We start from the raw sequence: 72,089 nt of genomic DNA, 5'->3' as shown, positions 1-72,089 counted from the left end.
CGAGTGTAACTTAAGCTCAGTACATGGGAGTAACTTGGATAGTTACTTTGACCCCTTTTACCTTGTACGGATGATCACTTGTACGGCCTTGTACGGATGATCAACCCATTCCTCCTCTTCACCTCTTTGCTCTCTTTATGTTCTCAACTCCTTTGTGCCTTTACCTCAAATGCCTCAACTCATCTCAACAATGTATGCAAAATAACTTATCAATCATGATGCAAGCAGCAGAGACATTCTACTCAATTCTACAACACATTCATGATGATTCAAGCTATGACAACCCTCAAGACAATGCAATAAACAGAACATGAGATTCTGGGACTCTAGACATTACTTACTCTCAATATGACAATGCAACAGCAAAACAATTTCAGTGCAATTAGCCTAGACATTCTACTAGAAGCTATAAACTCTTAATGGAATTAGGGAAAGCACATAGTATAATCAGGAGATAAACCTATTAAGACATATTAAGATAGATGAGATTAGGTTTACTCCCTTGGTTAAGATGATGAGGAGTGGTTCTCAAAGTTACCACTTGAATTCTTACTTCTTCTTCTTCTCTTATTGCAATCACCCTTCTGAATTCACCACCATGATGGAATGCTTGTGGATGCTTCAGCTACTTCTTCAATCACCTCACAATAGAAGCCGCCTTGATAGAGTAGCCTTCTTCTTCACATAGCCAAGAGTGCTCTGTCTTAGTTTGAGCACCCTCTTGAATAGGCACGCCACTGCCTAGACCCGGTTGGCTTCTTCTTCAGTTACTTGCAATGGTAGTAGGAAGACCAGTGAGCTTCAAGTGGGTTTTACAACCATCTGCGCTTCACCCTTCTTGTAGTAACTCTCCATTGCACACACACTGGACACCATTCTTTCTCTTTAGACTCGGATTAGATGATGAACTAGGAACACCTTTTGTGAACCTGAAACATCACTCAAACTCTAGCCAAGATAAGACACAATTGCATTGGGATCAATCCTTGACTTCATCAAGTTTGATCACCAATGTCTCAAGCTTTATAACATTAGATAGAATCAAGACAATGTCAAATTCTTATCTATGCAAGCAACCATTCTCTAAATACTAAGCAAGACCTTATCAGATTCAATGTCAAAGTATTTAGGCAATTTTAATCACTCCTCAATATGCAACTTAGACTTTAATCTAAATGCAACAATACAAGGCAGCAACAAGGCAGTATGCATTAATCTTAATCAGTTTCTAACTCATGAAAGCAAGCATGAATAGATAATATAATCTATCATCTTACAAGACAAGATAATTTAGAACTGACATTATGCATTTAACCATTTTCAATAGTATTGATGTCAAATCTTGATTAATAAATCATCAAGTTTGATTCCCAATATCACAAGCAATGCAACAGATAGACACAAGGCATTATCAAGTTCTATTCTTTGCAAGCTAAATCTCTAAGTACAAGCAAGATCCTAACAGATTCAAGACAAGTTACTTAGGCACTCTTAAGAGCTTCTTTACTCAGCACTTAGACATGAATCTAATGCTTCAATGTAAGACAGCCCCAAGACTATATGCAACAGCTTTAAATTCGGTTTCACTCCATGTATGCAAGCAGATTTATAATCATAACAAGCATTACTATGAACCGGAGCTAAGCATATTAAACAATTTCAATACCCAAACAAGACTCTTAAAGCATCCTGGGACAGATTCTAAAGCTACTTCATTTTAGCAATCTTTTAAACAATCCTCAGGTTTCCAATCACATCACAACATCACAATCAGTCAACAACACAAGCTCATTATCAAGATGGTTTATAGAATCGCTTACAACAAGGAACCAGGTTGATTCCTTTTGCATTTTATGACACAGCCTTGGCTTTTGTTGTATCTGAGAGTCTAGCTTGTCGCCCATCTCTCTCTCTTCCAGTACATAGCCACCATCTTGTACCAACAACTCAAAAGACCCCTCCTTTCTTCATTCATCAACCCGCCAACAGCTATGGATCTTCATTTCTTGTAACCGGATAGATGAGAGTTTCTTCAAGGACAAGTACAAGGAGTTTTGACTTGAAGACATCTAGGCCTCTTCATCCTCCTTTGCTTCCATCAACCTCTTCATCAGGTACTGGTATGTCTGGCTGAAGGACGGGATGAGGTAACAATAGACTCGCCAAGCTTCAGCCTTTCTTCTTCACAAGAAACTGAACGGATGGGGAGTTCTTCAAGGGTTTGGATTTTGAGCTGAGGTGAGAGCAAGTGATTTGCAGAAGCTACAGCTCAGGTTCTGATGAACCTGGCTCTGATACCATATGATTTTTATAGAGATCTTTACTCTGATTGTATGTGTGTGTGTATAAACTCAAATAGAGAAAGATTAGAGCTTGTTCTAGGTAATTTAGAAAGAGGAATTAATGAGAGTGTATAAAAAGACTTAGGAACAAAGATTCAGAGACTAGAGAGACTGAGAGAATAAGAGACTAGAGATTGGTGTTTAGATTCAAGAACAAGACTTAGTTTCATGAAGGAGAAGGGAAACCCCCTTACTCACTTAACCTGTTTACAAACGACCATGCTAAGCTTTTATATGAGCTTTACAACTTGTATTCCTTTGGAAACCCTAACATGAGAGATAAGATAAGAAGGGTGGAGATCTTCTGGTTTGAATTGGATGATGTAGATTAAGTCTTGGTGCTTTACAATCTCCTTGTATGCGCATGATTGGAGGATGAGAGGAACGGCTAGTAACACTCCACACTTGCCTCATGTATCTGTCCATCTAACTGTCCAGATACATAGTCAGCTGTGTCTCTTCCTTTACAGCTCACGCCAGCCTGTCTTTGACCATCCTACTCCAATTAGAATCAGGCGCCAACTCCATTTGAACTCACACAGCACACAGCATCTTCTTGATGCTCTTTTGATGCTTATCTTTAACCCAGACTTTGTACTCTTATCTTGGGACGTTCCATGGCTGTACGGTCATGTCACTGCCGTACACCAACGCCCTATCTTTGCACCATCATCCATCAACTCCCAAACTCCTCCAAAGTTCTCCCAACTCTGATTCTATTCCTTCTAAATCATTATCTCTTCTTTATATCAGCTTCTCATCACTTCTGAAACTTGATTGAACTCTTCTGGATATCTTCTAGAGCTTGCCCTATTATTGTACAAGCTCTATCTTCTCTTCAGTTCAACAGCAACGACCACTCCTCATCACCTTAAACAAGGGAGTAAACCTAGTCTCATCTATCTTAATATGTCTTGATAGGTTTATCTCCTGATTATACTATGTGCTTTTCCTAATTCCATTAAGAGTTTATAGCTTCTAAGTAGAATGTCTAGGCTAATTGCACTGAGATTGTTTTGCTGCTGCATTGTCTTATTGATAGTAAGTAATGTCTAGAGTCCCAGAATCTCATGTTCTGTTTATTGCATTGTCTTGAGTATTGTCATAGCTTGAATCTTCATGAATGTGTTGTAGAATTGAGTAGAATGTCTCTGCTGCTTGCATCATGATTGATAAGTTATTTTGCATACTTAGCATATCTCATACTGTCTAAGTTCAATCCTAGTGTTATCTGATGCTATTGCCTATGTTTAATCCATCAATGAAAGTCTTGCATCAATTAGAAATTGTCTAAGTTGCTTGCATCATTGGTTCTGATTGAAACTGTTGTGCAGAGCTTTAATATTACTCATGGATTGAACCTGTTGCATTCATATAGCTAATGCTTTAAGATTGTGCATTCATGTAGTAATGCATTTAAAAATGAGCCTAAATTGCAAATGTACTGATATAAGCTTTGCATTTAGAGAACTGTATAGAACTTGCATTGTCATTGTTAGAAATTGAAATCTGCTTGTCTTGACTCAGTCCAGTTCTGATTGTTGCTATGCCATAGTTAAATCCATCAGTGATGTATTATAAGCAAATAGTAGTATGTCTAAGCTACTTGAATCATTGGCTTTGATAAAACTAGTGAGCATAAGCATGAATTGAGTCACTCTTGTCGTCTTGATTGCATAAGTATCATCTAGACTTGTGTTCCATTTGGATTGAATCTGTTTCATTCATATAGTTAGTGTGTAACCTAATGCATTCATCTATTGTTGCATTTAAAAAAAAAAGAAGAAAACAAAACTGAATTGATTGTCTTTGCTTGATTGTCTTGATTGTCTAGCTTGTCTCAAGTATCCTATATTATTGTGGCATTGGTGATCAAACAGGATGGATAATCTTGGTTTGATCCCAATGGGATGATCTGATCTTGCATTGAGTTGTGGTGGTGTTAGGTACACAAGGAATGTGATACATGAAACTCGCCAACAACCAAGAATGTAAAGACAAAGATCTTGTGCCATTGCATATCATCACTAGGACATGTTAGTCCATAATCTACAGGAAGTGTAGTGTGATTGAGTATGCAATGAGAGATGGCCATTGCATAATACCATTGGACATATCTAGTCCTTAGTCTACAGGAAGTGTAGCATGATTCATTATGCAATGAGAGGCGTGTCGTGTGAGACTCTCTATGGTGATTCAAACACCCTAATTCCTGGTTAAGGAAGAGAGAAAACTCACAAGAAGAAAGCTATCATAAAAGATGATAGTTATTAGACCATGGAGATGCATAGGATCATCACAAGCTTAGCTCCTTCTAGTCTTGGTTCTAAGCTTGAGGGGGAGTCTTAATGCATATGATCCATGGTCAGTAACAAGTCTTTGCAAAGGCTTCTACAAGGATCATCAACCGGACCAAGATAGTGGCGTGTCTAGGCAAGAGGCTGTTCAGAGCAGTCTTGGCGAGTGAAGAAGAACGCTCTCCATCAATGCGGCTTCAATGAGAGGTGATTGAGGAGAAGCTGATGAATCCATTCTGCCTTTCCAAGAAGTTGGTGATGCCATGAAGATGGTGCATTGGCCGAGTTAGGAAACTCACAAAAACACAAGGGAAGTTCCCTTAGACTTTTAAAACCTTTTTATTCATCTTATTCATTGCTTGTGCTTGAAAAGATACGTAAAATGATTATGATTGAATTGTGAGATTGTGTGCATCAAGTGTGATGCAGGATATTCATTTTCTTGTTTTTGATAGGTACTGATGCACCTTTGGGATAATGTATCAGGTACCATTGCTTGAGCCTCACTAAAGGTGTTCCTGGTCATTTCTAGCTTCTCTAAGGTGGCTGTGAAGTCTGTTGAGAGGGGGAGATTCAAACCAGTTCTATGAAGAGGGAAAGCCGTGTGTGAAGTGTTGATCAACCTCACTGGTGTTTTGAAGATGATCTGGTCGTGTCCTAGCTTCTCTAAGATGGCTGAGAAGTCAGTTGAGAGGGGGAGACTTCAAACCGGTTCCATGAAGAGGTGAAGCTGAAGTGTGAAGTGTGCGCAAAGCTGTGAAGAGTTGCTGCACCTATTAGGCCGTGATCCAGAGCTTCTTGTGTCCAACCACACTGGTTCTAAGGCACAAGAGCTCACTGGCCAATCCCTAGGCTTTGGAGAGCTCTACTCTTTTTCCCTTGCAAGGTTTTGTCCCAATGGGTTTCCTTGTAAGGTTTTTAATGAGGGAGACTCTTCAGAGTTCCAAGCTTGGCTTAGGATCTCCTAAAGTCAAGCTTGAGGGGGAGTGTTGAACTGAAGAGAAGATGGAGCTTGTACAATGATAGGGCAAGCTCTAGAAGATGTCTAGAAGAGTTCAATCAAGCTTCAGAAGTGTTCTGAAGAAGTTATCTTCTGAAGATAAGTCTAGGAAAGACTTAGACTGATCATGTGAGGCTTTGAAGGAGTTAGAGAGAAGATGGAAGTGTGGTGCAAAGATAGGGCCAAGTCCAGGAGGGACTTAGAAGAGTATTTGGGCGAGTGTGCAAACTTAGGGACTGGCTGTACGGATTTGGTACGGACGTTGTACGGACCGTACGGATCCGTACGGACCGAGACATCCCGAAAGTTCACCAGTCAACCATTTGAGCACATTTGAAGTTGGTGCAAAATAGGGCACTGGTGAAACTCTTAAGAGAAGAAGACAAAGGAGAGGCTGGCGAGTGACAGGCTGGAAAGGAGAGTCTCTTGCTGTAAAGTAAAAGCAAAAGGAGACCATGTATCTAGCAAAAGAAGTGGGCAGATTCATGGGAGCCTTTAGCTAGCCAATAAGGAGCCAGCCTTCCTTGACCAGATTCAAATGGACCAATTATCCATCAGGAACAGCACAGCCACGACCAAGACCATCTCTCCATCTCATCCATTCATTTAAATTCAAGTTATAACAGCCCTTAGATTTAGGTTTATGATTGCAAGTTGTAAAGAGCATATATAAGCTCATAAGTGATGTTTTGTAACTCTTAAGTGAGTAAGGGGTTTTCCCTTCTCCTTCTCTAATCTGAAACACTTTCTTAGTCTCTCTAGTCTCTCTCTCATCCTGAATCTCTATACACGTTCTCAGTCTTGTTACTAATCTCTTAACACTTAGACACACAAACACTCATCAAACTTCATTTCTCTCAAATCGCTTCCAAGCTCTCTCTCTTTACCCATTTGGGTTTCATACACACATACAACCTGAGTACTCTTAAATCTCATAGTTCAAGCTGTAGACGTCAAGCTGTTCAGAATGGAGAGTGGCATGAAGATGAAGGTCGCGGTGACATTCAAGGGGAGCAACTACCTAGTCTGGTCTAGGATGGTGAAGACTGCTGTGGGAAGCAAGGGTCTGTGGAAGCATATCACATCTGGTTGAGGCTCCAATGGCGATTACCCAAGGAAGTGATAAGGAGAGCCCCACGGAGAGTGATGTTGAGAAGTGGCAACAAGAAGACATGATGGTAATGACAGTACTTCATGCTTCATTGGAGCCAGCTATCTATTGAGATGAAGACCAAGGAGAGACAGTAACTTTAGAGTTTTACTGTGGTAACTTTATTTTAACCACAGTAACTACTTGGGAAGTTATCTGATGAGATGAGAAGGTAACTTATATGAGATTTAAGAGTACTCAGGTTGTATGTGTGTATGAAACCCAAATGGGTAAAGAGAGAGAGCTTGGAAGCGATTTGAGAGAAAGGAAGTTTGATGAGTGTTTGTGTGTCTAAGTGTTTAAGAGATTAGTAACAAGACTGAGAACGTGTATAGAGATTCAGGATGGGAGACTAGAGAGACTAAGAGAAAGTGTTTCAGATTAGAGAAGGAGAAGGGAAACCCCCTTACTCACTTAAGTGTTTACAATCACATATACAAGGCTTTTATATGCCTTTACATTACACTCATAAACCCTACATCCTAAGGTTGTAAATAAATGATAGAATGGATGGCTAGGATGAGAGTAGACTGGTCTTGATGCTAGCTGGAAAGTGTGGTCGTGCCTTGACTGAATGGAAGGTGGGATTGATCCATTTTGAATGAAAGGCTAAGATGGACTCATGTGGAAAGGTGGCTGGAAAGGTAAAGTGCTTTTCTCTTTCCAGCCTGTCTCTTGGATCACTCTGATCCTAAGGGATATTCCCTTTGTTTCCTGTAGCTCCCAACGGTCCTCATAGCCAAGATAAACACGCCCAGACTTTGCACTTCTTCAACATTGCTTAAACCGGATGTGTGGGCGAGATGATTGGCAGTACGGTCGATGGTACGGACCTCCTGTCCGTACCACTCGCCCTATATTTGCCCAACACTCTTTCTCACTTCTTTGGTCGATCCACCATCTTCTTTGGTTCGCCCTTGGCCGTACCAGGCCGTACAAGGCCGCCCTATAATTGCACCTTGGACCATCTTCTCTCTAACTCCTCCAAAGCCTTCACATGATCAGTCTTAGTCTTCCCTAGACTTAACTTCCCAAGATAACTACTTCAGAACACTTCTGAAGCTTGATTGAACTCGTCTTGACATCTTCTAGAGCTTGCCCTATTATTGTACAAGCTCTATCTTCTCTTCAGTTCAACACTCCCCCTCAAGCTTGACTTTAGGAGATCCTAAGCCAAGCTTGGAACTCTGAAGAGTCTCCCTCATTAAAAACCTTACAAGGAAAACCCATTGGGACAAAACCTTGCAAGGGAAAAAGAGTAGAGCTCTCCAAAGCCTAGGGATTGGCCAGTGAACTCTTGTGCCTTAGAACCAGCGTGGTTGGACACAAGAAGTTCTGGATCACGGCCTAAACTGGTGCAGCAACTCATCAAGACCTTGCGCACTAAACAACTCAGCTTCACCTCTTCATGGAACCGGTTTGAAGTCTCCCCCTCTCAACTGACTTCACAGCCTCTTTAGAGAAGCTAAGAGATGACCCGGAACATCTTTAGTGAGGCTCAAGCAATGGTACCTGATACATTATCCCAAAGGTGCATCAGTACCTATCAACACCAACAAAATGAATATCCTGCATCCCAATTGATGTACACAATCTCACAGTTCAATCATAAACATTTTCAGTATCTTTTCAAACACAAGCAATGACTAAGATGAATGAAAAGGATTGAAAAGAGTTTTTAAAAGTCTAAAGGAACTTCCCTTGTGTTTTTGTGAGTTTCCTAACTCGGCCAATGCACCATCTTCATGGCATCATCAACTTCTTGGAAAGGCAGAATGGATTCATCAGCTTCTCCTCAATCACCTCTCATTGAAGCCGCATTGATGGAGAGCCTTCTTCCTCACTTGCCAAGACTGCTCTGAACAGCCTCTTGCCTAGACACGCCACTGACTTGGTCCGGTTGATGATCCTTGTAGAAGTCTTTGCAAAGACTTGTTACTGACCATGGATCATATGCATTAAGACTCCCCCTCAAGCTTAGAACCAAGACTAGAAGGAGCTAAGCTTGTGATGATCCTATGCATCTCCATGGTCTAATAACTTTCATCTTTTATGATAGCTTTCTTCTTGTGAGTTTTCTCTCTTCCTTAACCAGGAATTAGGGTGTTTGAATCACCATAGAGAGTCTCACAAGACAAATCTCTCATTGCATAATGACCCATGCTACACTTCCTGTAGACTAAGGACTAGATATGTCCAATGGTATTATGCAATGGCCATCTCTCATTGCATAATCAATCACACTACACTTCCTGTAGATTATGGACTAACATGTCCAAGTGATGATATGTAATGGCACAAGACCTTTGTCTCTACATTCTTGGTTGATGGCGAGTTACATGTATCACTTCCCTTGTGTACCTAACACCACCACAACTCAATGCAAGATCAGATCATCCCATTGGGATCAAACCAAGATCATCCATCCTGTTTGATCACCAATGCCACAATAATATATGATACTTGAAACAAGCTAGACAATCAAGACAATCAAGCAAAGACAATCAATTCAGTTTTTTTTAAAATGCAACAATAGATGAATGCATTAGGTTACACTAACTATATGAATGAAACAGATTCAATCCAAATGGAACACAAGTCTAGATGATATTTATGCAATTAAGGCGACAAGAGTGACTCAGTTCATGCTTATGCTCACTAGTTTTATCAAAGCCAATGATTCAAGTAGCTTAGACATACTTCTAAATGCTTATAAGACATCACTGATGGATTTAACTATGGCATAGCAACAATCAGAACTGGACTGAGTCAAGACAAGCAGATTTCAATTTCTAACAATGACAATGCAAGTTCTATACAGTTCTCTAAATGCAAAGCTTATATCAGTACAATTGCAATTTAGGCTCATTTTTAAATGCATTACTACATGAATGCACAATCTTAAAGCATTAGCTATATGAATGCAACAGGTTCAATCCATGAGTAATATTAAAGCTCTGCACAACAGTTTCAATCAGAACCAATGATGCAAGCAACTTAGACAATTTCTAATTGATGCAAGACTTTCATTGATGGATTAAACATAGGCAATAGCATCAGATAACACTAGGATTGAACTTAGACAGTATGAGATATGCTTATGTATGCAAAATAACTTATCAATCATGATGCAAGCAGCAGAGACATTCTACTCAATTCTACAACACATTCATGATGATTCAAGCTATGACAACACTCAAGACAATGCAATAAGCAGAACATGAGATTCTGGGACTCTAGACATTACTTACTATCAATAAGACAATGCAGCAGCAAAACAATCTCAGTGAAATTAGCCTAGACATTATACTTAGAAGCTATAAACTCTTAATGGAATTAGGGAAAGCACATAGTATAATCAGGAGATAAACCTATCAAGACATATTAAGATAGATGAGACTAGGTTTACTCCCTTGTTTAAGGTGATGAGGAGTGTTCGTTGCCACTTGAATCCTCACTTCTTCTTCTTCTCTTATTGCAATCACCCTTCTGAATTTGCCACCATGATGGAATGCTTGTGGATGCTTCAGCTACTTCTTCAATCACCTCACAATAGAAGCCGCCTTGATAGAGTAGCCTTCTTCTTCACACAGCCAAGAGTGCTCTGTCTTAGTTTGAGCATCCTCTTGAATAGGCACGCCACTGCCTAGACCCGGTTAGCTTCTTCTTCAGGTACTTGCAATGTTAAGGAGAAGAACACCAGTGAGTTTTACAACCATCTGTGCTTCTCCCTTTTTGTAACACTTCTCCATTGTACACACAATGGGCACCATTCTTTTTCTCTCAACTCGGATTTGATGATGAACTAGGAACACCTTTTGTGAACCTGAAACATCACTCAAACTCTAGCAAAGATAAGTCACAATTGCATTGGGATCAATCCTTGACTTCATCAAGTTTGATCACCAAGGTCTCAAGCTTTATAACATTAGATAGAATCAAGACAATGTCAAGTTCTTATCTATGCAAGCAACCATTCTCTAAATACTAAGCAAGACCTTATCAGATTCAAGTCAAAGTATTTAGGCAATTTTATGCAACTTAGATTTTAATCTAAATGCAACAATACAAAGCAGTATGCATTAATCTTAATCAGTTTCTAACTCATGAAAGCAAGCATGATTAGATAATATAATCTATCATCTTAACAAGACAAGTTAATTTAGAACTGACATTAAGCATTTAACCATTTTCAATAGTATTGATGTCAAATCTTGATTAATAAATTATCAAGTTTGATTCCCAATATCACAAGCAATGCAACAGATAGACACAAGGCATTATCAAGTTCTATTCTTTGCAAGCTAAATCTCTAAGTACAAGTAAAATCCTAACAGATTCAAGACAAGTTACTTAGGCACTCTTAAGAGCTTCTTTACTCAGTACTTAGACATGAATCTAATACTTCAATGTAAGACAGCCACAAGACTATATGCAACAGCTTTAAATTCGGTTTCACTCCATGTATGCAAGCAGATTTAATTAATCACAACAAGCATCACTATGAACCGGAGCTAAGCATACTAAACAATTTCAATACCCAAACAAGACTCTTAAAGTATCCTGGGACAGATTCTAAAGCAACTTCATTTTAGCAATCTTTTAAACAATCCTCAGGTTTCCAATCACATCACAACATCACAACCTGTTCATACACTCAAGCTTTATACAAGAGAAAGAGATTTCCTTACAGCCAAGGAACTAGTGTTAGTTCCTTGAAGCTCCTTAGTACATGGGAAGATCCGAGCTGTTGGTGTCAACTCCTACATCTCCTTCTTTCATGGACCTTTCTCTTGAACCCACCATGCCTAAGACACCTCCTCTCTTCATTTTTGAGTCGCCATACCAGGTACAAGTTGAAAGCTTTCACCTTTCTTCTTGGACAGTGAATGGGAATGGCTTGGACATGCTTCCAATGGCCTTCTTTCTTCAGGACGACCATGAGAGAGTGGAGAACGACCAAGAACAGCTTCTGGACGCCATTGATGAGCACACCTTCTTCTTGAAGAGGTTGAACAGCCAAATGACCATGAAGCTTCTTCTTGGTTTGGAAATGGCATGGGAGTGAGCTTTGAGCTTAGCGGAAGCTGGAACCAAGTTCTAATGAACCTGGCTCTGATACCATATGAGATTTAAGAGTACTCAGGTTGTATGTGTGTATGAAACCCAAATGGGTAAAGAGAGAGAGCTTGGAAGCGATTTGAGAGAAAGGAAGTTTGATGAGTGTTTGTGTGTCTAAGTGTTTAAGAGATTAGTAACAAGACTGAGAACGTGTATAGAGATTCAGGATGGGAGACTAGAGAGACTAAGAGAAAGTGTTTCAGATTAGAGAAGGAGAAGGGAAACCCCCTTACTCACTTAAGTGTTTACAATCACATATACAAGGCTTTTATATGCCTTTACATTACACTCATAAACCCTACATCCTAAGGTTGTAAATAAATGATAGAATGGATGGCTAGGATGAGAGTAGACTGGTCTTGATGCTAGCTGGAAAGTGTGGTCGTGCCTTGACTGAATGGAAGGTGGGATTGATCCATTTTGAATGAAAGGCTAAGATGGACTCATGTGGAAAGGTGGCTGGAAAGGTAAAGTGCTTTTCTCTTTCCAGCCTGTCTCTTGGATCACTCTGATCCTAAGGGATATTCCCTTTGTTTCCTGTAGCTCCCAACGGTCCTCATAGCCAAGATAAACACGCCCAGACTTTGCACTTCTTCAACATTGCTTAAACCGGATGTGTGGGCGAGATGATTGGCAGTACGGTCGATGGTACGGACCTCCTGTCTGTACCACTCGCCCTATATTTGCCCAACACTCTTTCTCACTTCTTTGGTCGATCCACCATCTTCTTTGGTTCGCCCTTGGCCGTACCAGGCCGTACAAGGCCGCCCTATAATTGCACCTTGGACCATCTTCTCTCTAACTCCTCCAAAGCCTTCACATGATCAGTCTTAGTCTTCCCTAGACTTAACTTCCCAAGATAACTACTTCAGAACACTTCTGAAGCTTGATTGAACTCGTCTTGACATCTTCTAGAGCTTGCCCTATTATTGTACAAGCTCTATCTTCTCTTCAGTTCAACAACTTAGTGAAGAGAAGAAGGTAAACTCGACCAAAGAGGATAAGGAAGGATAAGGGAGCACTTTGACAGCATGTATGATGCTGGAAAGGAGAGGATGCTTTTACACTAGTGCAAGCATGTGAGAAAGCACAGCCAAGTGATTCAAAAGGAGTTCCAGCCTGTCCTTTGACTACACATGCTTATACATTTCGAAATTCCTTGTTGCTCTCTCTTTATATACTTGTAAACCCTCATCAATTATTAATTAATGGAGTTTTGAGTCTCTCTCTCTTTATTCTCTCTCTAATCTCTTAATCTCTTTAATCTTCTCATCTGATTATCCCTGATTAGTTGAATCATGCTCTAATACACAAAAGTGTATATGGTATCAGAGCCAGGTTACGCAAAGTGGGAGAGTGTGATTCCTTTTTCTTAAAAATCTTGAGTGTTCTTGAGTGTTCTTGGTGTTCTTAACTTCTGGGTTTCATTATCTTGGTGGCGTGAGAGGTTCTGGTGAATCCAAATCATCTCAACATGGATATGGAGCACAGACCTGAGTCAACTGTGAAGACTGAAGAGGAGAGGCATGGCGAGTGGTCAAGGTGGGCCAAAGAGATTTGGAAAGCTGTGGGTTATGGAGTAGTCATGGAAAGGGGAAACCTTTCATGGAAATGGCTACTGAAGAAGGTCAGACAAGAGGTCTGAAGCTGGGAAATGAAGTTGTTCAAGGAAACACTACAAAGAGTGAGATTGAAGCAACTTTAGGCAAGTCCAAGCTTGTAAGAGCCATTGAGGACAGAGGGGTGATCCGCGGCTTGAGACAAGGAAAGGATGAGTGTTATCAGCTTGTGGGAAGGCTGAGAGAAGTATGGTCAGAGTTAGATGTGGTGAAGGCACACACATCAAATCCGAGATGTTTTCAAGAAAGGAGGAAGCAAGATGTGATCTTCAGCTTTCTTATGGAAGAGGTATGTGAGCTTGTTAAATATACTTGTGATGTGTGGGAAATGAACAGGAAGCCAGAAAGATGGAAGGGAGGTACAAGCTGTAAGAAGGGAAGGTTGAGAAAACTTTCTAAGGAGTGGTTAATGAAGAGAAGGGCATGGAGAAAGGATAGCGAGTCTGAACACTTAAGTGACAGGATGAGTGTGATCTTGAAGAGAATCAAGGATGTACTTCAGCAGATGGTTATAGGAGAGTGTTCATACTCAGCTTACATGGGAGAAACAGTAGGAGACAGTGCGGGTATGAGAGGAATGGATACCAAGAGGGCAGATGAGTGTGTGACAAAGAAGGAATGGGATGAGTTGGTTGAGCATGTGTATGCTTTGGCTACGACCCGGAGTCTGGGTGCTCCTGCCAAAGCATCCACATCTAAACCCATCATCATTGACTCTGGAGCAACACACCACATGATCAGTGACAAGAGACTAATCAGTGAGGTTAAAGCAGCAACAGGGAGTGTCATGATAGCCAATGGTACCAGGATCCCAATAGAAGGAGTGGGAAACCTCAAGCTGTTTGAGAAGAACTCCACTGCCTTCTACCTACCTCAGTTTACATCCAATCTAATCTCAGTTAAGAAGGCTACAGTTGATCTGGATTGTCAAGTGGTTTTCAGACCAAATGAAGTTGAGTTCCAGGATTTGAAGACTGGAAGGGTTATTGGCAGAGGAGACAGCAAGCATCAGCTCTATCATCTCCAAACAACTGAGGCGCCTAGTCCTGTGGAGTCTGTGTGTTTAAGCAGCACAACGGATAGGTGTGATAATCTCACATGGCATGCAAGGCTGGGACATCCTCATGCCAAGGCAATTGAACTGATTCTACCAAGTATGGCGTTCAATCACTTGGAGTGTGAAGCTTGTATACTTGGAAAGCACTGTAGGACTGTCTTCCCAACATCAGAAACCAGATATGAGAATTGCTTTGATCTGGTGCATTCAGACGTGTGGACAGCTCCCTGTATGTCTAGAGACAGCCATAAGTACTTTGTGACTTTCATTGATGAGAAGTCAAAGTACACATGGATCACCATGATTCCCTCCAAAGACAGAGTCCTAGAAGCCTTCATGAACTTCCAAGCATATGTTACTAATCAGTACAATGCCACTGTGAAGATTCTGAGGTCTGATAATGGAGGAGAATACACTAGCAATGCTTTCAAGAGTCATCTTGCAAAGCATGGGATTGTGCAACAAACTAGCTGTCCTTACACACCACAACAAAATGGGGTGGCTGAGAGGAAGAACAGACATTTGATGGAGGTTGCGAGATCAATAATGTTCCACATGAATGTCCCAAAGAGGTTTTGGAGTGATGCTGTTCAGACTGCTTGCTATCTCATCAATAGAGTGCCAACCCGTGTCTTGAAGAAACTGTCTCCCTTTGAAGTACTGAACAAGACCAAGCCACACATTGATCATTTGAGAGTCTTTGGGTGCTTATGTTATGTGATGATTCCCGGAGAAAGAAGGAACAAGCTAGAAGCAAAGAGTACTAAAGCTATGTTCATTGGGTACTCAATCACTCAGAAAGGCTACAAATGTTATGATCCAATAACTAGGAGGGTTATGGTATCTAGAGAAGTGAAGTTTGTTGAGTCTAAAGGGTATTATGAGGAGAAGAAATGGGAAGACCTAGAGGATCTGTCCAGAGCTCCATCAGAGAAGGCAACAACATTGAGAGTGTTGTTGGAGAGGCTAGGGATAGGATTATCCCAAGATCAGGAACCAGGAAGAACAGGACCTTCTAATCAAGCTGGAGAAGCTGGAGGAACAACCCCTCTTGATCATGAGAGGGGGAATGGATCTGAATCAGGGGAGCAGGAGCATAACCAAGAGGATTCAGGTCAGCATGATCAGGAGGAGACACAGGAAGTAGAGAGTGAAGCTCAGTCAGGTGGAAATGAGCAGGGAGAACCTACTGGTTTAAGAGAGGAAGCACAAGAGAATGTTCAGGCTGAAGAACAGGTTGAGACCTTGCGGAGGAGCACAAGGATAAGGAGGGATCCTTCCAACTGGGTAAACACGAGAGTGTACTACAATGCCCAGGCTGTGGAGCATCCCTCTCAAGCCGTGTGTTCCTTTGCTGAGTTTCCAGAAGAGCACATGGTGTTTATGTGTAACTTGGATGAGAATGAGATACCAAGATCTTATGAAGAAGCTATGAAGCACAAGGTTTGGAGAGATTCAGTAGGAGATGAAAGGGATGCAATGATCAGGAATGATACTTGGTATGAGAGTGAGTTACCTAAAGGGAAGAAGGCAGTTTCAAGCAGATGGATCTTCACCATCAAGTACCTTGCAAATGGAGAGATAGATAGGCGCAAGACTAGGCTGGTTGCAAGAGGATTTACACAGACTTATGGGGAAGATTACATTGATACTTTTGCACCAGTGGCCAAGCTTCACACAATTCGAATTGTGTTATCTATTGCAACAAACTTGGAGTGGGATTTGTGGCAAATGGATGTGAAGAATGCTTTCTTGCAAGGTGAACTTGAAGATGAAGTATACATGCATCCACCTCCTGGTCTTGAGCATCTAGTAAAGCCAGGGAATGTTTTGAGATTGAAGAAAGCAATATATGGGTTGAAACAGTCACCTAGAGCTTGGTACAGGAAGCTGAGTACAACACTCAATGGGAGAGGCTTTAGGAAGTCTGAACTAGATCACACTCTCTTCACCTTGACAGGACCTTCAGGGAGCATTGTGATTCTAGTGTATGTGGATGATTTGATTATCACAGGAAGTGATAAGGCAGGGATTCAGGCTACTAAGGAGTTTCTCAAATCTGTGTTTGACATCAAGGATTTGGGAGAGATGAAGTATTTTTTGGGGATTGAGATATGCAGATCTAAGGAGGGTTTGTTTATGTCTCAAAGGAAGTACACTATGGATATGCTGAAGGAGACTGATGTGCTTGGAGGAAAGATAGCTAAGACACCTCTTGAGGAAGGGTATAAGGTCTTGCGTGAGGGGGAGGTTGAAGAGAACCAGTTGTTTGAGGATGCTAAGCTGTATAGGAGGATGGTGGGTAAGCTGATCTACTTGACTATCACCAGACCTGATATATGCTTTGCTGTGAATCAAGTGAGCCAACATATGCAGGCGCCAAAGGTACATCACTGGAAGATGGTTGATAGGATACTAAGGTATTTGAGTGGCTCGCATGGACAAGGAGTTTGGATGGGTTGCAATGGCAGTACAGAAGTGGTTGGGTATTGTGATGCTGATTGGGCAGGAGATAGAGTGGACAGGAGATCAACTACTGGGTATTGTACATTCATTGGAGGGAATCTGGTTACTTGGAAGAGTAAGAAGCAGAAGGTCATCTCTGTTCAAGTGCTGAAGCTGAGTATAGAGCTATGTTGAAGCTTACAAATGAGTTAGTGTGGATCAAGGGTATTTTGAAGCACTTGGAGATCGAGCAGACCACACCTATGACAATGCATTGTGACAATCAAGCAGCTATCCACATTGCTTCCAATTCAGTGTTTCATGAGAGAACAAAGCACATAGAAGTGGATTGTCATAAGGTGAGGCAGATGATTATCTTGGGAGTGATTCTGCCATGCTATACAAGAAGTGAAGATCAGCTTGCAGATGTGTTTACTAAGGCAGCGAGATTAAAGACAATGGAGTCCATACTATCAAGGCTTGGACTCATTGATCTTACTCCCAGGAGCTGAGCCCCTTAACCATGGAGTCTCCACTCTTTTTCCCTCATCAAGGTTTTATCCCAATGGGTTTTACTTGGTGAAGTTTTTAATAAGGGAGGTCTTCATGGTTTCCAAGCTTGACTTGTTCTACATGGTCAAGCTTGAGGGGGAGTATTGAGATGAAGACCAAGGAGAGACAGTAACTTTAGAGTTTTACTGTGGTAACTTTATTTTAACCACAGTAACTACTTGGGAAGTTATCTGATGAGATGAGAAGGTAACTTAGTGAAGAGAAGAAGGTAAACTCGACCAAAGAGGATAAGGAAGGATAAGGGAGAACTTTGACAGCCTGTATGATGCTGGAAAGGAGAGGATGCTTTTACACTAGTGCAAGCATGTGAGAAAGCACAGCCAAGTGATTCAAAAGGAGTTCCAGCCTGTCCTTTGACTACACATGCTTATACATTTCGAAATTCCTTGTTGCTCTCTCTTTATATACTTGTAAACCCTCATCAGTTATTAATTAATGGAGTTTTGAGTCTCTCTCTCTTTATTCTCTCTCTAATCTCTTAATCTCTTTAATCTTCTCATCTGATTATCACTGATTAGTTGAATCATGCTCTAATACACAAAAGTGTATACTATCTTAGATGCTTATAGCTACTGTGAGACAGCCAAGGAGCTGTGGGATACTCTGAAGAAAGTGTATGGGAACACTTCTAATCTGAACCGGGTGTTTGAAGTCAAGAAGGCAATCAATGGGCTCACGCAAGAAGACATGGAGTTTACTAAGCACTTAGGGAGGTTCCGGTCTCTGTGGTCTGATTTGGAGATGCTGAGGCCAAGCACGGTTGATCCTGAGCTGCTGAATGAGAGGCGTGAGCAGGATAAGGTCTTTGGGTTGCTACTCACGTTGAACCCAAGCTACAATGGCCTTATCCAACATATGCTGAGGTCTGAGAAACTACCTGATCTTGAGGAAGTGTGTACGCAGATACAGAAGGAGCAGGGCTCAATGGGCTTGTTTGGAGGCAAGGGAGACTTGTCTCTTGCAATCGCTGCGCAATCTGACCGAGAAGAGACTCCACAAGCCAACAAAGCCACACACAACAAGTTTGAAGACAGGAAGTTCAATGGAAGCTGTGATCATTGCAAGAAGCATGGACACAAGAAGAGTCAGTGCTGGATACTCCATCCCCACTTGAAGCCGGCCAAGTTCATGAAGGAGAGAGAAGCTAGAGCTCACATGACTGAAGGAACAAGTGGAGCAGGACCATCTAACCGAGCTACTGAAGTGGAGAACCGTGAAGGTGATGGCAAGGCTTTGGTGACCTATACTGGAGCTATCAACCCCCGAGGCAATGATCAGGACTTCATCAGGAGATCCGAGATGGATGCACTCATCAAAATGCTCAAGGATAATGGTAACATTCATGGGTATTCATTTGGTGCATCTATGATTGCTAGAACTATAGAAATGACTCCTAATATGGCTGAGATTGCTAGGATTGATAGTAAGACTGGAATTGAACATTGCTTTGATAGAAATGCTAGGATGAATGCATATAGATCACCAATTAGTATCTGCCATAGTGCTAGCAATACATCCAAACCATTGATTATAGATTCTGGTGCATCTCATCATATGATTAGTGACACCAACTTGATTAAAGATATAGAACCTACTAATGGATGTGTGATGATTGCAAATGGAGATAAGATACCCATCAAGGGTATAGGAAACTTGAAGCTATTTGATAAGAACACTAGAGCATTTTATATTCCGGAATTCACATCAAACCTACTTTCAGTTAAGAAATGCACTACTGATTTGAATTGCAATGTTATATTCAGTCCTAATGATGTAAAGTTTCAGGATATTGAGAGCAGCCAATTGATTGGAAAAGGAGTTACAAAGGGAGACTTATACATGCTTGAGAAGCTTGATCATGTTTCCAATTATAACTGCTCATTTACTTCTGCTTCTAGTTTGAATAAAAATGCATTGTGGCATGCTAGATTAGGACATCCACATGGGAGAGCCTTAAGCTTAATGTTACCAGGTGTTGTTTTCGAAAATAAGAATTGTGAAGCTTGCATTTTAGGCAAGCATTGTAAGAATGTTTTTCCAAGAACATCTACTGTTTATGAAAGTTGCTTTGATTTAATTCACACTGATGTTTGGACTGCACCTAGCTTATCTAGAGATAATCATAAGTACTTTGTCACATTCATTGATGAAAAATCTAAATACACCTGGTTAACACTAATCCCATCAAAAGATAGGGTGATAGATGCATTCAAGAACTTTCAAGCTTATGTGACTAACCATTATCATGCTAAGATTAAAATTTTGAGATCAGATAATGGAGGAGAGTACACAAGCTATGCATTCAAGAGTCATCTAGAGCATCATGGAATCCTTCACCAAACAAGCTGTCCTTACACACCTCAACAGAATGGTGTGGCCGAGAGAAAGAACAGACACTTGATGGAGGTGGCTCGGTCCCTGATGTTTCAAGCCAATGTACCTAAGAGGTTTTGGAGTGATGTTGTGTCTACTGCATGCTATCTGATTAACAGGATGCCCACAAAGGTGTTGAAGGATCAAGCACCATTTGAAGTTCTGAACAAGCGCAAGCCATCCTTGGAATACATGAGAGTCTTTGGATGCTTATGCTATGTTCTAGTACCAGGAGAGTTGAGGAACAAGCTAGAAGCAAGAAGCAGAAAGGCAATGTTCATTGGCTACTCAAAAAGGATATAAATGTTATGATCCAGAAGCTAGAAGGGTACTTGTATCTAGAGATGTGAAGTTTATTGAAGAAAAGGGATACTATGAGGAGAAGAATCAAGAAGACTTAAAGGATCTCACATCAGATAAGGCTGGAGTCTTAAGGATCATTTTGGAAGGTCTCGGTATCAAGATGAACCAGGATCAGTCCACAAGAAGTGGAAGCCAAGAAGAGAGCTCAAATGAACCAAGTAGAGCTGCTCAAACACCTCACCTTGATCATGAGGGGGGAAATGAACCTGAAACTCAAGAAAATGGCCAAGAAGGTGTCGGCTTGAGTGAGGAAGGAGAAGAGATCAACACAGGTTCTCATCATCAAGGGGAGCAAGACCAAAGAGATGAAGAACATCAGAGTGAAGCACAAGAACCGAATGCACAAGCTGAACCGGTTCAAGAGCAAGAACAACCAGTATTGAGGAGAAGCACAAGGCTGAGAAAGGATCCTTCCTCTTGGGTAAACACGCGAGTGTACTACAATGCCCAAGCTGTGGAGCATCCTTCCCAAGTTGTGTGTTCTTTTGCTCAATACCCTGAAGAACATTGTGCCTTCATGGTTAACTTAGATGAGAATTACATCCCAAGAAGCTAGGAAGAGGCAATAATAGATAAAGAATGGAAGGAGTCAGTTGGTGCTGAGGCAGGAGCTATGATCAAGAATGATACATGGTATGAGAGTGAGTTACCAAAAGGGAAGAAGGCTGTGACTAGTAGATGGATATTCACAATCAAGTATAAGGCTGATGGAAAGATTGAGAGGAAGAAGTCAAGGCTGGTTGCAAGAGGTTTCACTCAAACTTATGGAGAAGATTACATAGAAACCTTGGCACCAGTAGCTAAACTACATACAATCCGGATTGTATTGAGCTTCGCTGTGAACCTTGGATGGGGCTTATGGCAAATGGATGTGAAGAATGCATTCCTACAAGGAGAACTTGAGGATGAAGTGTATATGCATCCACCTCCAGGCCTGGAATACTTAGTGAAGAGAGGGAATGTGTTAAGATTGAAGAAAGCTATCTATGGGCTGAAGCAATCACCAAGAGCTTGGTACAACAAGCTGAGCACTACTCTCAATGGCCGAGGCTTCAAGAAGTCTGAACTAGATCACACACTCTTCACTCTCACTACTCCCTCAGGTATGATTGCACTCCTTGTGTATGTTGATGATATCATTATCACAGGAAGTGATAAGGAAGGTATCATAGCAACCAAGGAGTTTCTTAAATCCATGTTTGAGATTAAAGACTTGGGAGAAATGAAATACTTTCTTGGAATTGAGATATGTAGATCCAAGGAAGGTTTATTCATGTCCCAAAGGAAATATACACTTGATCTTTTGAAAGGTGCAGGTGCTTATGGAGGCAAGACAGCAAGGATGCCTATGGAGGATGGCTACAAAGTCCCACGAGAGGGGGAGATTGAAGACAGCAAGCCTTATCAGGATCCTAAACTCTATAGAAAACTAGTTGGCAAATTGATTTATCTTACCATAACTAGACCTGACATTTGCTTTGCTGTGAATCAGGTGAGTCAACACATGCAAGTGCCTAAGGAGCATCACTGGCGCATGGTAGAGAGGATCTTGATGTATCTCAACGGCTCACCTGATCAAGGAGTATGGATGGGCTGCAATGGAAGCACTGAAGTGGTGGGATACTGTGATGCGGATTGGGCTGGTGATAGAGCAGACAGGAGATCAACCACAGGCTATTGCACATTCATTGGAGGCAACTTGGTGACTTGGAAGAGTAAGAAGCAGAAGGTGGTGTCTTGCTCAAGTGCAGAAGCTGAGTATAGAGTTATGCTGAAGCTCACCAACAAGTTAGTATGGATCAAAGGCATCTTGAAGCATTTGGAGATTGATCAAGCCACGCCAATGACCATGCATTGTGACAACCAAGCAGCTATCCACATTGCCTCGAACTCGGTGTTCCATGAGAGAACCAAGCACATTGAAGTTGATTGCCACAAGGTGAGGCAGATGATCATCCTAGGAGTCATCTTGCCATGCTACACAACAAGTGAAGATCAATTAGCGATGTGTTCACCAAGGCTGCAAGACAAAAGACAATGGAGTCCATTCACATACGGTTGGGCCTCATTGATCTTGGGAAGAGAAGGAGCTGATCCCCTTGGCTGTGAGGTCTTTACTCTTTTTCCCTTATCAAGGTTTTATCCCAATGGGTTTTCCTTGGTAAGGTTTTTAATGAGGAAGATCTCATAGCTATCCAAGCTTAGGCTTTCACAAAGCTAAGCTTGAGGGGGAGTGTTGAGTTGAGTATAAGTGTGAAGCAAGTAAGGAGTTGAGACTAAGGAGATGAGTTGAAGCTTGGGAAGGTTTGGGCAAGGTCCGTACAAGTCCGTACAATCCGTACATGACCGTACACATGAAGATGGGTGAAACCTTGACAAGGGTAAAGAAGTTACTTGCGGTAACTTAGGTGAAGGGAAGGAACTTACCTGGATGCATCAGACCGTTTAGGGATAAGGTAGAGCGCGCCTTGACAGGCTGGAACAGCTGGAAAGGCAAGAGCATCTCGGTCCAAGATGCTAGATGCTCCGCGCATGTGGAGAAGCTAATTGGCTAGTCCAAATGAGCTTATCCTCTCCTGATTGACCTCACATGCTTTAGTCTTCTCTTGATTTTGAAAACCCTTGTATGTGATAAAATGAATGAGTTATAAGAGTGGCTTGTGTGATTTATCAAGAACAAAGAGAAGAGATAGCTAGGGTTTTACTAAGAATCCGAGAGAGAGAGAGAGAGAGAGAGAGATTTCGAAAACATAAGAGAGAAGTGAGGAAGTATATTTCCTTGATCCATTTGGTTCTGATTACATACCTTAAATAGATACAACAATGAATAAACTAATGGCAAGTTGACATAGAAGAAAAGAATAAACAAAGAGGACTGATCAAGGGCAGGGTGCGCACAGCAAAGGTGGAAAGCGACAGCACCTAACGGCTCTCTCTCCTTTGAACCACCTTGTCTTCTTCTTCAACAGATCCCTCCTCTTGGCCGACATCTTTTAAATATCTTAAGGCAAGTATAACATCCTTCTTGATCACAGATAAGTCTCCTCTTGTCTTGCACGCCAAGTTAGTTCACACTTGTACGGACAAGCTCACTTTGATCACTCCGGATGTATGTCTTGACTTGATTTCTTCTTCCTCTATGTCATTCATGCTTTCATGTCAACACTCCCCCTCAAGCTTGACCATGTGGGACAAGTCAAGCTTGGACTCCATGAAGCTATTCCCTCATTAAAACCTTAGCTAGGAAAAACCTCATGGGATAAAACCCTAACCAAGGAAAAAGAGTAGAACACTTCATGGGAGGAGAGATCAGTGACATGGAAGATCCGTGAGTCCAAGTTTAGGGTGGATGAACTCACAAACCTTGCTGCTGGCTGCCTTGGTGAATATGTCAGCAAGTTGATCTTCACTTCTTGTGTAGCATGGAAGGATCACTTGCTGCTCCACTGCTTGTCTCACCTTGTGACAGTCCACTTCTATATGCTTAGTTCTCTCATGGAACACAGAGTTTGATGCAATGTGTATTGCTGCCTGATTGTCACAATGCATAGTCATTGGCGTGGAGATCTCTATGCCCAAGTCCTTTAGCAGTCCCTTGATCCATATGAGTTCACTAGTAAGCTTCCTCATAGATCGGTACTCTGCCTCAGCACTTGAGCAAGAGACCACCTTCTGCTTCTTGCTCTTCCATGTGACTAGGTTTCCTCCAATAAAGGTGCAATAGCCTGTGGTTGATCTCCTATCAACTCTATCTCCAGCCCAATCAGCATCACAATACCCAACAACTTCAGTACTCTTATTGCAAGCCATCCACACTCCCTGACCTGGCGCCTCTCTTAAGTATCTCAAGATCCTTTCCACCATGTTCCAATGATGTACCTTAGGAGCTTGCATGTGTTGGCTCACTTGGTTCACAGCAAAACACACATCCGGCCTTGTGATAGTAAGATAGATAAGCTTCCCAACCATTCTTCTATACCTCTTGACATCCTCAAAGGGAGTTGCATCAAACTCCCCCTCACGCATAACCTTGTAGCCTTCTTCTAGTGGTGTCTTGGCCACTCTTCCTTCAAGGTCTCCTGCCTCCTTTAGAATGTCCAAAGTATACTTCCTTTGGGACATGAACAATCCCTCCTTGATCTACACATCTCAATGCCAAGGAAATATTTCAGTTCTCCTAGGTCTTTGATGTCAAATGCGGTCTTGAGGAATGTCTTAGTTGAGCTGATCTCTTCCTTGTCACTACCAGTGATGATGATGTCATCTACATAGACCAGAATCACAACGATCCCTTGCTGGCTGGTGAGAGTAAACAGTGTGTGATCCGCTTGAGACTTCACAAAGCCTCTCCCATTTAGTGTGGTGCTTAGCTTGTGGTACCAAGCTCTTGGTGATTTTTAGGCCATAGATAGCCTTCCTGAGTCTGAGAACATTCCCTGGTTTCACCATCTCTTCCATTCCGGGAGGTGGCCTCATATATACTTCATCCTCTAGTTCACCTTGCAAGAATGCATTCTTCACATCCATTTGCCAAAGATCCCATTCTAGGTTCACTGCCAATGAGAGGAGGATCCGGATTGTATGGAGCTTGGCTACTGGTGCAAAAGTGTCTAGGTAGTCTTCTCCATATACTTGTGTGTACCCTCTTGCCACTAGTCTGGTCTTTTTCCTTTCTGGCTTCCCATTTGCAAGGTACTTGATGGTGTGTATGAGTCTGCTAGTCACGGCTTTCTTCCCTTTTGGAAGCTCTGTCTCATACCAGGTGTTATTCCTTTCCATGGCCCCCATTTCATCATCCACTGAGCTCCTCCATTCATCATCCTCCATAGCTTCTGCATACGTTTTTGGTATCCATTCCTGGTCCAATGAACTCACAAAGACTTGATGTTCTTCTGGATATTGAGCAAGGGTGCATACTCCACTTACTGGATGTGCCACGGCTTGAGCATTGTAGTAGATTCTTGTCTTAACCCAATCTGAAGCCGGTCTCCTGATCCTTGTACTTCTTCTTAGGGCTGGTGTCTGCTCAGGTTCCCTACCTTGATCTTCAGTTTCTGGTTGTTCCATCTCATCTTGATCATGAGACAATACTGAGTTTTCTTCAGGTTGGGCTTGCGCAGATTGTTCAGGTTGATCTTGCGCAGATTGTTCTCCATTGCCCCCCTCATGATCATGATGAGAGACTTCATTATCTCGTACCTCAGCTCCATCATGCTGAGGGGTAGTGTCCCGGCTCTTTTCTGGTTCCCTTGGTAAGCTGATGCCAAGTCTTTCCATAAGAACTTTCAGGTTGTTAGCTCTGTCCGAGGCAGAATGAGATAGATCTTTGAGTTCTCCCCAACTCTTCTCATCATAGTAGGCCTTGGATTCCATGAACTTAACATCTCTGGATACTAGGACTCTCCTTGTTTCTGGTACGTAGCATTTGTACCCTTTCTGATGTGTGGAGTACCCAATGAACATGGCCTTTGTGCTCTTTGCTTCTAGCTTGTTCCTTAGTTCTCCTGGAATCAAAACAAAACACACACACCCAAACACACGCAAATGGTCAATGGATGATCTAGATTTGTTTAGTACCTCATAGGGGTGGCATCAAGGAGGACTCTTGTAGGTGTGCGGTTGATTAGATAGGTGGCCGTGACCACTGCATCTCCCCAAAAACGTTTAGGTACATTGGCATGGAACATCATACTCCTCGCCACTTCCATCAAGTGTCTATTCTTTCTCTCAGCCACTCCATTTTGTTGAGGTGTATAAGGGCAGCTAGTTTGTTGAATGATTCCATGTGAGGCTAGGTGTTGTTTGAAGGCTGTGCTAGTATACTCACCACCATTATCTGATCTAAGAATTTTGATCTTAACATTGAAATGGTTAGTTATATAGCTCTGAAAGTTTTTAAAAGCTTCTAGCACTCTATCCTTAGATTGCAACAAAGTGATCCATGTGTATTTAGATTTTTCATCAATGAATGTCACAAAATATTTATGTTGCTCTCTAGATGCACATGGGGCAGTCCATACGTCAGAATGTATGAGATCAAAGCAATTATCATATTGAGTCTTTGATTTAGGAAACACAGTTCTACAATGTTTTCCTAAGATACAAGCCTCACAATCACTTTTAAAAGAAATGCTAGGTAACAGGATGTTCAAGGCATGAGAATGAGGATGTCCTAGTCTAGCATGCCATATTACATCTTTAGGGAATTCAGAAACAGAATGAAAAGCAGGAAATAAATCAGTTGCGGATCTTGTGTCCTCAAGCAAGTACAAGTCTCCCTTGGTAACACCTTTGCCAAGCAACTTACTAGAATCAATATCCTGAAAGTACACACTGTTAGGCGTGAATGTAACTTGACAATTGAGATCATTAGTTACTTTCTTAACAGATAATAGATTTGAAGCAAAGGTGGGCATATAGAAAGCCTTAGTTTCTTTATCAAACAGTTTAAGATTACCTACACCTTTTATTGGGATTTTATCTCCATTTGCTATCATCACATTTCCTAAGGCCGGTTCTATGTTTTTAATCAGTTCTAAATCACTTATCATGTGATGAGAAGCACCAGAATCTATAACTAAGGGCTTAGCCGATTTAAAAACTCTTATAGTGCCATTAGCAGTATGTGAAGCATTAAGAGAAACACCAAGGTTTTTAGATATACCAGATTCTTTTAGAGCCTTGATGAGAGCAGTTAAGTCAGACTTCTTGATGGTCTCATCCAGGTTGGCCCTTGGCGTGGCATAGCCTGATGTGGAGGCAGTTGCACTTCCCACACCTAGGTTGCTTATGCCCATGGTGATTGGTGTTGTTGGCTCAGCACCATCAGCTGAGAAGTTGGCCCTTGCATCTTGGTATTGAGAGCGAGTTTCCCTAAACTTGCTGGGCTTAAGGTGGGGATGGAGTATCCAGCATTTGTCCTTCAAGTGACCCTTCTTCTTGCAGTGGTCGCAGGTCAGGCCTTTCCTCTCATCTTGTTTGTAAGCCGCCTTGTTTGCCACTGCTTGTTCTGCTTGATGCGCCATGCTTAAGTCTCCCTTGCCACCAAACAAGCCCACTGAGCCTTCTTCCTTCTGGATTTGAGCACAACTTCATCCAGGTCAGGTAGCTTGTCAGCTCTTAGGATGTGCTTGATCAAGCTCCCATAAGATGGGTTAAGAGTGAGCAGCAGTCCAAACACTCTGTCCTCCTCACGCCTGGTTAGAAGCGTGGCATGGTCAGTGGTGTGTGGTCTTAGCAGTTCCATCTCTGCCCAAAGAGACCTAAACTTGCCAAAGTGTGGTTGAAACTCCACATCTCCTTGGTTGAGCGCATTGATGGCTCTCTTCACTTCAAAGACTCTTGTGAGGTTGGAGACATTTCCATACACTTTGTAAAGTGTATCCCACAGCTGTTTGGTAGTCTCACAGTAAGAGTAAGACTCCATGATGGCGGGTTCAAGAGAGCTGAGGAGCACTGTGAGAACCATGAGGTCTTCCTGAGCCCACTTGTCTTCATCAGCTACCACCATCTCCTGTCCATCTTCTCCTTGGTTGGTTTGTTTTGGAGCCGCTTCTGCTGAGACATGACTCCACAAACCCTTTCCTCCAAGGGCAATTTTCACCATCCTGGCCCATAAGAGGTAGTTAATCCCCTTCAGAGTCACAGGTATGCTGATGCGGTTGTTGTTGTTGTTGTTGTTGTTGTTCTCCATCTTGAGGATTCAAAGAACGGCAAGAAAAGAAACAGAGATTTGTTTTGCGGAAGTAGATAAAGGTTTCAAGAGCTTTGTTGCTCTGATACCATGATAAAATGAATGAGTTATAAGAGTGGCTTGTGTGATTTATCAAGAACAAAGAGAAGAGATAGCTAGGGTTTTACTAAGAATCCGAGAGAGAGAGAGAGAGAGAGAGATTTCGAAAACATAAGAGAGAAGTGAGGAAGTATATTTCCTTGATCCATTTGGTTCTGATTACATACCTTAAATAGATACAACAATGAATAAACTAATGGCAAGTTGACATAGAAGAAAAGAATAAACAAAGAGGACTGATCAAGGGCTGGGTGCGCACAGCAAAGGTGGAAAGCGACAGCACCTAACGGCTCTCTCTCCTTTGAACCACCTTGTCTTCTTCTTCAACAGATCCCTCCTCTTGGCCGACATCTTTTAAATATCTTAAGGCAAGTATAACATCCTTCTTGATCACAGATAAGTCTCCTCTTGTCTTGCACGCCAAGTTAGTTCACACTTGTACGGACAAGCTCACTTTGATCACTCCGGATGTATGTCTTGACTTGATTTCTTCTTCCTCTATGTCATTCATGCTTTCATGTCAACAGTATGCTCACACTATATATTGTAACTCATGTCCTTAATGAAAGATTAGACAGTTCTAAACAATCTTTCTCTTTACTCATTTCATCATGATTCTCCATTAGCCTCTAATCAGTCTCTTAAATCTCTTATTCTCTTCCTTAATCTTATTCTAAACTCAGATTAATATTTATATTCCTAAAAGTCATAATAACTTCTTCATCCCAACTCCTATGAGATTTATTCAACTTCCTGGTGATTCTCCACCACTTTATGTATCCAAATTAAGCTTCTCACAAAGTGATTCATCCTGGTTTGATTGGAACGACGATGAAGCTGTGCTATTCCCAAACTGGGAAACTGGAATCACCTGATTTGAATGTGGGATAACTTCTTCTTGCCAACTCCTATGAGATTTATTCAACTTCCTGGTGATTCTCCACCACTTTATGTATCCAAATCAAGCTTCTCACAAAGTGATTCATCCTGGTTTGATTGGAACGACGATGAAGCTGTGCTATTCCCAAACTGGGAAACTGGAATCACCTGATTTGAAAGGGGAATAACTTCTTCATCCCAACTCCTATGAGATTTATTCAACTTCCTCGTGATTCTCCACCACTTTATGTATCCAAATCAAGCTTCTCACAAAGTGATTCATCCTGGTTTGATTGGAACGACGATGAAGCTGTGCTATTCCCAAACTGGGAAACTGGAATCACCTGATTTGAAAGGGGAATAACTTCTTCATCCCAACTCCTATGAGACTTTTTCAACTTCCTGGTGATTCTCCACCACTTTATGTATCCAAATCAAGCTTCTCACAAAGTGATTCATCCTGGTTTGATTGGAACGACGATGAAGCTGTGCTATTCCCAAACTGGGAAACTGGAATCACCTGATTTGAAAGTGGGATAACTTCTTCATCCCAACTCCTATGAGATTTATTCAACTTCCTGGTTATTCTCCACCACTTTATGTATCAAAATCAAGCTTCTCACAAAGTGATTCATCCTGGTTTGATTGGAACGACGAAGAAGCTGTCCTATTCCCAAACTGGGAAACTGGAATCACCTGATTTGAAATTGGGATAACTTCTTCTTTCCAACTCCTATGAGATTTATTCAACTTCCTGGTGGTTCTCCACCACTTATTGTATCCAAATCAAGCTTCTCACAAAGTGATTCATCCTGGTTTGATTGGAACGACGATGAAGCTGTGCTATTCCCAAACTGGGAAACTGGAATCACCTGATTTGAAAGTGGGATAACTTCTTCATCCCAACTCCTATGAGATTTATTTAACTTCCTGGTGATTCTCCACCACTTTATGTATCCAAATGAAGCATCTTACAAAGTGATTCATCCTGGTTTGATTGGAACGACGAAGAAGCTGTCCTATTCCCAAACTGGGAAACTGGAATCACCTGATTTGAAAGTGGGATAACTTCTTCTTTCCAACTCCTATGAGATTTATTCAACTTCCTTGTGATTCTCCACCACTTAATGTATCCAAATCAAGCTTCCCACAAAGTGATTCATCCTGGTTTGATTGGAACGACGAAGAAGCTTTCCTATTCCCAAACTGGAAAACTGGAAAACTGGAATCACCTGATTTGAAAGTGGAATAACTTCTTCTTTCCAACTCCTATGAGATTTATTCAACTTCCTGGGGATTCTCTATCACTTTTAGAGTAATGAATAGTAATCTGAGTGTTTAGTATAGATTTAAGAGAGATTAGAGAAGAAATGAGTGTAGAGAGTAAGGTTTAGAGAACAAGACTAAGAGTAAGCCATGGAGGCAAAGATAAGCTGAACTGTCTAAGTTTTATTAATGACCAGATGTTACAATACATAGAGAGGCATCTCGAGGTTAAGGGTTTCAGAAAGCACACTATTACATGGGATAAGATTCTGCTTTAATTCAAACTGTCCAATTAAGCTCTTCCTTGTGTGTAAAGTATGATTTTTAAAGAGATCTCTACTCTTGTTGTTGAGATGAGGTAATAAAGAGTGACTACATTGATAGAGAAAGAGGATTGAGACAGACAGTAACTTTGGAGTTACCACAGTAACTTTGGTTTTACTGTGGTAACTAAGTTAAAGCTTGGAAAGTTACCTTGGCTCACATTGGAGAGTAAGCCACGACCAAGAGCTGTATGGATAAGGGAGGAGCAGTCTGGATAAGGTTTCCTCACAGCTAGAGAGGCTGGAGACAGGCTGTAAAGTAGACAGCATCTAGTAAAAGATGCCAAAGGGATCAAGCATGTGAAGACTCCCATTGGCTGCTTTTGGATGGCTCTCTTTGACTACACATGCCCTGAACCTCTACCTTATCTGATTGATTTCGAAATTGATTGTCTCTCTCATATAAGTATGTTGTAAACCTCATCTTTATTAATTAATGGAGTTTTGAGTCTCTCTCTCTTTATTCTCTCTCTAAAATCTCTTAATCTCTTTAATCTTTTCATCTGATTATCCCTGATTGGTTGAATCATGCTCTAATACACAAAAGTGTATATGGTATCAGAGCCAGGTTGCTAAAAAGGGGAGAGTGTGATTTCGTTTTTCATAAAAATCTGGGTGTTCTTGAGTGTTCTTGAGTGTTCTTGGTGTTCTTGAGTTCTGGTCTTTATTATCTGAGTGGTGTGAGATATTCTGATGGATTCAAACTATCTCAACATGGAAATGAAGCACAGATCTAGTACAACCATGGAGCTTGAAGAAGAGAGGGATGGCGATTGGTCAAGATGGGCAAAGAGAGCTTTGGAAAGCTGTGGGTTATGGAGTAGTCATGGAAAGGGGAAACCTTTCATGGAAATGGCTACTGAAGAAGGTCAGACAAGAGGTCTGAAGCTGGGAAATGAAGTTGTTCAAGGAAACACTACAAAGAGTGAGATTGAAGCAACTTTAGGCAAGTCCAAGCTTGTGAGTCGTTGAGGACAGAGGGGTGATCCGCGGCTTGAGACAAGGAAAGGATGAGTGTTATCAGCTTGTGGGAAGGCTGAGAGAAGTATGGTCAGAGCTAGATGTGGTGAAGACACACACATCAAATCCGAGATGTTGTCAAGAAAGGAGGAAGCAAGATGTGATCTTCAGCTTCCTTATGGAAGAGGTATGTGAGCTTGTTAAATATACTTGTGATGTGTGGGAAATGAACAGGAAGCCAGAAAGATGGAAGGGAGGTACAAGCTGTAAGAGGGGAAGGTTGAGAAAACTTTCTAAGGAGTGGTTAATGAAGAGAAGGGCATGGAGAAAGGATAGCGAGTCTGAGCACTTAAGTGACAGGATGAGTGTAATCTTGAAGAGAATCAAGGATGAACTTCAGCAGATGGTTATAGGAGAGTGTTCATACTCAGCTTACATGGGAGAAACAGTAGGAGACAGTGCGGATATGAGAGGAATGGATACCAAGAGGGCAGATGAGTGTGTGACAAAGAAGGAATGGGATGAGTTGGTTGAGCATGTGTATGCTTTGGCTACGACCCGGAGTCTGGGTGCTCCTGCCAAAGCATCCACATCTAAACCCATCATCATTGACTCTGGAGCAACACACCACATGATCAGTGACAAGAGACTAATCAGTGAAGTTAAAGCAGCAACAGGGAGTGTCATGATAGCCAATGGTACCAGGATCCCAATAGAAGGAGTGGGAAACCTCAAGCTGTTTGAGAAGAACTCCACTGCCTTCTACCTACCTCAGTTTACATCCAATCTAATCTCTGTTAAGAAGGCTACAGTTGATCTGGATTGTCAAGTGGTTTTCAGACCAAATGAAGTTGAGTTCCAGGATTTGAAGACTGGAAGAGTTATTGGCAGAGGAGACAGCAAGCATCAGCTCTATCATCTCCAAACAACTGAGGCGCCTAGTCCTGTGGAGTCTGTGTGTTTAAGCAGCACAACGGATAGGTGTGATAATCTCACATGGCATGCAAGGCTGGGACATCCTCATGCCAAGGCAATTGAACTGATTCTACCAAGTATGGCGTTCAATCACTTGGAGTGTGAAGCTTGTATACTTGGAAAGCACTGTAGGACTGTCTTCCCAACAAACCAGATATGAGAATTGCTTTGATCTGGTGCATTCAGACGTGTGGACAGCTCCCTGTATGTCTAGAGACAGCCATAAGTACTTTGTGACTTTCATTGATGAGAAGTCAAAGTACACATGGATCACCATGATTCCCTCCAAAGACAGAGTCCTGGAAGCCTTCATGAACTTCCAAGCATATGTTACTAACCAGTACAATGCCACTGTGAAGATTCTGAGCTCTGATAATGGAGGAGAATACACTAGCAATGCTTTCAAGAGTCATCTTGCAAAGCATGGGATTGTGCAACAAACTAGCTGTCCTTACACACCACAACAAAATGGGGTGGCTGAGAGGAAGAACAGACATTTGATGGAGGTTGCGAGATCAATAATGTTCCACATGAATGTCCCTAAGAGGTTTTGGAGTGATGCTGTTCAGACTGCTTGCTATCTCATCAATAGAGTGCCAACCCGTGTCTTGAAGAAACTGTCTCCCTTTGAAGTATTAAACAAGGCCAAGCCACACATTGATCATTTGAGAGTCTTTGGGTGCTTATGTTATGTGATGATTCCCGGAGAAAGAAGGAACAAGCTAGAAGCAAAGAGTACTAAAGCTATGTTCATTGGGTACTCAATCACTCAGAAAGGCTACAAATGTTATGATCCAATAACTAGGAGGGTTATGGTATCTAGAGAAGTGAAGTTTGTTGAGTCTAAAGGGTATTATGAGGAGAAGAAATGGGAAGACCTAGAGGATATGTCCCGAGCTCCATCAGAGAAGGCAACAACATTGAGGGTGTTGTTGGAGAGGCTAGGGATAGGATTATCCCAAGATCAGGAACCAGGAAGAACAGGACCTTCTAATCAAGCTGGAGAAGCTGGAGGAACAACTCCTCTTGATCATGAGAGGGGGAATGGATCTGAATCAGGGGAGCAGGAGCATAACCAAGAGGATTCAGGTCAGAATGATCAGGAGGAGACACAGGAAGTAGAGAGTGGAGCTCAGTCAGGTGGAAATGAGCAGGGAGAATCTATTGGTTTAAGAGAGGAAGCACAAGAGAATGTTCAGGCTGAAGAACAGGTTGAGACCTTGCGGAGGAGCACAAGGATAAGGAGGGATCCTTCCAACTGAGTAAACACGAGAGTGTACTACAATGCCCAGGCTGTGGAGCATCCCTCTCAAGCCGTGTGTTCCTTTGCTGAGTTTCCAGAAGAACACATGGTGTTTATGTGTAACTTGGATGAGAATGAGATACCAAGATCTTATGAAGAAGCTATGAAGCACAAGGTTTGGAGAGATTCAGTAGGAGATGAAAGGGATGCAATGATCAGGAATGATACTTGGTATGAGAGTGAGTTACCTAAAGGGAAGAAGGCAGTTTCAAGCAGATGGATCTTCACCATCAAGTACCTTGCAAATGGGGAGATAGATAGGCGCAAGACTAGGCTGGTTGCAAGAGGATTTACACAGACTTATGGGGAAGATTACATTGATACTTTTGCACCAGTGGCCAAGCTTCACACAATTCGAATTGTGTTATCTATTGCAACAAACTTGGAGTGGGATTTGTGGCAAATGGATGTGAAGAATGCTTTCTTGCAAGGTGAACTTGAAGATGAAGTATACATGCATCCACCTCCTGGTCTTGAGCATCTAGTAAAGCCAGGGAATGTTTTGAGATTGAAGAAAGCAATATATGGGTTGAAACAGTCACCTAGAGCTTGTTACAGGAAGCTGAGTACAACACTCAATGGGAGAGGCTTTAGGAAGTCTGAACTAGATCACACTCTCTTCACCTTGACAGGACCTTCAGGGAGCATTGTGATTCTAGTGTATGTGGATGATTTGATTATCACAGGAAGTGATAAGGCAGGGATTCAGGCTACTAAGGAGTTTCTCAAATCTGTGTTTGACATCAAGGATTTGGGAGAGATGAAGTATTTTCTGGGCATTGAGATATGCAGATCAAAGGAGGGTTTGTTTATGTCTCAAAGGAAGTATACTATGGATATGATGAAGGAGACTGATGTGCTTGGAGGAAAGATAGCTAAGACACCCCTTGAGGAGGGATATAAAGTTCTGCGTGAGGGGGAGGTTGAAGAGAAGCAGCTGTTTGAAGATCCTAAGCTATACAGGAAGATGGTTGGCAAGCTGATCTACTTGACCATCACCAGACCAGATATATGTTTTGCTGTGAACCAAGTGAGTCAGCATATGCAGGCACCAAAGGTCCATCACTGGAAGATGGTTGATAGGATACTGAGGTATCTGAGTGGGACGACTGGACAAGGGGTTTGGATGGGTTGTAATGGCAGTACAGAAGTGGTTGGGTATTGTGATGCTGATTGGGCAGGAGATAGAGTGGACAGGAGATCAACTACGGGGTATTGTACATTCATTGGAGGAAACTTGGTTACTTGGAAGAGTAAGAAGCAGAAGGTTATCTCTTGTTCAAGTGCTGAAGCTGAGTATAGAGCCATGCTGAAGCTGACAAACGAGTTGGTGTGGATCAAGGGGATCTTGAAGCATCTAGAGATTGAGCAGAGTACTCCTATGACTATGCATTGTGACAATCAAGCAGCTATCCACATTGCCTCCAACTCAGTGTTTCATGAGAGAACAAAGCACATAGAGGTGGATTGTCATAAGGTGAGGCAGATGATTATCTTAGGAGTGATTCTGCCATGTTATACAAGAAGTGAAGATCAGCTTGCAGATGTGTTTACTAAGGCAGCGAGATTAAAGACAATGGAGTCCATACTATCCAGGCTTGGACTCATTGATCTTACTCCCAGGAGCTGAGCCCCTTAACCATGGAGTCTCCACTCTTTTTCCCTCATCAAAGTTTTATCCCAATGGGTTTTCTTGGTGAGGTTTTTAATGAGGGAGGTCTTCATAGTTTCCAAGCTTGACTTGTTCCACATGGTCAAGCTTGAGGGGGAGTGTTGAGATGAGGTAATAAAGAGTGACTACATTGATAGAGAAAGAGGATTGAGACAGACAGTAACTTTGGAGTTACCACAGTAACTTTGGTTTTACTGTGGTAACTAAGTTAAAGCTTGGAAAGTTACCTTGGCTCACATTGGAGAGTAAGCCACAACCAAGAGCTGTATGGATAAGGGAGGAGCAGTCTGGATAAAGTTTCCTCACAGCTAGAGAGGCTGGAGACAGGCTGTAAAGTAGACAGCATCTAGTAAAAGATGCCAAAGGGATCAAGCATGTGAAGACTCCCATTGGCTGCTTTTGGATGGCTCTCTTTGACTACACATGCCCTGAACCTCTACCTTATCTGATTGATTTCGAAATTGATTGTCTCTCTCATATAAGTATGTTGTAAACCTCATCTTTATTAATTAATGGAGTTTTGAGTCTCTCTCTCTTTATTCTCTCTCTAAAATCTCTTAATCTCTTTAATCTTTCATCTGATTATCCCTGATTGGTTGAATCATGCTCTAATACACAAAAGTGTATACTTGTAGTATGTGTGTGTGGATAATCTCCAATGGAGAATGATTAGAGCTTGTTTTAGGTGATTTAGAAGAGAGATTGATGAGAGTGTATAAGAGAATTAGGAACAGAGATTAAGAGACTTAAGAGACTGAGAGAATAAGTGTTTCAGATTCATGAAGGAGAAGGGAAACCCCCTTACTCACTTAAGAGTTACAAAACATCACTTATGAGCTTATATATGCTCTTTACAACTTGCAATCATAAACCTAAATCTAAGGGCTGTTATAACTTGAATTTAAATGAATGGATGAGATGGAAAGATGGTCTTGGTCGTGGCTGGCTCTTCCTGATGGATAATTGGTCCATTTGAATCTGGTCAAGGGAAGGCTGGCTCCTTATTGGCTAGCTAAAGGCTCCCATGAATCTGCCCACTTCTTTTGCTAGATACATGGTTTCCTTTTGCTTTTACTTTACAGCAAGGGACTCTCCTTTCCAGCCTGTCACTCGCCAGCCTCTCCTTTGTCTTCTTCTCTTAAGAGTTTCACCAGCCTATCCTTTGCCTTCTTCTCTTAAGAGTTTTGTCTTCTTCTCTTAAGAGTTTTGTGTTCTCTTACTGTGGTTGTTGAGAAGAGGTGATAAAGAGTGGGTACATTGATAGAGGAAGAGAAATGGGGCAGTCAGTAACGTTGGAGATTTACCACATTAACTTTAGTTTTACTGTGGTAACTAAGGTATAACTTTGGGAAGTTACCTTTCACCCATTTGGAGAGTGAAGCACGTCCAAGGAGAGTCTGGATAAGGAAGGAGCAATCTGGATAAGGAAGAAGCATTCTGGATAAGGTATGGTCATAGCTGGAAAGGTAAAACACCTTTACAGCCTGTCCAAGCATGTGAGAACACCCATTGGCTGCTTTTGGATGGCTCTCCTTGACTCCACACGTTCCTGATCTCCTCTGACCCTATGATTTCGAATTGTATCTTGTATCACTCATATAAAGCCTTGTAAACCTTATTGTTAATAATTAATGGAGTTTTGAGTATTCTCTCTTGTTCTTTATTCTCTTAGTCTCTCTTAATCTCCTAATCTCATACAAACTACACAAACCATCTCTTGATATTCATTCATCACTCTACATACACAAAAGTGTATATGGTATCAGAGCCAGGTTGCGCAAAGGGGAGAGGGTGTTTGATTATGATTTTCGAAATCTGAGTTTCTTGAGGTGTTCTTGAGGTGTTCTTGGTGTTCTTGATGTGTTCTTGGTGCTCTTTGGTGTGCTTGAGATCGAATTGAGTCTGTGGAGAGTTTCTGATGGATTCAAATGAGTTAAGCATGGTGGAGGAGACAAGATCAAGAAGTGAAGAGAAGAAAGAGAGAGAAAACGAGTGTGCTTGGTCAAGCTGCTGGATAAAGACAGCTTTTGAAAGCTGTGGGATTTGGAGTAATCATGAAAAGGAAGAACCTTTAAAGGTGAGAGCTGCTGAGAAAGATCAGACAGCAAGTTTGGAGGAGATTCAAGTAAAGGTGGAACCTTTAAGGGAGGTAGCTGCTGAAGAAGGTCAGACAGCAAGGTTGGAGGAGATTCAAGTAAAGGTGGAGCCTTTAAAGGAGGTAGCTGCTGAAGAAGGTCAGACAGCAAGGTTGGAGGTTCATGAGGCCAAGGGCGTGATCTATAGTCTAAGACAAGTGAAGAACGAGTTGTATCAGCTTGTTGGGAGGCTGAGAGAAGTAGAATCAGAGTTGAGTATGGTAAAAACTCATACAGCAAGTCCGAGTTGGTGTCAAGGAAGGAGGAAGCAAGATGTGATCTTTGGCTTTCTTATGGGAGAGATATGTGAGCTGGTTGAACACACGTGTGATGTGTGGGAGATAAACAAGAAGCCAGATAGATGGAAGAGAGGTACAAGCTGCAAGAAGGGAAAGTTGAGAAAACTTTCTAAGATGTGGGTCATGATGAGCAGATTATGGAGAAAGGATATCAAGGAGAGTATGCAAGTAGGAGAATGCTTGTACTCAGCTTACATTGGAGAATCTGTAGAGAGCAGTGGGGTTATGAGGAAGCTAGAGTCCAAAGGAGCGGATGAGCCTGTCACAAAGGAGGAATGGGATGAGTTTGTCAAGTATGTGTATGCTTTGGCTACGACCCGGAGACAAGGTGCTCCTGCCAAAGCATCCACATCCAACAAACCCATCATTGTTGATTCTGGAGCAAGTCATCACATGATTAGTGACAGAAGCTTAATGAGTGATGTAAAGAAAGCTACTGGAGGTGTGATGATAGCTAATGGTGATAGGATTCCAATAGAAAGAGTTGGAAAGCTCAAGCTATTTGATAAAGATTCAGATGCCTTCTACATGCCACAGTTTGCTTCAAATCTACTATCTGTGAGAAAAGCCACGATTGATCTTGGCTGTCAAGTAGTATTCAGGCCATATGATGTTGAGTTCCAAGATTTGAAGACTGGAAAGGTCATTGGGAGAGGAGACAGCAAGAATAATCTATACCAGCTCCAATTGGCTAAGATCTCTAAACCCTTTGATTCTATGTGTTTGAGTAGTACTTATGAGAAGATTGATAGTATTACTTGGCATGCTAGATTGGGACATCCTCATGCTCGTGCTATTGAATTGATAATTCCTAATATGTCATTTAATCACTTGGAGTGAGAAGCATGCATATTAGGAAAGCATTGTAGGACTGTTTTTCCAACATCAGAAACTACTTATGAGCATTGCTTTGATCTAGTTCATTCAGATGTGTGGACTGCACCTTGTTTGTCTAGAGATAGCCAGAAGTACTTTGTGACATTCATTGATGAGAAGTCTAAGTATACTTGGCTTACATTGCTTCCATCTAAAGATAGGGTGCTAGAAGCATTTATGAACTCCCAAGCATATGTATCTAATCAATACAATGCTACTGTGAAGGTACTAAGATCAGATAATGGAGGTGAATACATCAGCAATGCCTTCAAGAGTCATCTAGCCAAGCATGGGATTGTGCATCAGACTAGCTGCCCTTATACACCACAGCAGAATGGTGTAGCTGAGAGGAAGAACATGCATTTGATGGAGGTTGCTAGATCGATGATGTTTCATGCAAATGTCCCAAAACGTTTTTGGAGTGATGCTGTGCAGACTGCTTGCTATCTCATCAACCGGGTTCCAACCAAGATATTGAAGAATATGTCTCCATTTGAAGTGTTGAACAAGAGCAAACCTGTCATTGATCACCTACGTGTCTTTGGGTGTGTATGCTATGTCATGGTTCCAGGAGAGCAGAGAAACAAGCTGGAGGCAAAGAGTACTAAGGCTATGTTCATTGGTTATTCTATCACTCAGAAGGGGTACAAGTGCTATGATCCTGAAGCAAGGAGGGTGATGGTATCTAGAGAAGTGAAGTTTGTTGAAACAAAAGGTTATTATGAAGAAAAGGAGTGGGAAAATCTGAAGGATTTGTCTCAAGCTCCATCTGATAAGGCAACAATACTGAGAGTGTTGTTGGAGAAGCTCGGGATAGGGTTATCCCAGGATCAGGAACCCGGAAGGAGAGAGCCTTCCAATCAGACTGGTGGAGCTGGAAGAACAACTCCTCTTGATCATGAGAGGGGGAATGGAACTGAATCTGGTGAGCAAGAGCAAAACCAAGAGGATTCAGGTCTTCATGATCAAGATACATCACAAGAAGTTGAGAACAATGTTCAGTCTAGTGGAGAAGTGGATGAGGTTCAGTCTAGTAGAGAAGTGGATGAGGTTCAGTCTAGTAGAGAAGAACAAGTTGGACCAGCCGGTTCAGAAGAAGAGCAAGTGGAGCCGGCTAGTGTGCAAACTGAAGATCAGGTTCAAGCTTTGAGGAGGAGCACAAGGATAAAGAGGGATCCTTCCAACTGGGTAAACACGAGAGTGTACTACAATGCCCAGGCTGTGGAGCATCCTTCTCAAGCCGTGTGTTCCTTTGCTGAGTTTCCAGAGGAGCATTATGCCTTTATGATTAGTCTGGATGAGAGTTATGTACCAAGGACTTATGAAGAAGCTATGTTAGACAAGGAATGGAAAGAATCAGTGGGAGCTGAAGCAGGTGCTATGATCAAAAATGATACATGGTATGAGAGTGAGCTGCCTAAGGGAAAGAAGGCTGTATCTAGTAGATGGATCTTCACAATCAAGTATCTGGCAAATGGACAGATTGATAGGAAGAAGACCAGATTGGTTGCAAGAGGATTTACACAGACCTATGGAGAGGATTACATTGATACCTTTGCACCAGTAGCTAAGCTGCACACAGTTCGGATTGTGTTGTCCATTGCAACAAACTTGGGGTGGGATTTGTGGCAAATGGATGTGAAGAATGCTTTCCTGCAAGGTGAACTTGAAGATGAAGTATACATGCATCCGCCTCCTGGTCTTGAGCATCTAGTAAAGCCAGGGAATGTTTTGAGGTTGAAGAAGGCAATATATGGGCTGAAACAATCACCTAGAGCTTGGTACAGGAAGCTGAGTACAACACTCAATGGGAGAGGGTTTAGGAAGTCTGAATTAGATCACACTCTCTTCACCTTGACAGGACCTTCAGGGATCATTGTGATACTGGTATATGTGGATGATTTGATTATCACAGGGAGTGATAAGGCTGGGATTAAAGCCACTAAAGAGTTCCTCAAGTCTGTGTTTGATATCAAAGACTTGGGAGAGATGAAGTATTTCTTGGGGATTGAGATATGCAGATCCAAGGAGGGTTTGTTTATGTGTCAAAGGAAGTATACAATGGATATGCTGAAGGAGACTGATGTACTTGGAGGAAAGGTAGCCAAGACACCTCTTGAAGAGGGGTATAAGGTCTTACGTGAGGGGGAGGTTGAAGAGAACCAGCTGTTTGAGGATGCTAAGCTGTATAGGAAGATGGTTGGCAAGCTAATCTACTTGACCATTACCAGGCCAGATATATGCTTTGCTGTGAATCAAGTGAGTCAACATATGCAGGCGCCAAAGGTCCATCACTGGAAGATGGTTGATAGGATACTAAGATATCTGAGTGGGACGGCTGGACAAGGAGTTTGGATGGGCTGTAATGGCAGTACAGAAGTGGTTGGGTATTGTGATGCTGATTGGGCAGGAGATAGAGTGGACAGGAGATCAACTACTGGGTATTGTACATTCATTGGAGGGAACTTGGTTACTTGGAAGAGTAAGAAGCAGAAGGTTATCTCTTGTTCAAGTGCTGAAGCTGAGTATAGAGCCATGTTGAAGCTGTTGAGTTGAGCTGAGTATATGTATGAAGAGCTAAGGAGTTGAAGAGGAAAGGAGATGAGGAAGCTTAGGGAGTTTAGGGAGAGCATGGTACGGACGTCCGTACAAGGCCGTACAGTCCGTACCATCCAAGCCTCAACCTAAACTTACCTTGCACAAGTGAAACGGTAACTATGGAAGAGTTACTCAAGTGGAAAAGGATCAGACCGTTTAAGAGATAAGGGACGCGCATTGCCAGGCTGGGACAGGCTGGAAAGCTAAAGCAACTTTAGTCCAAGATGCCATAAGCGTGTGATGCCTCTTAGTGGTTAATTTGAATCCTTTACCTTGACTTCACATGCTTACTCCTTAAACTTGCGATTTGTAAACCCTAGTAGCTCTCCTATATATTGTAACTCATCAACACTAATAAAGATTATGCAGTTTGAGTCTCTCTAATCTCTTAGACACTATGGTTCTCTCTTAGACTCTAAACGGTTCTTTCTAGTCTCTTAATCTTTCACAAACTTCTCTTAATTACTTCTTAAACACTCTCTTTATTCTGATTACTCTAAGGATCTCTTAATCTCATAGAAGCTCACAAACGAGTTGGTGTGGATCAAAGGGATCTTGAAGCATCTAGCGATTGAGCAGAGTACTCCTATGACTATGCATTGTGACAATCAAGCAGCTATCCACATTGCCTCCAACTCAGTGTTTCATGAGAGAACAAAGCACATAGAGGTGGATTGTCATAAGGTGAGGCAGATGATTATCTTGGGAGTGATTCTGCCATGTTATACAAGAAGTGAAGATCAGCTTGCAGATGTGTTTACCAAGGCAGCGAGATTGAAGACAATGGAGTCCATACTATCCAGGCTTGGACTCATTGATCTTACTCCCAGGAGCTGAGCCCCTTAACCATGGAGTCTCCACTCTTTTTCCCTCATCAAAGTTTTATCCCAATGGGTTTTCTTTGGTGAGGTTTTTAATGAGGGAGGTCTTCATGGTTTCCAAGCTTGACTTGTTCCACATGGTCAAGCTTGAGGGGGAGTGTTGAGAAGAGGTGATAAAGAGTGGGTACATTGATAGAGGAAGAGAAATGGGGCAGTCAGTAACTTTGGAGATTTACCACAGGAACTTTAGTTTTACTGTGGTAACTAAGGTATAACTTTGGGAAGTTTACCTTTCACCCATTTGGAGAGTGAAGCACGTCCAAGGAGAGTCTGGATAAGGAAGGAGCAATCTGGATAAGGAAGAAGCATTCTGGATAAGGTCTGGTCATAGCTGGAAAGGTAAAACACCTTTACAGCCTGTCCAAGCATGTGAGAACACCCATTGGCTGCTTTTGGATGGCTCTCCTTGACTCCACACGTTCCTGATCTCCTCTGACCCTATGATTTCGAATTGTATCTTGTATCACTCATATAAAGCCTTGTAAACCTTATTGTTAATAATTAATGGAGTTTTGAGTATTCTCTCTTGTTCTTTATTCTCTTAGTCTCTCTTAATCTCCTAATCTCATACAAACTACACAAACCATCTCTTGATATTCATTCATCACTCTACATACACAAAAGTGTATAGTGGTAACTCTCCAAAGTTACTGTGGTAACTTTGGAGTTACTGTCTCAACCAAATATTCTCCAAATGGTGTCTAAGTCCCTCCTGGACTTAAACCCAATCTTGCACAGCCATAAGATCACTTCTTGACTTCTTAAGACCCTCCTGAACCTTGACAGACAATCTCTGTAAGACTTGCCCTCTCTTTGCACTAGAACCAAACTACTCCATACTTCTCCTTTCACTCCATTTCTATTCTTCAAGTTAACATTCTAGAGCTTGCCCTATCATTGTACAAGCTCCATCTTCTCTTCAGTTCAACACTCCCCCTCAAGCTTGACTTTAGGAGATCCTAAGCCAAGCTTGGAACTCTGAAGAGTCTCCCTCATTAAAAACCTTACAAGGAAAACCCATTGGGACAAAACCTTGCAAGGGAAAAAGAGTAGAGCTCTCCAAAGCCTAGGGATTGGCCAGTGAGCTCTTGTGCCTTAGAACCGGTGTGGTTGGACACAAGAAGCTCTGGATCACGGCCTAATAGGTGCAGCAACTCTTCACAGCTTTGCGCACACTTCACACTTCAGCTTCACCTCTTCATGGAACCGGTTCGAAGTCTCCCCCTCTCAACTGACTTCTCAGCCATCTTAGAGAAGCTAGGACACGACCAGATCATCTTCAAAACACCAGTGAGGCTGATCAACACTTCACACACGACTTGCCCTCTTCATAGAACTGGTTTGACTCTCCCCCTCTCAACAGACTTCACAGCCACCTTAGAGAAGCTAGGAAATGACCAGGAACACCTTTAGTGAGGCTCAAGCAATGGTACCTGATACATTATCCCAAAGGTGCATCAGTACCTATCAAAAACAAGAAAATGAATATCCTGCATCACACTTGATGCACACAATCTCACAATTCAATCATAATCATTTTAAGTATCTTTTCAAGCACAAGCAATGAATAAGATGAATGAAAAAGATTGAAAAGAGTTTTAAAAGTCTAAGGGAACTTCCCTTGTGTTTTTGTGAGTTTCCTAACTCTCTTAATGCACCATCTTCATGGCATCATCAACTTCTTGGAAAGGCAGAATGGATTCATCAGCTTCTCCTCAATCACCTCTCATTGAAGTCACATTGATGGAGAGCCTTCTTCCTCACTCGCCAAGACTTCTCTGAACAACCTCTTGCCTAGACACGCCACTGTCTTGGCCCGGTTGATGATTCTTGTAGAAGCCTTTGCAAAGACTTGTTACTGACCATAGATCATATGCATTAAGACTCCCCCTCAAGCTTAGAACCAAGACTAGAAGGAGCTAAGCTTGTGATGATCCTATGCATCTCCATGGTCTAATAACTATCATCTTTCATGATAGCTTTCTTCTTGTGAGTTTTCTCTCTTCCTTAACCAGGAATTAGGGTGTTTGAATCACCATAGAGAGTCTCACAAGACACACCTCTCATTGCATAATGACCCATGCTACACTTCCTGTAGACTAAGGACTAGATATGTCCAATGGTATTATGCAATGGCCATCTCTCATTGCATAATCAATCACACTACCCTTCCTGTAGATTATGGACTAACATGTCCTAGTGATGATATGCAATGGCACAAGACCTTTGTCTCTACATTCTTGGCTGATGGCGAGTTACATTTATCACTTCCCTTGTGTACCTAACACCACCACAACTCAATGCAAGATCAGATCATCCCATTGGGATCAAACCAAGATCATTTATCCTGTTTGATCACCAATGCCACAATAATAAATGATACTTGAAACAAGCTATAGACAATCAAGACAAGAATATGCAATGACAATGTATGCTTTCAACAATACACTGATCTTTTAGGTTCAATTCAGTTCTTTTTTTTTTTTTTAAATGCAACAATAGATGAATGCATTAGGTTACACACTAACTATATGAATGAAACAGATTCAATTCAAATGAAACACAAGTCCTAGATGATACTTATGCAATCAAGGCGACAAGAGTGACTCAATTCATGCTTATGCTCACTAGTTTTATCAAAGCCAATGATTCAAGTAGCTTAGACATACTTCTAAATGCTTATAAGACATCACTGATGGATTTAACTATGGCATAGCATCAATCAGAACTGGACTGAGTCAAGACAAGAAGATTTCAATCTCTAACAATGACAATGCAAGTTCTAGACAATACATTGACATCCTAGGTTATTATTATTATTAAGTTCTTTAAATGCAATGCAAGCTTACATCAGTACATTTGCAATTTAGGCTCATTTTTAAATGCATTACTACATGAATGCACAATCTTAAAGCATTAGCTATATGAATGCAACAGGTTCAATCCATGAGTAATATTAAAGCTCTGCACAACAGTTTCAATCAGAACCAATGATGCAAGCAACTTAGACAATTTCTAATTGATGCAAGACTTTCATTGATGGATTAAACATAGGCAATAGCATCAGATAACACTGGGATTGAACTTAGACAGTATGAGATATGCTTATGTATGCAAAATAACTTATCAATCATGATGCAAGCAGCAGAGACATTCTACTCAATTCTACGACACATTCATGATGATTCAAGCTATGACAACACCCAAGACAATGCAATAAACAGAACATGAGATTCTGGGACTCTAGACATTACTTACTAACAATAAGACAATGCAGCAGCAAAATAATTTCAGTGCAATTAGCCTAGACATTCTACTAGAAGCTATAAACTCTTAATGGAATTTAGGGAAAGCACATAGTATAATCAGGAGATAAACCTATCAAGACATATTAAGATAGATGAGATTAGGTTTACTCCCTTGTTTAAGATGATGAGGAGTGGTTCTCAAAGTTACCACTTGAATCCTCACTTCTTCTTCTTCTCTTATTGCAATCACCCTTCTGAATTCACCACCATGATGGAATGCTTGTGGATGCTTCAGCTATTTCTTCAATCACCTCACAATAGAAGCCGCCTTGATAGAGTAGCCTTCTTCTTCACACAGCCAAGAGTGCTCTGTCTTAGTTTGAGCACCCTCTTGAATAGGCACGCCACTGCCTAGACCCGGTTGGCTTCTTCTTCAGTTACTTGCAATGGTAAGAGGAAGACCAGTGAGCTTCAAGTGAGTTTTACAACCATCTGCGTGTTGAGTTGAGGCTGAGCATAAGTGTGAAGCAAGTGAGGAGTTGAGACTAAGGAGATGAGTTGAAGCTTGGGAAGGTTTGGGTAAGGTCCGTACAAGTCCGTACAGTCCGTACATGACCGTACACATGAAGATGGGTGAAACCTTGACAAGGGTAAAGAAGTTACTTGCGGTAACTTAGGAGAAGGGAAGGAACTTACCTTGATGCATCAGACCGTTTGGGGATAAGGTAGAGCGCGCCTTGACAGGCTGGAACAGCTGGAAAGGCAAGAGCATCTCGGTCCAAGATGCTAGATACTCCGCGCATGTGGAGAAGCTAATTGGCTAGTCCAAATGAGCTTATCCTCTCCTGATTGACCTCACATGCTTTAGTCCTCTCCTTGATTTCGAAAACCCTTGTATGCTCACACTATATATTGTAACTCATCAACACTAATAAAGATTATCCAGTTTGAGTCTCTCTAATCTCTTAGACACTATGATTATCTCTTAGACTCTAAACGACTCTATCTAGTCTCTTAAATCTTTCACAAACTTCTCTTAATCACTTCTTAAACACTCTCTTTATTCTGATTACTCTAAGGATCTCTTAATCTCATATGGTATCAGAGCCAGGTTCATTTGAATCTGGGGTTTGATCTTTAGAGAGTTACAAGCTAACAGCTTTGAAGCTACACGCGAGTAGTCTTGAAGGTGTTGAAGCTGTGATACGTTCTAGTTGAAGCTGTGCTACGTTCTGTGTGTTTGCGTGATTCTAGACTCAAGGTTGGTGTGTACGAGATTCAAGATTCAAGTTTTCAAGTCAAGCAAAGATGGAACATGGGATGAACATGAGGATGAAGGTAGCGGTTACTTTCAAAGGTAGCAACTACCTTGTGTGGTCTCGGATGGTGAAGACTGCGGTGGGAAGTAAGGGTTTGTGGGGGCAAATCACAACAGGGGAGGCTCCGAAACTCATTACTCAGGGAGGAGATCAAGAAGAGGTCTCCAATGAAGCGGCTGTGGAGAAATGGCAACAAGAAGACATGCTGGTGATGACGGTTCTACACGCATCCTTGGACCCAACTATCTTGGATGCCTACAGCTACTGTGAATCAGCCAAGGAGCTGTGGGACACGATGAAGAAGGTATATGGGAACATTTCCAACCTCAGCCGTGTGTTTGAAGTGAAGCTAGCGATCAACCGTCTTGCACAAGAGGACATGGAGTTCACTAAGCACTTGGGGAGGTTCAGGTCCTTATGGTCAGAGCTGGAGATGCTGAGGCCGAGCACAACTGATCCAGATCAGTTGAATGAGAGGCGCGAGCAAGACAAGGTCTTTGGGTTGCTTCTCACACTGAACCCGGCCTACACTCACCTCATCCAGCACATGCTAAGGTCAGATAAGCTTCCGGACCTTGAGGAGGTGTGTGCGCAAATCCAAAGGGAGCAGGGATCTATGGGGTTGTTTGGAGGAAAGGGGGAGCTCTCTCTTGCCAATCAAGCAGCTCTTGAGGACTCAACCGAGACTCCACAAGCAAACAAGGCATCTCACGGGAAGTATGAGGACAGGAAGTTCAATGGCAACTGTGATCATTGCAAGAAGCATGGTCATAAGAAGAGCCAATGCTGGATACTACACCCACACCTCAAGCCGGCCAAGTTCATGAAGGAGCGTGAGGGAAGGGCAAATGTGACTGAAGGTTCAAGTGGAGCTGGTACCAGCAAGGCGAGTGAAGCGGATGGGCTTGGAGGCAATGATGGGAATGGGAAGTATCTGGTGGCTTACACAGGCGCCTCAAGCTCACGCAGCAATGATGACTACATCAAGAGATCAGACCTTGATGCTCTCTTCAAAATGCTAAAGGAAAACGGTAACACTTATGGTTATTCCTTTGGAGCCTCTATGATTGCATACAAGGATGATCACTTGATTAGAGAACTAGTAGAACGGTTAGAAGCTAGGAATGAGTATAGAACTGCTCACATTGCTAGAACTGATAGGATACATCCATTGCTTAGTAATCTATGTCTTAATGCTAAACAAGTAGGTAAACCATTGATTGTTGATTCTGGTGCATCACATCATATGATAAGTGATGAGAACTTGATTAAAGATATAGAACCTACGCATGGGCATGTGATGATAGCAAATGGGGACAAGATACCTATTAGAGGAATAGGAAAGCTTAAGTTGTTTAACAAAGAATCTAGAGCTTTTTACATGCCTGAATTCACATCAAACCTATTATCTGTGAAGAAATGTACTAATGATTTACAATGCAATGTTATCTTTAGTCCTAATGATGTGAAGTTTCAGGATATTGAGAGCAGCAGATTGATTGGGAAAGGAGTGACTAAGGGAGACCTCTATATGCTTGAAGAACTCACTTCTGTTCCTGATTATAGTTGCTCATTTACTTCTGCTTCTTTATTGAATAAAAATGCATTGTGGCATGCTAGAGTAGGACACCCTCATGTTAAAGCTTTGAACTTAATGGTACCAGGTGTTGTGTTTGAGAACAAAGATTGTGAAGCTTGTATTTTAGGCAAGCATTGTAGAACTGTGTTTCAAAAGTCTACTACCGTTTATGATAATTGCTTTGATCTAATTCATTCAGATGTGTGGACTGCTCCTTGCTTATCTAGAGATAGTTATAAGTACTTTGTCACATTCATTGATGAAAAATCCAAATACACCTGGTTAACCTTAATTCAGACCAAAGATAGGGTACTTGATGCATTTAGGAACTTTCAAACTTATGTAACTAACCATTATCATGCTAGGATTAAAATTTTGAGATCAGATAATGGAGGAGAGTACACAAGTCATGCATTCAAGCAACACTTATCACAGCATGGGATCCTACATCAAACAAGCTGTCCGTATACTCCACAGCAAAATGGAGTGGCTGAGAGGAAGAATAGGCATCTCATGGAAGTGGCAAGGTCACTTATGTTTCAGAGTAATGTCCCAAAGAGATTTTGGAGTGATGCGGTTGCCACTGCTTGTTACTTGATCAACAGAACTCCAACCAAGGTTCTGAATGAGAAGGCTCCATTTGAAGTTCTGAACAGGTACAAACCAGCACTTGATTACTTGCGAGTCTTTGGATGCCTATGCTTTGTACTCAAACCAGGAGAGATGATCAACAAGCTAGAAGCAAGAAGTACTAAGGCTGTGTTCATAGGATACTCAGCTACACAGAAAGGATACAAATGCTATGATCCTATAGCAAGGAGAGTACTTGTATCTAGAGATGTGAAGTTCTTGGAAGATAGAGGATACTATGAAGAAAAGAACCAAGAAGACCTAAAGGACTTAACATCAGACAAGGCCACCACCTTGCGGATCATCCTTGAAGGTCTTGGAATCAGTACATCCCAGGATCCAAGGAATCACGCAACTCCACCTCCTGAAGTTGGTTCACCATCCCACCTTGATCATGAGGGAGGAGAGGAGCATGAGGAACCTATGCAAGAGGCTAACCAGGATGAAGGAGGAGTAGAGAATGAAGGAGAAGAGAGCATAGGCTCTGATGGTCATGATCATGGTGTGAGGCAAACACCTTCTCAAGATGAAGTGGTAGAAGAACAACAGGAAGAAGAACCGGTTGTGCAGCCACTAAGAAGGAGCACAAGGATAAGGAAGGATCCTTCTAGCTGGGTAAACACGAGAGTGTACTATAATGCCCAAGCTGTGGAGCATCCTTCTCAAGCCGTGTGCTCCTTTGCTCAGTATCCAGAAGAACATTGTGCCTTCATGGTTAACTTAGATGAGAACTACATCCCAAGAAGCTATGAAGAAGCAATCATGGATAAAGAATGGAAGGAATCAGTTGGAGCTGAGGCAGGAGCTATGATCAAGAATGATACATGGTATGAGAGTGAGTTACCAAAAGGGAAGAAGGCTGTGACTAGTAGATGGATATTCACAATCAAGTACAAAGCGGATGGAAAGATTGAGAGGAAGAAGTCAAGGCTAGTTGCAAGAGGTTTCACTCAAACTTATGGAGAAGATTACATAGAAACCTTTGCACCAGTAGCTAAACTACACACAATCCGGATTGTACTAAGCTTGGCTGTGAATCTTGGATGGGGGTTATGGCAAATGGATGTGAAGAATGCATTTCTACAAGGTGAACTTGAGGATGAAGTGTATATGCATCCACCTCCAGGCCTTGAACACTTAGTGAAGAGAGGGAATGTGTTAAGACTGAAGAAAGCTATCTATGGGCTGAAGCAATCACCAAGAGCTTGGTACAACAAGTTGAGCACTACTCTGAATGGCCGAGGCTTCAAGAAGTCTGAACTAGATCACACCCTCTTCACACTCACTACTCCCTCAGGTATGATTGCACTCCTTGTGTATGTTGATGATATCATTATCACAGGGAGTGATAAGGAAGGTATCATAGCAACCAAGGAGTTTCTTAAATCCATGTTTGAGATTAAAGACTTGGGAGAAATGAAATACTTTCTTGGAATTGAGATATGTAGATCCAAGGAAGGTTTGTTCATGTCCCAAAGGAAGTATACACTTGATCTTTTGAAAGGTGCAGGTGCTTATGGTGGCAAGACAGCAAGGATGCCTATGGAGGATGGCTACAAAGTCCCACGAGAGGGGGAGATTGAAGACAACAAACCTTATCAGGATCCTAAACTCTATAGAAAACTAGTTGGCAAATTGATTTATCTTACTATAACTAGACCTGACATTTGTTTTGCTGTGAATCAGGTGAGTCAACACATGCAAGTGCCTAAGGAACATCACTGGCGCATGGTGGAGAGGATCTTGATGTATTTCAACGGCTCACCTGATCAAGGAGTATGGATGGGCTGCAATGGAAGCACTGAAGTGGTGGGATACTGTGATGCGGATTGGGCTGGTGATAGAGCAGACAGGAGATCAACCACAGGCTATTGCACATTCATTGGAGGCAACTTGGTGACTTGGAAGAGTAAGAAGCAGAAGGTGGTGTCTTGCTCAAGTGCAGAAGCTGAGTATAAAGCAATGCTGAAGCTCACCAACGAGTTAGTATGGATCAATGGCATCTTGAAGCATTTGGAGATTGATCAAGCCACACCAATGACCATGCATTGTGACAACCAAGCAGCTATCCACATTGCCTCCAACTCGGTGTTCCATGAGAGAACTAAGCACATTGAAGTTGATTGCCACAAGGTGAGGCAGATGATCATCTTAGGAGTCATCTTGCCATGCTATACAAGAAGTGAAGATCAGTTAGCGGATGTGTTCACCAAGGCTGCAAGACAGAAGACAATGGAGTCCATTCACATACGGTTGGGCCTCATTGATCTTGGGAAGAGAAGGAGCTGATCCCCTTGGCTGTGAGGTCTTTACTCTTTTTCCCTTATCAAGGTTTTATCCCAATGGGTTTTCCTTGGTAAGGTTTTTAATGAGGAAGATCTCATAGCAATCCAAGCTTAGACTTTCACAAAGCTAAGCTTGAGGGGGAGTGTTGAGTTGAGCTGAGCATAAGTGTGAAGCAAGTGAGGAGTTGAGACTAAGGAGATGAGTTGAAGCTTGGGAAGGTTTGGGTAAGGTCCGTACAAGTCCGTACAGTCCGTACATGACCGTACACATGAAGATGGGTGAAACCTTGACAAGGGTAAAGAAGTTACTTGCGGTAACTTAGGAGAAGGGAAGGAACTTACCTTGATGCATCAGACCGTTTGGGGATAAGGTAGAGCGCGCCTTGACAGGCTGGAACAGCTGGAAAGGCAAGAGCATCTCGGTCCAAGATGCTAGATACTCCGCGCATGTGGAGAAGCTAATTGGCTAGTCCAAATGAGCTTATCCTCTCCTGATTGACCTCACATGCTTTAGTCCTCTCCTTGATTTCGAAAACCCTTGTATGCTCACACTATATATTGTAACTCATCAACACTAATAAAGATTATCCAGTTTGAGTCTCTCTAATCTCTTAGACACTATGATTATCTCTTAGACTCTAAACGGCTCTATCTAGTCTCTTAAATCTTTCACAAACTTCTCTTAATCACTTCTTAAACACTCTCTTTATTCTGATTACTCTAAGGATCTCTTAATCTCATACTGCGCGCTTCACCCTTCTTGTAATAACTCTCCATTGCACACACAATGGGCACCATTCTTTCTCTTTCAACTCGGATTTGATGATGAACTAGGAACACCTTTTGTGAATCTGAAACATCACTCAAACTCTAGCAAAGATAAGAGACAATTGCATTGGGATCAATCCTTGACTTCATCAAGTTTGATCACCAATGTCTCAAGCTTTATAGCATTAGATAGAGTCAAGACAATGTCAAGTTCTTATCTATGCAAGCAACCATTCTCTAAATACTAAGCAAGACCTTATCAGATTCAAGTCAAAGTATTTAGGCAATTTTAAACACTCCTTAATGCAACTTAGACTTTAATCTAAATGCAACAATACAAGGCAGCAACAAGGCAGTATGCATTAATCTTAACCAGTTTCTAACTCATGAAAGCAAGTATGATTAGATAATATAATCTATCTGAGATTTTAGAGAGTAGAATAGGTATTGAGAGATTAAGAGAGATTTGGTAAGAGATTAAGAGAAGTTTAGAAGAGATTGTGAGAGAAATGGAGAGATTATGTATGATCCATGATGAACAAGAGAGAGACTAACATAATCCGCTTAATCTTATTAATGAGAGAGTGTTTACAATATATAGGAGTGTGATACTAGGGTTTAAGAAGAGACTAAGCATGTGAGGTCAAAGCTAAGGGAGCCTTTAATTTGAACCGGACCAATGAGCCTCTCCACACGCGTGGTCACTATGCTAAAAGTGAACCTTATCCTTCCAGCCTGTGCCAGCCTGTAGAGACGCTCCTCCTCTTTCCATCAACGGTCATATGCCTTCTTTGGTCAAGGTAAAACATGATCTGGTCGAGTAACTTCTTCCCGCGGTAACACTCTTCACCGCATGGTCGATACCGTCTGTACGGCCGTACGGCCATGGTACGGACCTGTACGGACCGGTACGGACGGTTCTCCCTAAGGCCAATCCTTCTCCTCTACTCAACATCACAACCTCTTCAACCCTGAACAACTCTCCTCATATTCCTCAGCTCATCTCAACACTCCCCCTCAAGCTTGACCATGTGGAACAAGTCAAGCTTGGAAGGATCATGAGCTCCCCCTCATTAAAAACCTCATCAAAGAAAACCCATTGGGACAAAACTCTGATGAGGGAAAAAGAGTATGGACCTCATGATCAGGAGAGTGTATAGATCAGCCCTTAGGCGAAAGATCAAGGAGTCCCAACCTTATGTGAATTGACTCCATTGTCTTTTGCCTAGCCGCCTTAGTGAATACATCTGCCAACTGATCCTCACTCCTTGTGTAGCACGGCAGTATCACTCCCAAGACTATCATCTGCCTCACTTTATGACAGTCCACTTCAATATGCTTGGTTCTTTCATGGAACACCGAGTTTGTGGCTATGTGAATGGCTGCTTGATTGTCACAATGCATGGTCATTGGTGTTGCTTGCTCAATCTCCAAGTGCTTCAGTATTCCTTTAATCCATACCAACTCATTTGTGAGCTTTAGCATTGCTCTATACTCAGCCTCGGCACTTGAGCATGACACCACCTTCTGCTTCTTACTCTTCCAAGTAACCATGTTTCCACCAATGAATGTGCAATAGCCGGTTGTAGATCTTCTATCTGTTCTATCTCCAGCCCAATCTGCATCACAATATCCCACTGCTTCAGTGCTCCCATTACAACCCATCCATATACCAAGCCCTTGAGTTCCATTCAGATACATGAGAACTCTTTCTACCATGCGCCAGTGATGCTCTCTTGGAGCTTGCATATGCTGACTCACTTGGTTCACAGCAAAACAGATGTCTGGCCTAGTGATGGTTAGATAGATCAGCTTCCCCACAAGCTTCCTGTATAGCTTTGGATCATGAAATACCTTACTATCTTCTAGCTCCCCCTCACGTGGAGCTTTATACCCATCCTCCATGGGCATCTTGGCTGTCTTTCCTCCATACGCACCAGCCTCCTTCAACAGATCCAAGATATACTTCCTTTGTGAGATGAACAACCCTTCTTCTGATCTGCACAGCTCAATTCCAAGGAAGTACTTCATTTCTCCCAAGTCTTTGATGTCAAACACAGATTTCAGAAACTCCTTGGTCTCCTTGATTCCCACCTTATCACTGCCTGTGATAACTATGTCATCCACATATACAAGAAGCACAACAATGCCTGCAGGGGTAGTAAGAGTGAAGAGAGTGTGATCAAGCTCTGATTTCCTGAAGCCTCTTCCATTTAGAGTTGTGCTCAGCTTGTGATACCATGCCCTTGGTGATTGCTTTAACCCATAGATGGCCTTCTTCAATCTCAGCACATTCCCTGGTTTCACCATCCCTTCTAGGCCCGGAGGTGGTAGCATGTAAACTTCATCTTCTAACTCTCCTTGGAGAAATGCATTCTTCACATCCATTTGCCAAAGATCCCACCCAAGGTTAGTAGCCACTGATAGGACTATTCGAATGGTGTGTAGCTTTGCAACTGGAGCAAATGTATCAATGTAGTCTTCTCCATATGCCTGAGTGAACCCTCTTGCTACCAGTCTAGTCTTCTTCCTCTCAATCGACCCATCAGCCTTGTACTTGACTGTAAAGATCCATCTACTAGACACAGCCTTCTTCCCTTTTGGTAGTTCACTCTCATACCATGTATCATTCTTTATCATAGCTCCTACCTCAGCTCCTACTGATTCCTTCCATTCTTTATCTTCCATTGCCTCTTCATAGCTTCTTGGAATGTGATTCTCATCTAAGTTTACCATAAATGCACAATGTGCTTCTGGATATTGAGCAAAGGAACACACGGCCTGAGTAGGATGCTTCACAGCTTGGGCATTGTAGTACACTCTCGTGTTTACCCAACTGGAAGGATCCCTTCTCAGCCTTGTACTCCTTCTCAACACTGGCCCTTCTTGTGCCATCTCTTGTTCTTCTTCTACTTGTGGAGTCACTGCTTCAGTCTGTTCTTCAGCTTCAGCTCTAGCCTCTCCTTGTCTCTGATCTTCTTCATTCTGACTTTCATTCAGTTCTTCCCTTGCTGATCCTTCTCCACTTTGGACAGGAGAATCAGTTCCTCTGTTTCCTAGCTCACCAGCCTCTTCTAAGCCTTGGTCCTCTAGTTCAGAAACTGATTCACTCCCCCCCTCATGTGCAAAGTGGGATGGTTCTTCTGCTGCAGCTGGAGTAGGTTCTGGACGCCTACTCTGATCCTGGGACACTCCAATTCCGAGCCCCTCTAGAATGTTTCTCAAGCAAGCAGCTCTTTCTGATGGCTGGGATAGATCCTCCAAGTCTTCCCATGTCTGCTCATCATAGTATCCTTTGTCTTCCATGAATCTGACATCCCTTGACACTAGGACTCTCCTAGCTGTAGGATCATAGCATTTGTATCCCTTCTGTGAAGTAGAATACCCAATCATCATAGCCTTGGTGCTCTTTGCTTCTAGTTTGTTTCTCTGCTCGCCTGGTACAAGAACATAACACACGCATCCAAAGGTCCTCAGGTGATCCAAGACTGGCCTGCTCTTGTTAAGTACCTCAAATGGAGATTGATCTGCTAAGATCCTGGTTGGTATCCTGTTGATCAGATAGCACGCAGTCATCACAGCATCACTCCAATACCTCTTGGGAACCCCTTTGTGGAACATCATAGACCGGGACACCTCCATGAGATGTCTGTTCTTCCTTTCAGCAACTCCATTCTGCTGTGGAGTGTATGGGCAGCTAGTCTGGTGAAGAATCCCATGTTGAGCAAGGTGATCACGAAATGCATGCCCAGTATACTCCCCACCATTATCAGACCTGAAAATCTTAATCTTGGCATGATATTGGTTAGTCACATAGGCTTGAAAATTTTTAAATGCATCAAGGACCCTATCTTTAGTTTTAATCAATGTTAACCAGGTGTATTTGGATTTTTCATCAATGAATGTGACATAATACTTGTAATCATCTCTAGATAAGCAAGGTGCAGTCCAAACATCAGAGTGAATTAAATCAAAGCAGTTTGCATAAAGAGTAGATGATCTTTGAAAAACAGTCTTACAGTGTTTACCCAAAATACAAGCCTCACAATCATTATTTTTAAACATGACACCTGGTAACATAATGCTTAAAGCCCTAACATGTGGATGTCCTAGCCTAGCATGCCACAGAGCATCAGTACTTAAGGAAGAAACAGAACTAAACGAGAAACAAGAACTAGAAATAGGTGCAAGGTCTTCAATCATGTAAAGATCCCCCTTGGTTGCTCCTTGCCCAATCAACTTACTGCTCTTAATATCCTGAAACTTAACATCATTAGGACTGAAAATAACATTGCATTGAAGATCAGTAGTGCATTTCTTAACTGATAAGAGATTAGAGGTGAACTCAGGCATGTAAAAAGCTTTTGAATCCTTATTAAACAAGTTCAGTTTACCAATGCCTCTAATGGGAATTCTATCTCCATTTGCAATCATAACATGACCAAGTGCAGGTTCTATGTCTTTTATCAAATTGTTATCACTAATCATGTGATGAGATGCACCAGAATCAATTATCAATGGTTTATGCAAGCTCCTAGCAGTATTGATACTAGATGTTTCATTTTCAGCTTTCAGGCTCTTAACTACTCCTAACAATCTATCAGTTATGCTAGTATGAGCAGTAGCAGTACATGAGGTTTTAAAAATGTCTAACAGCTTATCAGAGATACTAGGTAATGTATGAGCAGAGTATGAGTATCCAAGAGTGTTGCCTAGCATTTTACCAGACTCCTTGAGGGCTCGGATGAATGCCTCAAAGTCAGCCTTGGTGATCACCTCCTGAGAAGTTAGAGCCATGCCTTCACTTTCACCCGCCTTGACATTTGGACTAGCCCCTGATGAGCCAGCACCACTTGCTTCAGCAGAAAGGTGAGCCTTAGCTTCTCTATCCTTGTTGAACTTGCTCGGCCTGAGGTGTGGATGTAGGATCCAGCACTGACTCTTCTTATGCCCCTGCCGCTTGCAATGCTCACAGCTTCCCTCATACTTCTCATACTTCCTTCTATCTCCACGGTACGCTGCCTTGTTTGCTTGCGCCTCTTCCGCTTTATGAGCCGTGGACATTCCCTTCTTGCCTCCAAACAACCCAAGAGAGCCTTCCTCCTTCTGAAGTTGTGCGCATACCTCCTCCATGGATGGGAGAGTAGGTGATCTCAGGATATGCTTGATCACATCCTGGTAGCTTTCATCTAGAGTCATCAATAGCCCAAACACCTGATCTTGCTCTCTCCTCTCAATGAGCGATTCCTCATCAGTTGTGTTGGGTCTAAGACTCTCAAGTTCGGACCACAACGCTCCAAACTTCCCCATGTACTTGGTGAGATCTTCTCCATCTTGCCTCAAGACGCTGATGGTTTGCTTCAGATCAAACACCCGACTTATGTTGGACTTGTTTCCATACCTCTTATGGAGCATGTCCCAAAGGCGCTTAGGAGTCTCAAAGTGCACGTAAGCTTCAAGTATGGGAAGCTCCAAAGAGGAATGGAGCACAGACAGCACCATCAAATCCTCTTGGACCCATCTCTTTGCTTCAGCTACCGCAAGAGTCTTCCCGTCGCCTTCTTCTTCATCTTCTTTGGCCACTGGCTCCGGACCATCATCTGTGATGTGGTTCCACAGCCCTAGCCTTCCAATGGTAGTCCTCACTAACTGGGACCACATCAAGTAGTTCGAGCCTCCCTTCAGTGCAACCGGAACTGTCACCAGTGTGCTAAAGTTGGTCGGTTCGGACCATGGTACGGACCGGTACGGACGGTACGGACGGTTCTCCCTAAGGCCAATCCTTCTCCTCTACTCAACATCACAACCTCTTCAACCCTGAACAACTCTCCTCATATTCCTCAGCTCATCTCAACAAAGATCTTGTAGCTTTCCAAGCTTAGGCTTTCACAAAGCTAAGCTTGAGGGGGAGTGTTGAGTTGAGCTGAGTATATGTATGAAGAGCTAAGGAGTTGAAGAGGAAAGGAGATGAGGAAGCTTAGGGAGTTTAGGGAGAGCATGGTACAGACGTCCGTACAAGGCCGTACAAGCCGTACAGTCCGTACCATCCAAGCCTCAACCTAAACTTACCTTGCACAAGTGAAACGGTAACTATGGAAGAGTTACTCAAGTGGAAAAGGATCAGACCGTTTAAGAGATAAGGGACGCGCATTGCCAGGCTGGGACAGGCTGGAAACCTAAAGCAACTTTAGTCCAAGATGCCATAAGCGTGTGATGCCTCTTAGTGGTTAATTTGAATCCTTTACCTTGACTTCACATGCTTACTCCTTAAACTTGCGATTTGTAAACCCTAGTAGCTCTCCTATATATTGTAACTCATCAACACTAATAAAGATTATGCAGTTTGAGTCTCTCTAATCTCTTAGACACTATGGTTCTCTCTTAGACTCTAAACGGTTCTTTCTAGTCTCTTAATCTTTCACAAACTTCTCTTAATTACTTCTTAAACACTCTCTTTATTCTGATTACTCTAAGGATCTCTTAATCTCATATTCTCCACCACTTTATGTATCCAAATCAAGCTTCTCACAAAGTGATTCATCCTGATTTGATTGGAACGACGATGAAGCTGTGCTATTCCCAAACTGGGAAACTGTAATCACCTGATCTGAAAGTGGGATAACTTCTTCATCCCAACTCCTATGAGATTTATTTAACTTCCTGGTGATTCTCCACCAATTTATGTATCCAAATCAAGCTTCTCACAAAATGATTCATCCTGGTTTGATTGGAACGACGATGAAGCTGTGCTATTCCCAAACTGGGAAACTGGAATCACCTGATTTGAAAGTGGGATAACTTCTTCATCCCAGCTCCTATGAGATTTATTCAACTTCCTGGTGATTCTCCACCACTTTATGTATCCAAATCAAGCTTCTCACAAAGTGATTCATCCTGGTTTGATTGGAACGACGAAGAAGCTGTCCTATTCCCAAACTGGGAAACTGGAATCACCTAATTTGAATGTGGGATAACTTGTTCTTGCCAACAACTCCTATGAGATTTATTTAACTTCCTGGTGATTCTCCACCAATTTATGTATCCAAATCAAGCTTCTCACAAAGTTATTCATCCTGGTTTGATTGGAACGACGATGAAGCTGTGCTATTCCCAAACTGGGATCTGAAAGTGGGATAACTTCTTCATCCCAACTCCTATGAGATTTATTTAACTTCCTGGTTATTCTCCACCACTTTATGTTTCAAAATAAAGCTTCTCACAAAGTGATTCATCCTGGTTTGATTGGAACGACGAAGAAGCTGTCCTATTCCCAAACTGGGAAACTGGAATCACCTGATTTGAAACTGGGATAACTTCTTCTTGCCAACTCCTATGAGATTTATTCAACTTCCTGGTGATTCTCCACCACTTTATGTATCCAAATCAAGCTTCTCACAAAGTGATTCATCCTGGTTTGATTGGAACGACAGAGAAGCTGTCCTATTCCCAAACTGGGAAACTGGAATCACCTGATTTGAAAGTGGGATAACTTCTTCTTTCCAACTCCTATGAGATTAATTCAACTTCCTGGTGATTCTCCACCACTTTATGTATCCAAATCAAGCTTCTCACAAAGTGATTCATCCTGGTTTGATTGGAACGACGAAGAAGCTGTCCTATTCCCAAACTGGGAAACTGGAATCACCTAATTTGAATGTGGGATAACTTCTTCTTGCCAACTCCTATGAGATTTATTCAACTTCCTGGTGATTCTCCACCACTTTATGTATCAAAATCAAGCTTCTCACAAAGTGATTCATCCTGGTTTGATTGGAACAACGATGAAGCTGTGCTATTCCCAAACTGGGAAACTGGAATCACCTGATTTGAAAGCGGGATAACTTCTTCATCCCAACTCCTATGAGATTTATTCAACTTCCTAGTGATTCTCTACCACTTTATGTATCCAAATCAAGTTTCTCACAAAGTGATTCATCCTGGTTTGATTGGAATGACGATGAAGCTGTGCTATTCCCAAACTGGGAAACTGGAATCACCTGATTTGAATGTGGGATAACTTCTTCTTGACAACTCCTATGAGATTTATTCAACTTCCTGGTGATTCTCCACCACTTTATGTATCCAAATCAAGCTTCTCACAAAGTGATTCATCCTGGTTTGATTGGAACGACGATGAAGCTGTGCTATTCCCAAACTGGGAAACTGGAATCACCTGATTTGAAAGTGGGATAACTTCTTCTTGCCAACTCCTATGAGATTTATTCAACTTCCTGGTGATTCTCCACCACTTTATGTATCCAAATCAAGCTTCTCACAAAGTGATTCATCCTGGTTTGATTGGAACGACAGAGAAGCTGTCCTATTCCCAAACTGGGAAACTGGAATCACCTGATTTGAAAGTGGGATAACTTCTTCTTTCCAACTCCTATGAGATTAATTCAACTTCCTGGTGATTCTCCACCACTTTTTGTATCCAAATCAAGCTTCTCACAAAGTGATTCATCCTGGTTTGATTGGAACGACGAAGAAGCTGTCCTATTCCCAAACTGGGAAACTGGAATCACCTAATTTGAATGTGGGATAACTTCTTCTTGCCAACTCCTATGAGATTTATTCAACTTCCTGGTGATTCTCCACCAATTTATGTATCAAAATCAAGCTTCTCACAAAGTGATTCATCCTGGTTTGATTGGAACAACGATGAAGCTGTGCTATTCCCAAACTGGGAAACTGGAATCACCTGATTTGAAAGTGGGATAACTTCTTCATCCCAACTCCTATGAGATTTATTCAACTTCCTAGTGATTCTCTACCACTTTATGTATCCAAATCAAGCTTCTCACAAAGTGATTCATCCTGGTTTGATTGGAATGACGATGAAGCTGTGCTATTCCCAAACTGGGAAACTGGAATCACCTGATTTGAATGTGGGATAACTTCTTCTTGCCAACTCCTATGAGATTTATTCAACTTCCTGGTGATTCTCCACCACTTTATGTATCCAAATCAAGCTTCTCACAAAGTGATTCATCCTGGTTTGATTGGAACGACGATGAAGCTGTGCTATTCCCAAACTGGGAAACTGGAATCACCTGATTTGAAAGTGGGATAACTTCTTCATCCCAACTCCTATGAGATTTATTCAACTTCCTGGTGATTCTCCACCACTTTATGTATCCAAATCAAGCTTCTCACAAAGTGATTCATCCTGGTTTGATTGGAACGACGATGAAGCTGTGCTATTCCCAAACTGGGAAACTGGAATCACCTGATTTGAAAGTGGGATAACTTCTTCATCCCAACTCCTATGAGAATTATTCAACTTCCTGGTGATTCTCCACCACTTCATGTATCAAAATCAAGCTTCTCAAAAAGTGATTCATCCTGGTTTGATTGGAACGACGAAGAAGCTGTGCTATTCCCAAACTGGGAAACTGGAATCACCTGATTTGAAAGTGGGATAACTTCTTCTTGCCAACTCCTATGAGATTTATTCAACTTCCTGGTGATTCTCCACCACTTTATGTATCCAAATCAAGCTTCTCACAAAGTGATTCATCCTGGTTTGATTGGAACGACAGAGAAGCTGTCCTATTCCCAAACTGGGAAACTGGAATCACCTGATTTGAAAGTGGGATAACTTCTTCGTCCCAACTCCTATGAGATTTATTCAACTTCCTGGTGATTCTCCACCACTTTATGTATCCAAATCAAGCTTCGTACAAAGTTATTCATCCTGGTTTGATTGGAACGAAGAAGAAGTTGTCCTATTCCCAAACTGGGAAACTGGAATCACCTGATTTGAATGTGGGATAACTTCTTCTTGCCAACTCCTATGAGATTTATTCAACTTCCTGGTGATTCTCCACCACTTTATGTATCCAAATCAAGCTTCTCACAAAGTGATTCATCCTGGTTTGATTGGAACAACGATGAAGCTGTGCTATTCCCAAACTGGGAAACTGGAATCACCTGATTTGAAAGTGGGATAACTTCTTCATCCCAACTCCTATGAGATTTATTCAACTTCCTGGTGATTCTCCACCACTTTATGTATCCAAATCAAGCTTCTCACAAAGTGATTCATCCTGGTTTGATTGGAACGACGATGAAGCTGTGCTATTCCCAAACTGGGAAACTGGAATCACCTGATTTGAAAGTGGGATAACTTCTTCTTGACAACTCCTATGAGATTTATTCAACTTCCTGGTGATTCTCCACCACTTTATGTATCCAAATCAAGCTTCTCACAAAGTGATTCATCCTGGTTTGATTGGAACGACGATGAAGCTGTGCTATTCCCAAACTGGGAAACTGGAATCACCTGATTTGAAAGTGGGATAACTTCTTCTTGCCAACTCCTATGAGATTTATTCAACTTCCTGGTGATTCTCCACCACTTTATGTATCCAAATCAAGCTTCTCACAAAGTGATTCATCCTGGTTTGATTGGAACGACAGAGAAGCTGTCCTATTCCCAAACTGGGAAACTGGAATCACCTGATTTGAAAGTGGGATAACTTCTTCTTTCCAACTCCTATGAGATTTATTCAACTTCCTGGTGATTCTCCACCACTTTATGTATCCAAATCAAGCTTCTCACAAAGTGATTCATCCTGGTTTGATTGGAACGACGAAGAAGCTGTCCTATTCCCAAACTGGGAAACTGGAATCACCTGATTTGAATGTGGGATAACTTCTTCTTGCCAACTCCTATGAGATTTATTCAACTTCCTGGTGATTCTCCACCACTTTATGTATCAAAATCAAGCTTCTCACAAAGTGATTCATCCTGGTTTGATTGGAACGACGATGAAGCTGTGCTATTCCCAAACTGGGAAACTGGAATCACCTGATTTGAAAGTGGGATAACTTCTTCATCCCAACTCCTATGAGATTTATTCAACTTCCTGGTGATTCTCCACCACTTTATGTATCCAAATCAAGATTCTCACATAGTGATTCATCCTGGTTTGATTGGAACGAAGAAGAAACTGTGCTATTCCCAAACTGGAAAACTGGAATCACCTGATTTGAAAGTGGGATAACTTCTTCTTGCCTACTCCTATGAGATTTATTCAACTTCCTGGTGATTCTCCACCACTTTATGTATCCAAATCAATTTTCTCACAAAATGATTCATCCTGGTTTGATTGGAACGACGATGAAGTTGTGCTATTCCCAAACTGGGAAACTAGAATCACCTTATTTGAAAGTGGGATAACTTCTTCATCCCAACTCCTATGAGATTTATTCAACTTCCTGGTGATTCTCCACCACTTTATGTATCCAAATCAAGCTTCTCACAAAGTGATTCATCCTGGTTTGATTGGAACGACGATGAAGCTGTGCTATTCCCAAACTGGGAAACTGGAATCACCTGATTTGAAAGTGGGATAACTTCTTCATCCCAACTCCTATGAGATTTATTCAACTTCCTGGTGATTCTCCACCACTTTATGTATCAAAATCAAGCTTCTCAAAAAGTGATTCATCCTGGTTTGATTGGAACGACGAAGAAGCTGTGCTATTCCCAAACTGGGAAACTGGAATCACCTGATTTGAAAGTGGGATAACTTCTTATCCCTACTCCTATGAGACTTATTCAACTTCCTGGTGATTCTCCACCACTTTATGTATCCAAATCAACCTTCTCACAAAGTGATTCATCCTGGTTTGATTGGAACGACGATGAAGCTGTGCTATTCCATAACTGGGAAACTGGAATCACCTGATTTGAAAGTGGGATAACTTCTTCATCCCAACTCCTATGAGATTTATTCAACTTCCTAGTGATTCTCCACCACTTTATGTATCCAAATCAATCTTCTCACAAAGTGATTCATCCTGGTTTGATTGGAACGACGATGAAGCTGTGCTATTCCCAAACTGGGAAACTGGAATCACCTGATTTGAAAGTGGGATAACTTCTTCATACCTACTCCTATGAGATTTATTCAACTTCCTGGTTCTCCACCACTTTATGTATCCAAATCAAGCTTCTCACAAAGTGATTCATCCTGATTTGATTGGAACGACGATGAAGCTGTGCTATTCCCAAACTGGGAAACTGTAATCACCTGATCTGAAAGTGGGATAACTTCTTCATCCCAACTCCTATGAGATTTATTTAACTTCCTGGTGATTCTCCACCAATTTATGTATCCAAATCAAGCTTCTCACAAAGTGATTCATCCTGGTTTGATTGGAACGACGATGAAGCTGTGCTATTCCCAAACTGGGAAACTGGAATCACCTGATTTGAAAGTGGGATAACTTCTTCATCCCAACTCCTATGAGATTTATTCAACTTCCTGGTGATTCTCCACCACTTTATGTATCCAAATCAAGCTTCTCACAAAGTGATTCATCCTGGTTTGATTGGAACGACGAAGAAGCTGTCCTATTCCCAAACTGGGAAACTGGAATCACCTAATTTGAATGTGGGATAACTTCTTCTTGCCAACTCCTATGAGATTTATTCAACTTCCTGGTGATTCTCCACCACTTTATGTATCCAAATCAAGCTTCTCACAAAGTGATTCATCCTGGTTTGATTGGAACGACGATGAAGCTGTGCTATTCCCAAACTGGGAAACTGTAATCACGTGATCTCCCTTAGTCACCCCTTTCCCAATCAATCTGCTGCTCTCAATATCCTGAAACTTCACATCATTAGGACTAAAGATAACATTGCATTGTAAATCATTAGTACATTTCTTCACAATAATAGGTTTGATGTGAATTCAGCATGTAAAAAGCTCTAGATTCTTGTTAAACAACTTAAGCTTTCTATTCCTCTAAAGGTATCTTATCCCCATTTGCTATCATCACATGCCCATGCGTAGGTTCTATATCCTTAATCAAGTTCTCATCACTTATCATATGATGTGATGCACCAGAATCAACAATCAATGGTTTACCTACTCGTTAGCATTATGACATAGATTACTAAGCAATGGATGCATCCTATCAGTTCTAGCAATGTGAGCATTTCTATACTCATTCCTAGCTTCCACCGTTCTACTAGTTCTCTAATCAGTGATCATCCTTATATGCAATCATAGAAGCTCCAAAGGAATAACCATAAGTGTTACCGTTTTCCTTTAGCATTTTGAAGAGAGCGCCAAGGTCTGATCTCTTGATGTAGTCATCATTGCTGCGTGAGCTTGAGGCGCCTGTGTAAGCCACCAGAGACTTCCCATTCCCATCATTGCCTCCAAGCCCATCTGCTTCACTCGCCTTGCTGGTGCCAGCTGATCAAATGAATGAGTTATAAGAGTGGCTTGTGTGATTTATCAAGAACAAAGAGAAGAGATAGCTAGGGTTTTACTAAGAATCCGAGAGAGAGAGAGAGAGAGAGAGAGAGATTTCGAAAACATAAGAGAGAAGTGAGGAAGTATATTTCCTTGATCCATTTGGTTCTGATTACATACCTTAAATAGATACAACAATGAATAAACTAATGGCAAGTTGACATAGAAGAAAAGAATAAACAAAGAGGACTGATCAAGGGCAGGGTGCGCACAGCAAAGGTGGAAAGCGACAGCACCTAACGGCTCTCTCTCCTTTGAACCACCTTGTCTTCTTCTTCAACAGATCCCTCCTCTTGGCCGACATCTTTTAAATATCTTAAGGCAAGTATAACATCCTTCTTGATCACAGATAAGTCTCCTCTTGTCTTGCACGCCAAGTTAGTTCACACTTGTACGGACAAGCTCACTTTGATCACTCCGGATGTATGTCTTGACTTGATTTCTTCTTCCTCTATGTCATTCATGCTTTCATGTCAACACTCCCCCTCAAGCTTGACCATGTGGGACAAGTCAAGCTTGGACTCCATGAAGCTATTCCCTCATTAAAACCTTAGCTAGGAAAAACCTCATGGGATAAAACCCTAACCAAGGAAAAAGAGTAGAACACTTCATGGGAGGAGAGATCAGTGACATGGAAGATCCGTGAGTCCAAGTTTAGGGTGGATGAACTCACAAACCTTGCTGCTGGCTGCCTTGGTGAATATGTCAGCAAGTTGATCTTCACTTCTTGTGTAGCATGGAAGATCACTTGCTGCTCCACTGCTTGTCTCACCTTGTGACAGTCCACTTCTATATGCTTAGTTCTCTCATGGAACACAGAGTTTGATGCAATGTGTATTGCTGCCTGATTGTCACAATGCATAGTCATTGGCGTGGAGATCTCTATGCCCAAGTCCTTTAGCAGTCCCTTGATCCATATGAGTTCACTAGTAAGCTTCCTCATAGATCGGTACTCTGCCTCAGCACTTGAGCAAGAGACCACCTTCTGCTTCTTGCTCTTCCATGTGACTAGGTTTCCTCCAATAAAGGTGCAATAGCCTGTGGTTGATCTCCTATCAACTCTATCTCCAGCCCAATCAGCATCACAATACCCAACAACTTCAGTACTCTTATTGCAAGCCATCCACACTCCCTGACCTGGCGCCTCTCTTAAGTATCTCAAGATCCTTTCCACCATGTTCCAATGATGTACCTTAGGAGCTTGCATGTGTTGGCTCACTTGGTTCACAGCAAAACACACATCCGGCCTTGTGATAGTAAGATAGATAAGCTTCCCAACCATTCTTCTATACCTCTTGACATCCTCAAAGGGAGTTGCATCAAACTCCCCCTCACGCATAACCTTGTAGCCTTCTTCTAGTGGTGTCTTGGCCACTCTTCCTCCAAGGTCTCCTGCCTCCTTTAGAATGTCCAAAGTATACTTCCTTTGGGACATGAACAATCCCTCCTTGATCTACACATCTCAATGCCAAGGAAATATTTCAGTTCTCCTAGGTCTTTGATGTCAAATGCGGTCTTGAGGAATGTCTTAGTTGAGCTGATCTCTTCCTTGTCACTACCAGTGATGATGATGTCATCTACATAGACCAGAATCACAACGATCCCTTGCTGGCTGGTGAGAGTAAACAGTGTGTGATCCGCTTGAGACTTCACAAAGCCTCTCCCATTTAGTGTGGTGCTTAGCTTGTGGTACCAAGCTCTTGGTGATTGTTTAGGCCATAGATAGCCTTCCTGAGTCTGAGAACATTCCCTGGTTTCACCATCTCTTCCATTCCGGGAGGTGGCCTCATATATACTTCATCCTCTAGTTCACCTTGCAAGAATGCATTCTTCACATCCATTTGCCAAAGATCCCATTCTAGGTTCACTGCCAATGAGAGGAGGATCCGGATTGTATGGAGCTTGGCTACTGGTGCAAAAGTGTCTAGGTAGTCTTCTCCATATACTTGTGTGTAACCTCTTGCCACTAGTCTGGTCTTTTTCCTTTCTGGCTTCCCATTTGCAAGGTACTTTATGGTATGTATGAGTCTGCTAGTCACGGCTTTCTTCCCTTTTGGAAGCTCTGTCTCATACCAGGTGTTATTCCTTTCCATGGCCCCCATTTCATCATCCACTGAGCTCCTCCATTCATCATCCTCCATAGCTTCTGCATACGTTTTTGGTATCCATTCCTGGTCCAATGAACTCACAAAGACTTGATGTTCTTCTGGATATTGAGCAAGGGTGCATACTCCACTTACTGGATGTGCCACGGCTTGAGCATTGTAGTAGATTCTTGTCTTAACCCAATCTGAAGCCGGTCTCCTGATCCTTGTACTTCTTCTTAGAGCTGGTGTCTGCTCAGGTTCACTGCCTTGAGCTTCAGTTTCTGGTTGTTCCACCTCATCTTGATCATGAGACAATACTGAGTTTTCTTCAGGTTGAGCTTGCGCAGATTGTTCAGGTTGATCTTGCGCAGATTGTTCTCCATTGCCCCCCTCATGATCATGATGAGAGACTTCATTATCTCGTACCTCAGCTCCATCATGCTGAGGGGTAGTGTCCCGGCTCTTTTCTGGTTCCCTTGGTAAGCTGATGCCAAGTCTTTCCATAAGAACTTTCAGGTTGTTAGCTCTGTCCGAGGCAGAATGAGATAGATCTTTGAGTTCTCCCCAACTCTTCTCATCATAGTAGGCCTTGGATTCCATGAACTTAACATCTCTGGATACTAGGACTCTCCTTGTTTCTGGAACGTAGCATTTGTACCCTTTCTGATGTGTGGAGTACCCAATGAACATGGCCTTTGTGCTCTTTGCTTCTAGCTTGTTCCTTAGTTCTCCTGGAATCAAAACAAAACACACACACCCAAACACACGCAAATGGTCAATGGATGATCTAGATTTGTTTAGTACCTCATAGGGGGTGGCATCAAGGAGGACTCTTGTAGGTGTGCGGTTGATTAGATAGGTGGCCGTGACCACTGCATCTCCCCAAAAACGTTTAGGTACATTGGCATGGAACATCATACTCCTCGCCACTTCCATCAAGTGTCTATTCTTTCTCTCAGCCACTCCATTTTGTTGAGGTGTATAAGGGCAGCTAGTTTGTTGAATGATTCCATGTGCGGCTAGGTGTTGTTTGAAGGCTGTGCTAGTATACTCACCACCATTATCTGATCTAAGAATTTTGATCTTAACATTGAAATGGTTAGTTATATAGCTCTGAAAGTTTTTAAAAGCTTCTAGCACTCTATCCTTAGATTGCAACAAAGTGATCCATGTGTATTTAGATTTTTCATCAATGAATGTCACAAAATATTTATGTTGCTCTCTAGATGCACATGGGGCAGTCCATACGTCAGAATGTATGAGATCAAAGCAATTATCATATTGAGTCTTTGATTTAGGAAACACAGTTCTACAATGTTTTCCTAAGATACAAGCCTCACAATCACTTTTAAAAGAAATGCTAGGTAACAGGATGTTCAAGGCATGAGAATGAGGATGTCCTAGTCTAGCATGCCATATTACATCTTTAGGGAATTCAGAAACAGAATGAAAAGCAGGAAATAAATCAGTTGCGGATCTTGTGTCCTCAAGCAAGTACAAGTCTCCCTTGGTAACACCTTTGCCAAGCAACTTACTAGAATCAATATCCTGAAAGTACACACTGTTAGGCGTGAATGTAACTTGACAATTGAGATCATTAGTTACTTTCTTAACAGATAATAGATTTGAAGCAAAGGTGGGCATATAGAAAGCCTTAGTTTCTTTATCAAACAGTTTAAGATTACCTACACCTTTTATTGGGATTTTATCTCCATTTGCTATCATCACATTTCCTAAGGCCGGTTCTATGTTTTTAATCAGTTCTAAATCACTTATCATGTGATGAGAAGCACCAGAATCTATAACTAAGGGCTTAGCCGATTTAAAAACTCTTATAGTGCCATTAGCAGTATGTGAAGCATTAAGAGAAACACCAAGGTTTTTAGATATACCAGATTCTTTTAGAGCCTTGATGAGAGCAGTTAAGTCAGACTTCTTGATGGTCTCATCCAGGTTGGCCCTTGGCGTGGCATAGCCTGATGTGAAGGCAGTTGCACTTCCCACACCTAGGTTGCTTATGCCCATGGTGATTGGTGTTGTTGGCTCAGCACCATCAGCTGAGAAGTTGGCCCTTGCATCTTGGTATTGAGAGCGAGTTTCCCTAAACTTGCTGGGCTTAAGGTGGGGATGGAGTATCCAGCATTTGTCCTTCAAGTGACCCTTCTTCTTGCAGTGGTCGCAGGTCAGGCCTTTCCTCTCATCTTGTTTGTAAGCCGCCTTGTTTGCCACTGCTTGTTCTGCTTGATGCGCCATGCTTAAGTCTCCCTTGCCACCAAACAAGCCCACTGAGCCTTCTTCCTTCTGGATTTGAGCACAAACTTCATCCAGGTCAGGTAGCTTGTCAGCTCTTAGGATGTGCTTGATCAAGCTCCCATAAGATGGGTTAAGAGTGAGCAGCAGTCCAAACACTCTGTCCTCCTCACGCCTGGTTAGAAGCGTGGCATGGTCAGTGGTGTGTGGTCTTAGCAGTTCCATCTCTGCCCAAAGAGACCTAAACTTGCCAAAGTGTGGTTGAAACTCCACATCTCCTTGGTTGAGCGCATTGATGGCTCTCTTCACTTCAAAGACTCTTGTGAGGTTGGAGACATTTCCATACACTTTGTAAAGTGTATCCCACAGCTGTTTGGTAGTCTCACAGTAAGAGTAAGACTCCATGATGGCGGGTTCAAGAGAGCTGAGGAGCACTGTGAGAACCATGAGGTCTTCCTGAGCCCACTTGTCTTCATCAGCTACCACCATCTCCTGTCCATCTTCTCCTTGGTTGGTTTGTTTTGGAGCCGCTTCTGCTGAGACATGACTCCACAAACCCTTTCCTCCAAGGGCAATTTTCACCATCCTGGCCCATAAGAGGTAGTTAATCCCCTTCAGAGTCACAGGTATGCTGATGCGGTTGTTGTTGTTGTTGTTGTTGTTGTTCTCCATCTTGAGGATTCAAAGAACGGCAAGAAAAGAAACAGAGATTTGTTTTGCGGAAGTAGATAAAGGTTTCAAGAGCTTTGTTGCTCTGATACCATGATCAAATGAATGAGTTATAAGAGTGGCTTGTGTGATTTATCAAGAACAAAGAGAAGAGATAGCTAGGGTTTTACTAAGAATCCGAGAGAGAGAGAGAGAGAGAGAGATTTCGAAAACATAAGAGAGAAGTGAGGAAGTATATTTCCTTGATCCATTTGGTTCTGATTACATACCTTAAATAGATACAACAATGAATAAACTAATGGCAAGTTGACATAGAAGAAAAGAATAAACAAAGAGGACTGATCAAGGGCAGGGTGCGCACAACAAAGGTGGAAAGCGACAGCACCTAACGGCTCTCTCTCCTTTGAACCACCTTGTCTTCTTCTTCAACAGATCCCTCCTCTTGGCCGACATCTTTTAAATATCTTAAGGCAAGTATAACATCCTTCTTGATCACAGATAAGTCTCCTCTTGTCTTGCACGCCAAGTTAGTTCACACTTGTACGGACAAGCTCACTTTGATCACTCCGGATGTATGTCTTGACTTGATTTCTTCTTCCTCTATGTCATTCATGCTTTCATGTCAACACCAGCTCCACTTGAACCTTCAGTCACATTTGCCCTTCCCTCACGCTCCTTCATGAACTTGGCCGGCTTGAGGTGTGGGTGTAGTATCCAGCATTGGCTCTTCTTATGACCATGCTTCTTGCAATGATCACAGTTGCCATTGAACTTCCTGTCCTCATACTTCCCGTGAGATGCCTTGTTTGCTTGTGGAGTCTCGGTTGAGTCCTCATGAGCTGCTTGATTGGCGAGAGAGAGCTCCCCCTTTCCTCCAAACAACCCCATAGATCCCTGCTCCCTTTGGATTTGCGCGCACACCTCCTCATGGTCCGGAAGCTTGTCTGACCTTAGCATGTGCTGGATGAGTTGAGTGTAGGCCGGGTTCAGTGTGAGAAGCAACCCAAAGACCTTGTCTTGCTCGCGCCTCTCATTCAACTGATCTGGATCAGTTGTGCTCGGCCTCAGCATCTCCAGCTCTGACCATAAGGACCTGAACCTCCCCAAGTGCTTAGTGAACTCCATGTCCTCTTGTGCAAGACGGTTGATCGCTAGCTTCACTTCAAACACACGGCTGAGGTTGGAAGTGTTCCCATACACCTTCTTCAGCGTGTCCCACAGCTCCTTGGCTGATTCACAGTAGCTGTAGGCATCCAAGATAGCTGGGTCCAAGGATGCGTGTAGAACCGTCATCACCAGCATGTCTTCTTGTTGCCATTTCTCCACAGCCGCGTCATTGGAGACCTCTTCTTGATCTCCTCCCTGAGTAATGAGTTTCGGAGCCTCCCCTGTTGTGATGTGCCCCCACAAACCCTTACTTCCCACCGCAGTCTTCACCATCCGAGACCACACCAGGTAGTTGCTACCTTTGAAAGTAACCGCTACCTTCATCCTCATGTTCATCCCATGTTCCATCTTTGCTTGACTTGAACACTTGAATCTTGAATCTCGTACACACCAACCTTGAGTCTAGAATCACTCAAACACACAGAACGTAGCACAGCTTCAACTCAAACGTATCACGGCTTCAACACCTTCAAGACTACTCGCGTGTAGCTTCAAAGCCGTTAGCTTGTGA

The sequence above is a fragment of the Brassica rapa genome, unplaced genomic scaffold (assembly GCF_000309985.2).
Source record: "Brassica rapa cultivar Chiifu-401-42 unplaced genomic scaffold, CAAS_Brap_v3.01 Scaffold0796, whole genome shotgun sequence".
In the NCBI taxonomy this organism is placed as follows: Eukaryota; Viridiplantae; Streptophyta; class Magnoliopsida; order Brassicales; family Brassicaceae; genus Brassica; species Brassica rapa.
The sequence above is the reverse complement of the archived record's forward strand: the minus strand, read 5'-3'. Positions refer to the sequence as shown.